The sequence below is a fragment of the Globicephala melas genome, chromosome 8, assembly GCF_963455315.2.
Source record: "Globicephala melas chromosome 8, mGloMel1.2, whole genome shotgun sequence".
In the NCBI taxonomy this organism is placed as follows: domain Eukaryota; kingdom Metazoa; phylum Chordata; class Mammalia; order Artiodactyla; family Delphinidae; genus Globicephala; species Globicephala melas.
In genome coordinates, this window is record NC_083321.1 from 70082540 (window position 1) to 70151931 (window position 69392).

The 69392-nt window shown below is 44.2% G+C and overlaps 3 protein-coding genes across 3 annotated transcripts in view; all 3 read left to right on the forward strand.

Annotated features, from left to right (window-relative positions):
• The window catches only part of LOC115867484 (lysine-specific demethylase 4D-like), a 17475-nt gene extending 11280 nt beyond the window's left edge, over nt 1-6195 (forward strand). The window contains exon 2 of the mRNA XM_060303934.2: nt 6058-6195. The gene's annotated coding sequence lies outside the window, so the exon portion shown is untranslated. The remainder of the gene's footprint in view (nt 1-6057) is intronic.
• Nucleotides 6196-17365: 11170 nt separating this feature from the next.
• Nucleotides 17366-19483, forward strand: LOC115850863 (lysine-specific demethylase 4D-like). Its single transcript, XM_030852478.3, has one exon. It carries the CDS (start codon nt 17366-17368, stop codon nt 18917-18919), a length of 1554 nt encoding a protein of 517 aa, XP_030708338.2. The 3' UTR covers nt 18920-19483.
• Nucleotides 19484-22275: 2792 nt separating this feature from the next.
• On the forward strand, nt 22276-53001 carry ENDOD1 (endonuclease domain containing 1). The gene is made up of 2 exons (XM_030883732.2): nt 22276-22668; nt 48785-53001. Exons 1-2 carry the CDS (start codon nt 22369-22371, stop codon nt 49985-49987), a joined length of 1503 nt encoding a protein of 500 aa, XP_030739592.2. The 5' UTR covers nt 22276-22368; the 3' UTR covers nt 49988-53001.
• The last annotated feature ends 16391 nt before the right edge of the window (nt 53002-69392 follow it).

Here is a 69392-nt window from a genome sequence, read left to right on the forward strand (position 1 = left end):
AATATCACATAGGTATTATAATTCCAATTTTAAAAATGAGGGACTTAAGGCTCAGAGAGCTCAAAAAGCTTATAAATGGCAGAGCTTAGATTTAAATGAAAGTCTCCTGATAGCCAGACCTCTGCTTTTCCCATTTATCTGCACTTCTGGAGTCCTTTTGCAATTGCCAGATGCTGTTATATTCAGACTAAGACAGACACATATAGACAGAGATAGGACTGAATGTTTGCCTTAATATTTTTTGCAGTGTTAAAAATAAACAGCAATTATTTTAAATTCATAAATAGTTATAATGGAATAGATACTTAGGCAAATAGATTTCTGAAATAAGTGTTTAAAGTTCCATGTTGAAAATCAAGATGACCTGGTAGAAAGCTGAGATTGTGAGTTCCAGGACAGCAGAGACCATGTTTTATACACTCTTTGTCTCCTGCAGTTAGCCCTGAGCCTAGCCCACATTGGGGAGGAAGGCACTCAGTGTCTGCTGAATGAATAAATAAGTGTCTCCTGTATCCACATCAATATTTGGAAAAAAAGAGACCATCTACTTAAGTCAAATGGTCCTCCTTCACCCACTGAACAGACTGTTGTCTTCAACATTACTGCCATAGACTGAGTGTTTGTCTCCCTCCAAAGTTCATGCGTTGAAACTTAAGTGATGGTATTTGGAAGTGGAGCTTTGGGGAGGTGATTAGGTCATGAGAGGAGAGCCCTCATGAAAGGGATTAGTGCCTCTAGAAAGAGACCACAGAGAGCTTGTTTGCCCCTTCTGCCATGTGTGTATATAGCAAAAAGACGGCCATCTATGAACCAGGAAGTTGGTTCTCACCAGACACTGACTCTGCTTGCCCCTCGATCTTTGACTTCCCGGCCTCCAGAACAGTGAGAAATAAATGCTTGTTTGTAAGCCACTATGATATTTTGTTATATCATCCTGAAAGGACCATGAAAATACTAAATAATATTAACAGGGGTTAGGCAAGAGAGCCAAGCCAAGCAGTTTATCCATATCTGGAGAAGGTGGATTTTGGTCATCTTTCTTCATCAGAACCTCCATTTCCTGTTTGTATTATAAAATGACTCAGGGCCTTGGTGATCTATGAACAACTAGTGAAAATGAAATACTCCTGTGAGTTTTTTAAAAATGTATATTTACGGAACCTACAGTAGTTTCCAAACTTCAACTGAATTTAATATTATTTGCTTTGAAAACGAATTTCATTTTCCCACTTGTAAGTTTTTCTGTATAAAATTTTAAATACACAAAAATAAAACAAAATAATTTTATTTACCTATGGTGAAAAGCCAGTTATTGAGCTTTTCTCAGTCTTTTATTATCCTTTGCATATGTTCACACACTGTGATCACACCATGCATATATTTTTTATTCTACTTTTCTAATTATTCTTTCTAATATAAACATATTGATAGAACTTCATTTTCCTTTGTTCCTGGCAATTAAAAAAACTTTCATACTACAAAGGCAAAATATGTTTTTTCCAGTTAAAGAAAACAATACAGATGAAAGATACACAGATTATTCAAAATGAAGAAAATTTAAAATATGGAAGTTTAAAACAGAATGTTCTGCTTTGTCCCGTTGACAGTCGAATACATTTTAAAGGGGACACGCAATCAGCAAGAAACAAAAGGCCAGGGAAGCTCCTTTTGATCCCCTGCCTAAATATATAATATTCACTCATGTCTGCGTGTCTGCCATCTGAATAAACTCCTTTTGGGGCCCAGAGTTGAGCTGAATTAAAGTTGGTCGGGGAGGCTTAGGAGTTGCTTATAGAACTAGTCTCCAAGGTGCACTAGAGCATCACTGGAAATTTGCTGGTATTTAAAAAATGTGTTTATTGCATCTTCTCTTAGGGATAGCGGGGTCTATAATTGGAAAACAAGACTTTCATTAGTCACTTGGGGAATGGTAGTCCAAGGATCACTATCCTCTTAAGAGGAGAAGTTGGTTAACTTAGGGCTTTGGATTTGTTCCCTGCTGTATGCAGGTTTGGGGTGAGAGCTGGATTTCTGAGCCTCATTGTCAGAGCTCCTACTTCTCTGCTGTGTCTCAGAGTATCAGTCACTCTAATAAATGATTAGGAAAAGAATGTTGACCTAAAGAGGCATAAAGCTTTTACCTGTCCAAGGTATCCACATCTCAGTGGGTCTCAGTTATATCACCTTTCTGAGTTCCTGGCTAAGATAAAGGGATGTGTACCAGATGCTTCCCCAAACTCCAGGCTAAGTATGAAGTGCAGCTTCTCTCTTGCCTGGGAAATGGGTCAGTCATGTTATCATTTGCCATTGATATCTTGGACATTGGTTTAAAAATGAGCTATATAGCGTGGCTCTGATGAAGTTAGAAGACCTATATATATTTTATATCTGTATCATCTATTAAATATTCATTTAGTACTGTTTATGTGCTATGTATTTTTCTAAGCTCCTTGTATCCTGAATTTCATCACATCTAAGATGCCACTGATTATAAGCTACACCATTATTTTTCCTACCACTGAGGCAAGTAAACTCTGCTATGCTATTGACTGTAAATTGCACCTCAATTTCAGACATGTTAAAATGTGAAAAATGCATGTCCTAGAATCAATGACACATGGTATATTAATGCATGTTTTCATAATTAAAACAACTCTAGGAGGTAGGTTCTATCATTATCCTCATTTTGTAGATGAAAAAAACTGAGGCATAGAGAGGTTCCACAATATGCCCAGGATCACACTGCATTTGCACCCAGACAGTCTAACTCCAGGGCCCAGGACATAACCACTACACTCTTCTCCCTGCAGAAAAGGAAAGCGGAAAAAAAAAAAGTTTCAGAAAAGTTATTTTAAATATTTCTCTGCATGAGGAGACTCAAAGTTATTCCTGTCTGCAGTTGTCCCCTAACATCTGGATCAATATCCAAAAGCTGAGCAATCCGGAAGTGCTCAGGAGTTCTATGGACCATATGTCCATTTTAGTGCAAGGTCATGGGGTGAGAGTGTGCATGTGGACACACGGCTGCTTCTCTGAGGACTGAGGTTGTCTAGTGTTACTTCTAGACATCATCCAAGGTTTAGCTTTGCCAGAAAGAAGACCTTTCTGCCCACAGTTTCAGGAGAGCGTGATTCAGCCTCCTGTTGGCTTGGGTGTCAGCCACCACTTTTGACTCTGAGGGTTTCTGCTTCTCACTTGAGGGTTGAGCCTGGTGTCCTTTCTTAGGTTTAGTCATGATGAGGAAAATGAATCAGGCATCCTCACCCAAATAGCACCTACTCCTCAGCCTCCTTGCCTCTCCTCATAATGCAAATGTGGTTAATTTCCTCACTACCTGTCAATTTCATACAAGTGTTTGACAATCAACAGAGAGGAGTGACAAAGAAGTAGCTTCAGGGAGCTAGAAATTTAATCATTATTCTAGTTTACAAGCCACAGTTTCAACATATCTCATCATTAAGTATGATTTTACACCATTGCTACTGTCTTTCCAGAGCTACTTCTCCCCAGATTAGCTTCAGCGACCCTTCTCTGCCCTCATAGCACATAGCTCTCTTAAAGAGCACTTCTCACACTGTATCGGAACTCCTTGTCTGTCTGTCTGTCTTCCCTACCTACTTCAGTTCTGTGGTACAAAGTTCTGTATCTGTCTTGCACTGGACTAGAGGTGACACAGCATAAACTGCACGTTAGAGAACTCACTGGGGACGTGAAAATTCCTCAGCGTTGCCCTTCCCTGTCTAAGGCAGAGCATCAGTTAACTTCTGCTTTCTTTTCTGGTTACCCATGGAGCCCTGCGAGGTGCTGGCATGAGAGCAGGGACAAAGTCAAACCTCATTCCTCCCTGAATAGTGGACATCTAGCCAGTGCTCATGGTAGAGGTTTTAAAAACCTTTTGAAAATGAATGAATGAACTAGAGCCATGAGACTCCAAATGAAATTTTATGGGCTTTCTCCCTTACTTTTATTCATTTATTTACTCAGTGTATTGAATACTTACTGTATAGCAGGCACTATGTTTATGTCTGAGGGGCAAGGTAGCAATTAGATACAGGGGAAATACTGGGATCAATCAGGGAGTTCTCTGGTGGTCCAGTGATTAGGACTCCGTGCTTCCACTGAAGGGGCCTGGGTTCGATCCCTGGTCAGGGAACTAAGGTCCCAAATGCTGCAAAAAAAAAAAAAAAAAAGGCACAATCAGAAAGGGCCCTTAACATCACGTAGGTCAGGAGGAGGGCGAGGGGTGAGTGAGGACATGCTTGTTAGGAAGATGGATGGGTTGAGGACCTAATGTTTAGCTGGATTGTGTTTAAAAAAAAAAAAGTAAATGAAAGAGATGAAGGGATGGGAATACAAGGTGAGAATTCCAGGCCAAGGGTAGTATTTTATGATGCAAAGTCTCAGGGACAAGAGAGTGTACTCTCTGTGGTAGAAACGGCAGGAAGTTGAATAGTACGGCTCAGAGCATTGATGGCAAGGTGGCACAGGCCAGTGGTGAGGCCCAAGAGGAAGGGATCAGATGTCAGTGGTTTTGGGGGTCAGGTAGGGAGCAGGGTTTCATCCTAAGGCAAATGGAGACCGATTGACGGGCTGTTAGAGTAGGATGATGTCATCAGATTTATTTTAGGAAGTCACTCCAGCTGCAGAATGGATTGGTGGGGATGAAGGGATTCAAAACTGGGTATGAGAGATGAGGTGGTGAGGACTGCAGGGCTGGAGAAGGGTCCAGTTTGACTCATGTCTTCAAACAGCTTGGAAGAGAATCAACAAAACCACTGAAATCCAAGTAGAATGTCATTTTATTCCACATCAGCCATTATTCTTCCCCTTCAGGTCTTTGCTGACAGCTATTGACACATGTTGGATTGGCATGGGTGTGAGTACAGAGGCCTAAGAGGATCTGGGTTGAAACCTCGTCCCCAGGAGAAGAGAGTCAGTGGCAAAGAAAAGGGACCAGAGGTGATCAAATGGAGACAGCCAATTATTGCTAAGAAAGATGCTGGGAAAGACAGGCTTCCCCTAGAATGAGCTGTCAGTAAAACTTTAATTAGATCAAGGTACTCCCATGACATACTGTGTTCTAGGATCTTGGGGTGAGGACATCTGTAATTTGCAAAAGTAAACTCAATGTCATCATATAACTTCTCTTTGGAAAACAAGCTAACAAAAAGAAGCTTTCTTGTTTGTACTATAAACTAAAAGGAACTAAAGTAGGCAGAATCAGCCTGGCTGTGGGATGTGCAAATGTTCTGTGTTATGTGCGTGTTGGTCACTGACAGGGGTCTTGGGAAAAAGTAGAATTTGCCGAAGGCGGTGGGGGAGTAGTGGCAGAGATAGTTATGCTTATCAAAGGGGGGGGGCAGGGATCAAGAAAGTTTGAAAAACAGTGAATTAAAATCATATAAATGCTTTAGTCATAAAAACTGAAAATTTATTTATATATTCTGTATTTTTTGAAACAACATAATTATCAAATTTGACATCTATTACTCCAGAATCTGTGGTAGCCAATGGGACCCAGAGACTAAGGAGGTACAACCCTGTCCCCCAAAGTACATGATCTACTAGAGAAGACAGACAGAGGAATGATTAATACCCTTACATGACAAGTAGCATAATAGAGCATGTATAAAGAACATGAGAAAGAGAGGGATTGATTTCTAGTTGTTTAATTGTGTTTAGAGTTGACAACATGAATCGACTTTGGGGAACATGTATAATCCTAGATAGTAATATAAATATTAAACAATCCCATGAAAACCCTAATCCTCACAGCCTCGCATGGAGAACATGGCAGAGGTGTACAAGGGTAAGGATGACCTGGCTGAGGGACAAGTACCACGTGACCAGGGTCATCAACTCCAGATCAAAGGGGACTCCAAGTCAGGTTGTTACTGTGACATCACACTGTATGTGCCTTTTTTTAATTAAGAAATAAATTTAGGTTTCATTTCAGGGGCCAAACATAGGCAAACTTTTCAGGTATTGAAGCCTCCAAGGAATTGGTTCTTAAGCTCCAAAATGTGCTCTTCTGACAATTTCTCTCCTATTTTATAGGCTCACCTCATGGATTTGCTGTGACTTAGAGGAAAGGCCAGGCTTAGGAAGCAGACGGGCCTGGCTCAATTCTGGCTCAGGACTCACTGATTATGCCATCTTGGACAAGAATCTGAATGCTCTGGTCCAGTTCCCCACGTGGCACGCTGAGGAAATATGACTAAATAATAAGATGTGAGTGAATGCACCCTAGTAGGCTCTCTGCTTCTGTCTCTACCACCACCGCAGTAAAGGTACCATCTCTCATCTGGATCTTTATAAATGTTTGTCTTCATTTATTCTGGGCCACTGCAGTCTGTCCATTTCTTCCCAGAAGACAAATGTGATTGTGTCTCCGCCATTGAAAGATCAAAAGCCTCACCATGATTTTTATAATATTTCTTTCCAAACTCCAGGACATGAGTCATTACTGGGTCATAGAAACGACATTGTGGGTTACCAGCAGCATATTTTTTAAACGGGAACACAATAGAACACAACAGAAATACTAGATTGCAATGTCAATTTTAAGCATAAGGATTGTTACGTGAAGCTTGTTTTCTCAATATGGGTCCGGGTTTTAGTATTTTCTGAGAGAAGAAATAAGTGCACCTGTGAAATAAAAATAGGACGATGGTGGGGGGCAGGTAAGGAAGCTAAATACACTTGAAAAAGCTAAGGGGACAGAAATGAGCTGTTGAATATTAAAAGTTTGATAGGAGAAATGAAAAAGTCAGTAGAAGTTGGTTTACAAGATAAGGATGAGAAAAATTTTCAGAAGATAAAGCATAGTGATAAAGAGAGAGAAAATTGGAAGAAGAAAAGACACAAAAATTGGAGGTCCAGTCCATGAGGTCTGATATCCAAATACAGGAGATAATGTACAGGGGGAAGAACTAGAGGAAGTTGTCACAGAAGGAACTAAAAAGTTTTCATAAAACTAAACAACCAGAATTTTGAGACGGAACAAACTTAAGAGCACTGAGAAAAAGAAATGCTCCTATAAACTAATAGAGAGGAACACAACAAACTAGGACTAGGAATCATACTTACATCTCCCTTATTCTTCATATCATACTCGCAAAACAATAAAAAATTAATAGAACAAACCCCCAAACCCCAGTTAGAATTAAAGGTATAACTAAAATCCAAATTAAAAGTACAATTAACATATAAAAAGGAAAAACCCCATAAGATAATATTTATCTGTCTCTGCAGGGGCAAATAACTTTCTAAGTTTCTAAACATAAAGGCCATGAAAGGCATTACAAAGGAAAAGACCCACTCAACATTTTAATATATTAAAATGAAATATATGCCAAAACCATTTAAAATTAAATATAAATTAAAGAAAGAGCAAACTGGAAAAAACTATGAACAGATTAAACAAAGGGTTTAACATGTAAAGTATTCACATAAGCAATTCGTAAAATGTGCATATACTGTGTAAAATATGCGAAATATTCACATAATATATAAAATGTTCTTGTAAGTAAATGAGAAATAACACTAGAACCATATTAGAGAAAAATGGGCAAAGGATATGAACCAATACAAACGGCTAGATTCACTGAAGAAGAAAAAGTCAATCTTAGTTGTAATTTAAGAAGTATAAATTAAAACTTGAGCTACAGTTTTTCACCAAAATTTTTCACAATAATTTTCTTAACAAATTATTAAAGATTGTTTTTCAGAGTAAAGTTAATGGTGATGATGTAAACTGATATGTTTCTGGAAAGTTTTGGTGATACATTATAAGTATTTTTAATGTTTAAGTCTTGCAATGCAGTAATTCCATTTCTAGATATCTAATCCAAGGAATTTAATTATTTCACTAATGTTTTACCAAATAAACTGATCTCCTTACTGAAGTATAGGATATTTATAAGGGATTAGTAATACTTGTGGAAAAGTAAAAAACAAAATGACTCTCCAGTAATAGGGGAAACTTTGAGTCACTTATCTTCATCAAATAGAATTTATTTAGCCATCAAATATTATGGTTATAATTATTTTCAATAAACAGTGAGTAGACTTTCTAACTTGAGAAAAAATTTAGTAAACACAGCATTTAGATATTGGCTGTCAGCAGAAACAATGGCTAACGTCTGAGGCATTATGTCAACAATCCTCATTTGAAATAATAGCTTTGAAATATGCACGGAACATAAAAGACAAGAAGGCTTTCCTGCTGTCCTGAAATTGCTGAGCAATCTGTACAATAAGCAAACAGGACAATGGCCACAGTGAGAGGATTTATTAAACTGACTTCATTTCTTACCTTCCCCAGTTTAAAACACACACACACACACACACACACACACACACCAGGAAAGCTTGGAGGAATTATTTTTGAAAGACTCCTAATTTCCGGAAATCCATCAAGTCTAATCATTGTGCTAAAAATACTTTTCTTCAATTGTCAGAATTGTCAACTTTCCTTAGATGAAAAATTTCTGTGTTACTGGGGATACCATGAATAAGGGTAAAATGGAAGAGTAACTGAAACGAAAGGGTACTTATTCTCAGCTAGTACCTGTGGCTCCAATTGAAAGAATTCATGGAGGCGGTTTCACAGTAAAAGCAACCATCTGAGACCCATAGAGAAGACATTTGTCTGGAGCACTGAAGGATCACCGTAATTGTAATCGGCAAATTCTGAGAAGTTTTGATTTGCGCACAGAGTTACACTTACAAAATCAGAGTGTTTCAGTTGGATGCTCAATATCTGAAGACTGATGTGTATCTAGATTATTTATTTTGTATAGATGGAAGCCCGGCCTCATTCCTCCTAGGATCCTTAGAAATGTAAGAAGGAAATAATTTAGTTTATAAAACAAATACAGGGGACTTCCCTGGCAGTCCAGTGGTTAGGACTCTCTGCTTCCACTGCAGGGGGACGGGTTTGATCCCTGGTCAGGGAACTAAGATCCCACATGCCACGTGGCAAAGCTAACAAAAACAAAGACAGAAACAAATATGCAACTCTAACCTTGTTTTAGTTGTCTATTAATAATTCAGTGGGAAATAAGGGCCTCTGTGATATTCATAATCAGCATTTTATGGTGTATTAGGGGAAAGACCCTTAGCACGGTATTTAAATTTTTGACATTAACTTTCCTTCTAAATTATTTCACTCTTCTCTTTTCATTTCTTTGAGGAAGTGTTCATATAGAATGAAAAATTTCATTATATATTTATATAGTTTTTTTTTTTTCTTTTCTTTTCTTTTTTTTTTTTTTGCGGTATGCGGGCCTCTCACTGTTGTGGCCTCTCCTGTTGCGGAGCACAGGCTCCAGACGCGCAGGCCTAGCGGCCATGGCTCACGGGCCCAGCCGCTCCGCGGCATGTGGGATCTTCCCGGACCGGGACACGAACCCGTGTCCCCTGCATTGGCAGGCGGACTCTCAACCACTGCGCCACCAGGGAAGCCCTATATAGTTTTAAATAAAATCATTGTAGAAGAATTTTTAAGATTAAAAATTAGGGTGAGATGGGCAGATTATCACATGATACAGGTGACTGCTACTTGTAGATCCTCAGGGTCTGGCTTGAGTGGTGACAGCTATAAGTAGGAGAGGAAGGCAAGCTGGATCCTTGGCTCCTTATATAAGGAAGGAGAGCACAGGGAGCCTCCCTGGGGTATACAGATGTCGCTGGGGACTCACAGTAGACTGTCCTGGGATCCCCTGACCTCACCGATTATATGACTAGGGAGAGGGAGATGTAAGAACGAACGGTAACTGGGATACTGTATTCCCATCCTTAGAAAAAAAGATTTCTAAAGGAGGAAGTGAATTTCAGGAGAAAGATGATCAATTTCTACTAAACAAGTTGATTTTCAGGGGCTCAGTGGCCAGTCAAGAAGGAAAAGCAAATCAGAAGCGCAGGAGAAAGTCAGTGCTATTCGAGAAAGCTATGGCACTAAATAATACCTTTAAAGAGAGGGAGAGTGTGATACTAAAGAATGCCGTGAACATAAAAAGGAAATTTAAGGGGAAAAATAAAAAGAGTTCAAAGAGAGATGAGAAATTAGCTTTGAAATAAGACTGCATTTGTATAGTAGAAAAAGAAGTGTAACGAAGGAGAAAGAAAAGAACCGGAGAAGACTATCAGTACCCTGGAGGCCAGAGACATTTTAGGAGGAAGGAGGCGCGCCATGAATCAATGATGTAGAGAGATAAAGTGTAACCCATGGAGCAGAACTTGGGAGACGATGTGATGATTTACAGAGATGAATTTCAGTGGAGAAGTGGGTTCAGAATCAGAAGACCAGAGAGATGAGGAAATGCTTTTGTAAACGTAGATTATTTTTGTTTCTGTTTTGACATGTTGGGTATTGAAATGAAGGAAAGAGAATGGATGCAGCTTAAATCAGGAAACAGACTGATGACTGATGATTCAACTCTTTACAGAGTTGATAGTGATCATTTAATTGACCATAGTTTTGGAATGCATGGGAGGTGTCAATTTAAGGAGTTTAAATGACAAGATTAGCTCTGGAGAGGGGGAGTATCTTCTCTTCTCCTGAGACAGGAGAGTAGGAAGAAAGATGGGGTGTAACCAAGAGGAGAGAGATTGCAGTGGGCGCCAAATGATTTTAGTTATTTATTTTTTTAATAAACATTTTTGGAGTGTGCACTATATAAAGTACCAAGATCCCTTGGAAAATATGATGACGAAAAACTCCTAGACAGTGCTCTCAAAGTAGTTTTTTTTTTTTTTTTTTTTTGCGGTATGCGGGCCTCTCACCACTGTGGCCTCTCCCGTTGCGGAGCACAGGCTCCGGACGCGCAGGCTCAGCGCCCATGGCTCACGGGCCCAGCCGCCCCGCGGCATGTGGGATCTTCCCGGACCGGGGCACGAACCCGTGTCCCCTGCATTGGCAGGCAGACTCTCAACCACTGTGCCACCAGGGAAGCCCTCAAAGTAGTTTTATACGGAAGATAAGTCAAGTACAAAAATAACTCTAGAGATTGAGAACACAAGCTATTAACTTAAATATAAATTTTTCTACACCTCAGTTTCTTCCTCCATAAAATGGGAATAATGAGAGTACCACCTATGTTTCAAGCATCCCATTCTCTTTCTAGCTTACATTTCCCAGTGTTCTAATAGAAGTATTTGACCTAATGGAGACATTCAGCCCATGAATCAAACACTGTTTCATTCTCCATCATTGCCCTTATGTTCTCATTTCCTTTTTTACCCAAGATAAATTTACTGGCCCATCATTTTAATCACTCTCTTATCCCTCCATCCAATCCATCAAGACACTTGGTCCTCTCTCCTTGAGATACACATGGCTGGAAAACCCTAACCCTGATGAAACCTTACTATTTGCTTTCTTCCCATCTTTTGAGTCCCCTTCTGCATGGAGGAAAATTCCACAAAGTCATACAATATGAGTTCAGGAAACACATCCAGAGCAAGGCACACATAAGCCTCTGCATTTCTTCAGCATCTACGTGGGGAGGCATCCCATGTGGAGGAGGGTTTTGTTCTAGTGGAAGCCCCTTCCCCATTGCTCTTCCTTCATATAGGGCTTTGATGACAGCCACTTTATTAGGAAAGGGACCTTCAGACTGCTTGCGGAATTAAGCTGCCTAGATATCATGCCAGCCATTTACAGGAGCTGTCTTGGAAAGCCAGCAGCCCTGTTCGTTTGGAGGCACCTGGGGACTTTGGGCCCTTTTGGATGCTATAGCCGTCCAGTCATGGAAGGAGTCTAGGCTAGCCTACTGTTCAGGCATCTTAGGATGAACATCTAGGGTCATTTATGAACAATGCTTCTCCTTCATAACAATCTATCCCCAATACCCTTGAGTGCTCATCAGGTGTTTCTCGAATAGGAAGAGAGATATTATTTGACTTCCACCCAATCTTTAGAGGCTAAGTTAACTGCATTTGTCATACTCCCTCAGGGGTGAGCTAGATTGTCAACCACTTCCCCTCCCCACCATTTATTACCAATACATTCTATAGAGACCTCGAGATTGTTTCTTCTATCGTTGACATTAAAGTTAGAAAAGGAGAAGAGAGTATTGATCCTCCATTACCTACCTTCTGCATATTCCATGGTGCATGAGGCTCCAGGGCAGAGGTATAAAGAGCTACTGCTGCTCACTCAAAGGGCCCCTGCCATCAGTATTCGGGTCTGCAGGAAACATTCGTTTTATGTACTCTTTTTTTTTTTTTAATCTTTATTGGAGTATAATTGCTTTACAATGGTGTGCCACTTTCTGCTTTATAACAAAGTGAATCAGTTATGCATATGCATATGTTCCCATATCTCTCTTCCCTCTTGCATTTGATGCACTCTTACAAAAGCTACCAGCAGGGATCACAGAGAGCAAGCCCTTCCTTGGCTATTATTTTGTCCCTGATCCCAGACCCAAAGGATAAAGGTTTTATGTTTAAGCCAAGTAGTGGTGACCTCTTTGGGGAGAGAGGTGGTAGAGGATTGGGCCCCAGCTTCTTCTTGTCTTGAATGGACCCCAGATAACATATAGGGATCTCTGGCACCTCTTGCAGACCACAGGAGATGTGGGGAGTTTCTTATACTTGGAACAATGGCAGGCCAGCTGATCTTAGTCTTATTGGGGAGACTACAGGGTGAGGAATGTTAAATGCCTTTGTTCTCTAAAGGCAGTTGAGCTCTTCCTCACTGATTTCTTTAGCGTGGTTTTCTTCTCCTCTCCCTGGTTCTTGTGCTGACCAGATACTAGTGGTGTTTAATGCCCTGACCACTGTGCTAGCTCCGCCCATTCTGGCAGCTTTCCCAGGGAAGTCCCTCTGTACCTAAAAGGACCCTGAAATTTGTATAACCTTTAGATGCCATATATTTTCTTGTAAGAAATCTTAAAGGAAAAATTTCAGGCAAAATACCTGTGTTTTGTGCACTGATAACTTTAAAAATGAGGCCTTTTACTAGACAGTTGGAAGAGCTGATTCCATTCAATTGTGATGGCATCAGGAATGATGCAGTTAGGGTGGGGCTGATTTGAGTAGAATCTGGAAGAGTTACATGGGTACTGGCCATCAGTTCAAGTTTCACTTGAAACTGTTTTCTGAGAGAGTACCTGTTTTCTTCGAAGGAAAATTTTCTCTACTTGTATCCAAAGCAAGGGGATCAGAGGAGAGAGACTTCACTGAAAAGGTGATATTTGGGCTGAGGCTTGAGAGTTGCCTGGGTGCTAAGATCATCAGACAAGAGTATACCGGCCTTTTTTGAGACACAGGCAGGCATGTGTTTGGAAGGAGAGAGCAAGGAGCAGGGTAGAAAGGGGTGAGGTCAAGAGGTGATGGTGGGCCAGATCACTTAGGGTCTTTTAGGATATTTGAAGGATTCTAAGTGGGGTGGAATAGGTGTGCCTGAAGTTTGAGGACAGGGCAAAGTGAAAGAGAATATTTGAATGGTGGAAATGAGGGGAGCTTAAGAGGATTAGGAAACAGTATTACGGAAGCACTTGAAATTGGGTTAATAAGATAGTTTGCTTTGTTTTTTTTTCTTTGTTTATTTGTACACATATATTTTCTGTCCTAAAATTATAACTATTACATATGCTCCATAGAGTTCAAGTTGAACATGGAGTATACATAGTGAAATTTATTTTTGACATTGTTTTCAATATGTTTTTTTTTCACACACACACACACACACACTGTATTTTATTTTTACAAGTGATAAATAAACTGACACAAAGCATTGTAAATGGATGATCACAAGAAATCAACAATGATTGCAATAACCAAACACGAACCACACTCATACTATGTCATAATAGTGACATTCAATCCAGTAATCTTCCGCTGTAACAGCTCCTTTACTTTGCAGTGAAAATTGACTTGTATATTTTTTGCCTCAGAGTTCTTGTGGGATTTTTTTTTTAATTCAAACAGAAAGTCACAAATATTATAATCATCCTCATCAGTTCACTCATTCCCATGTAAGTAACTATTTTTTCTTCTTGATGTTTTGTAAGACACTTTTATGAATTCATCAGTTTGCCATTAGAGTTCTGAAAATGCTTATTCGTTCAGTTACACAGTATAGTCAGTTACCAAAAACCTGTACTTGTCAGAGTGTTTTCCATGAATTCCTTGAAGATGAAACCCTTTCATAGGAACATTTTTGCAAAAGCATCAGAGTACACGCAGCACTCTCTGTAAATGACAAAAGACTTAAAAATGACCACAGTTAAAGATTTGATGAAAGTTCATAATAATGCAATTGACAAGGAAATTTAGTTATTTCTGAGATATACATTTTAAAGTAATAACGAGTATTATGACTTATAACATTATACCAGAACATATAAGTATTTTAGAAATTTCGTGTAATGTCTGAAACATTTATTTTAACGTATTTCCATACAAATAACCTAAAGAAAGTTTAGTATTAGCTGTTTTTTTGTTTGTTTATACTGCGTGTTCTTATTAGTCATCAATTTTATACACATCACTGTATACATGTCAATCCCAATTGCCCAATTTAGCACACCACCATCCCCACCCCACCGCAGTTTTCCTCACTTGGTGTCCATACATTTGTTCTCTACATCTGTGTCTGAACTTATGCCCTGCAAACCGGTTCATCTGTACCATTTTTCTAGGTTCCACATTCATGCGTTAATATACGATATTTGTTTTTCTCTTTCAACTAACTTCATTCTGTATGACAGTCTCTAGATCCATCCACGTCTCAACAAATGACTCAATTTCGTTCCTTTTTATGGATGAGTAATATTCCATTGTATATGTGTACCACTACTTTTTTATCCATTCATCTGTCAATGGGCATTTAGGTTGCTTCCATGACCTGCTTATTGTAAACAGTGTTGCCATAAATATTGGGGTGCATGGTTCTTTTAGAATTATGGTTTTCTCTGGGTATATGCTCAGTCATGGGATTGCTGGGTCATATAGTAATTCTATTTTTAGTTTTTTAAGGAACCTCCATACTGTTCTCCATAGTGGCTCTATCAACTTACATTCCAACCAACAGTGCAAGAGCGTTCCCTTTTCTCCACACCCTCTCCAGCATTTGTTGTATGTAGATTTTCTGATGATGCCCATTCTAACTGGTGTGAGGTGATACCTCATTGTAGTTTTGATTTGCATTTCTCTAATAATTAGTGATGTTGAGCAGCTTTTCATGTTGATGCATCTCTTTTTCCTAACTTTAATGCGAATGTTACTTTTGTTTCACTGTTAAGAATGATCCTTGCTATTTTTTACCTTGAAATTCTTTATATTACAAAACAAGTTTCTCTTGATGCTTTTCAAGTAAGAATTGTAAAATCATGAATGGATTTTGCATTTCATCAAATGCTTTTTTGGTACCTATAAGATGATGGCATTTTTCATTTACTTTGTTAATATTCTGATTATATCAGTAAATTTTCCAATGTTGAATCATGCTTCCATTCTATTTGGTCATGACGTATTATTCTTTTATTATATTGCTGTATTTCATTGGAAAACGTTCCATTTTTGGTTTTCATCTATGCTTATAAACAAAGAAGGCCTGTAGTTTTATTTTTTATTGTCCTTTTTTCGTTTTGCTATCAGAGATCAGAATAGCCTCATCTGAGTAGCTTCCCAACTTTTTCAATACTCTGAGACAATTTGCACAATAAGAGTTAACTGTTTCTGCAACTTTTCTAGATTCACACATAAAATGATGTGTCTCCTGGACTTTCAGGGGTCATACTTTGAACCAGCTTCTTATACTGGGGTATTATTCAAGATTTCTGGTGTTTCTTGGATCCATTTTGGATATGTTTCCTCTCCAGAAAATTATTCTTTTCTCTTATCTTTTGAAAATCTTGCTGTCAAGTTTCTCCTAAGATTCTCTTTTGAGATCTTAAAAATTCTTTTGTGCACTATTTCATTCCTAGTGGATTATTTTCCCCTTCTTTCTTAGGCTCAGTTATACCCATGGTTTACTGCTATCATTAATTTCTTCCAAGAATAATTTTGGTCATCAGTGTTTGGTGTTGTATGTGTTTTCTTTCATTAACTTTGTCTTTATTCTTTGTTATTGTTTTACTCCTACCTCTTCTTTCTCTTCTTCTATTTTGTAGCTTCTTCAATTGAATGTTTAGTTCATATATTTTCAATCACCCTTCCTTTTCCTTTTGGTATGATGAAAGATATCTGTCTCCTTTAATGCTTTTAACCCTAAACTATATTTCAAAATTTATTTAAATAATTTAAATAAATTAAAAAAATTATTTCACAGAAATTTGTAAAAATCATCATAACTTGATGATTTATGACAGTGAGCCATTCTGATGGCTGTGTAACCAGCACCTGCCTTCAGGATAGAATATTCACATTATTCTAGAGACTTCCTCACACCCCCCCACTCACAACCTGTCTCTCTCACAAAAGTAACCACTACTCTGACTTCTAACATAGATTACATTGCCTCCTTTTTCTCTTTATATAAATGGAAGCAAAGAATAGGTATTCTTTTGGGTCTGGATAATTTTGCTCAGTATTCTGTTTATAGAATTATTCTTATATTTTCATGTAGTTCTTGTTTATCTTCATTGCTGTATTGTATTCCATTGTATGAATACACTATAGTGTACTTGACCATTCTAATGTTGACTGGCATTTGAGTTGTTTCCAGTGTTTGGCTACTGAAATAATGTTGTTCTGAACATTCTTGGACTTGACTTTCATTGCACAGACACACACATATCCTAGGCATGAATCAAAGCACGTGGGTAAGTTCAGTTTTAGTGGATTCTGTCTAAATAGTTTTTCAAAGTGAATGTAATGATTCCCATTCTCCTTACCAGAGTACAAGAATTTCCACTGTTCACAACAACATTTATTGTATTGTCAATCTTATGAAATTTTAGCCTTTCTTTGAATATGCAATTATATTCCATGGTGGTGTTTTGTTTGTAGTTCCCTAGTAACTATTTCCAAACATTAGTTTGAAACCTGTCTCTATTGTATTTTTTCTTAGGTTTTGTTTTCAATACTGACCTGAAGACACGACATTTGGGATACCCACCCAGGGCTGGGTGATCCACTAGACCTCAAGAGGCCAGAGCCAAGTGTCGACCAAGGACATCACAGACTTGCAGGCTCAGCCAGCATCAGTCCTGAGCAAGGCTTCTGCCCAGCGTGGAGTCCCCTGCAGAATCAGCAAGCCTAAGAAATATTATCAACTCATTGCATTAAAGTCTACTGGGGGTTCCTGCTGATATACTCCAACACATTTTTGAAAAAGTAGTGTTTTCCAGCATCCTCACCTATACAGAACATAAGTAAAAACTTGGGAGTTTCTTCCTTATTAATAAAAGCTATGAAGTCTAAGTCCAACTGGGCCCAGAACCCAAGTTGTAGCATAATGGTATTTCATCCAACCAAAGAAGAGTTTAATGATTTCGATACATACATTGCTTATATGGAATCCCAAGGTGCACACCGAGCAGGCCTGGCCAAGGTAATTCCACCCAAGGACTGGAAAGCCAGAGAGACCTATGATGATATCGATGACATCTTAATAGCCGCTCCCCTCCAGCAGGTGATTTCTGGGCAAACAGGAGTGTTTACTCAATACCACAAAAATAAGAAGGCCATGACCGTGGGTGAGTACCGCCACTTAGCAAAGAGTGAAAAATATGGGACTCCACCACACTTGGATTTTAAGGACCTGGAGCGAAAGTACTGGAAAACACGCCCCTATGGCTCACCAGTATATGGGGCTGACGTCAGTGGCTCCTTATTCGATGAAAACACGCAGCAGTGGAAACTTGGACACCTGGGAACCATTCAGGACCTGCTGGAACAGGAGTGCGGAGTGGTCATCGAAGGCGTCAACACCCCCTACCTTTACTTTGGCATGTGGAAGACCGCCTTTGCCTGGCACACGGAGGACATGGACCTTTACAGCATCAACTACCTGCACTTCGGGGAGCCCAAGACTAGGTACGCGGTGCCCCCGGAGCACGGCCGGCGCCTGGAACTCCTGGCCAGGGAGCTTTTCCCGGGCAGCTCGCGGGACTGTGAGGCCTTCCTGCGGCACAAGGTGGCTCTCATCTCGCCCACGGTCCTCAAGGACAATGGCATCCCCTTCGGTCGGGTCACTCAGGAGGCTGGAGAGTTCATGGTGACGTTTCCCTATGGCTACCACTCTGGCTTCAACCACGGCTTCAACTGCGCCGAAGCCATCAATTTCGCCTCCCCGCGCTGGATCGATTATGGCAAAGTGGCGTCGCAGTGCAGCTGCGGGGAAGGCCGTGTCGCCTTCTCCATGGACGTCTTCGTGCGCATCCTGCAACCGGAGCGCTACGATCTGTGGAAACGCGGGCAGGAGACCGTGGTGGACCACACGCAGCCCACGGAGCCCAGCAGCGAGGGCCTGGACGCCTGGAGGGAGGTCCCCGCGCCCTGGGGAGCCGCTCTGGGCCTGAGGCACCACCAGCCACGCCCCGCTCGGCGCCCCCGTAGGCCTGTAGCCGCAGACGGTGAGACCCGCCACCGAGTCCCTGTGAGTGCTGTGTCCCGGCGCTCCTCGCCGGCCCGGGGTTCTTGCTCGGCCGCCCAGTTCGAGGCTGAGGCCACCTGCACCTGCGGGGAGCCCGGCCCGACCCAGCCGTCGACCCCAGGTCCATCTGCCCCGAATCGCCACCCAGCTGGAAGATGTGGCCCTCGTCGTCGTCCTTGGAAACAGGGGACTCAGGAGCCAACTGCTCCCCCCAGGGCTAAGAGGAGGCTTTCCTTGGACATTGCTCAGGACCCAGAGGCTCAGCCCCTGCCTGTGGATGCACCGTCGCTGGACAACGCTGATCCGCTGAGCCCAGGGCTCCAGCATCCCGCCAAGGCTTCTGGGTGTGGTTGTGGCCCTGTCCCCTAAGCCCAGGGGATGCCTTTCTACCCCACTGCTCTTGCGTGGGGATCCTTTGAGACTGGTCGCATTGACATTTCAGAGCTTTGGCTATTTGAACGTCACTAGTCTTGCATGAGTCCCTCCTGTGCTGCCGCTGGACCTGCTGGGTCCGTGGTGCTTACCAAATTCGCCAAAGTTTGTTCTTCCTTCCAGACCCTGGAATCTTTGGACACTGCTAACTCCTGTGTCACGAACTGAGGATTCATGCACTGGACACTCTAGTGTCTCTGGAAACTAGGTCCTGCTGAGGTCGCCAGAGCCCAATCTACCTCAGACTCCCATCCCGTGGGCCAGCTCTGGATGCTGCTCAACTTCTAAAGAATCCTGGGCTTTGATTAGCCTCCAGTCTCCCTCCTTTTCCTCTTCCCCCTTCCCTTCCCGCTTTTCTTGCCAAACTAGGCCCTTGTGACCAGTTAGGTCAGTAGAGACTCAGATAATAATTGATAATCTTTCTGAGTCTTCGATGTATTTAAAATGTGTTCTCTGCCAGTATGGTAACCAGAATGATAAAATCTGACTTTACCAAATATATTAAAGGTAACTGGAATATTAAAATCTGACTTTATTTTGTGTTGTTCATTCAGTCAACTGAGAGTTGGTCGCTTTTCTTGCACTTTTCTTAATAATTATATCAACACATTTCAAGCAAAACTTATTTTTCTGAGGTTGTTGCCTTGTGTGATGTTGGTGAGTGAGTTTGGGGTTGATTGTTGGGTTCCAGCTGGCTGGCTGTGTTGGGGGATTTGGTTTGCAGCCCTACCTGAAGGGAGACTTGGAGGAAATCACCTGGCACTTGGCTGATCCAGGTTGCTAGGAGAGATGAGCAAACACAGGGCAAAAAGTGCCAGCATGTGAAAATCTTCTCTCCAAGTCTCCACTGCCTTCTCAATGCTCTACGTACATTTCACATGGTTAAGTCATTGATACATCCCAATAAACAAATCCACAAATAAATGAACAAGACAATTTCAAGTGGGCATATGTTCTGTGAAAAGATTAAAGGGGATGGGGTGATAGTGCAGAATGGGCGGTGTGGTTCCGGTGGTCAGGGGATACTTCATAAAGCAGGAGACCTTTCTGAGTCCCAAATGACAAGAAGGAAGGTCCAGAGCTGATGTCCACTTGGATAAAACAACAAGTGTAACAGCCCTAACATAGAGCTTGGTGCTTTTGTGTGTATAGAGAGGAAGTTCATTTGTATCTGGGGCTAGAGAAGGGAGAGGCAGGATCTTGTAGCTCATGTTAAATATTTGAGATTTTTCAACTTGAAATGAGAAGGCATTGGAAGTTTAAAACAGCACTTGACACGATATAATTTGCATATTTAACTAATCACCTTAATTGTTCTGTGGACCCCTTGGGGGCAGGAGAAGTAGGTAGAACATCTAAGTAATACAGGTGAGAATCGATGGTTACTGACTTAGGCCATAGTGTTGAGAATGCACAGAAGTGGCCAAACTCAGAATAAATTTTGGAAATTGAAAATGATAGTTTGGATGCAGAAGGAACATGTGACTCCAAGTCTAGTTGTTACTGTGACATCACACTGCATGTGTCTTTTTTTTTTAAGAAATAAATTTAGGTTTCATTTCAGGGGCCAAACATAGGCAAACTTTTCAAGTATTGAAGCCTCCAAGGAACTGGTTCTTAAGCTCCAAAATGTGCTCTTCTGACAATTTCTCTCCTATTTTATTGGTTCACCTCATGGATTTGCTGTGACTTAGAGGAAAGGCCAGGCTTAGGAAGCAGACGGGCCTGGTTCAATTCTGGCTCAGGACTCACTGATTATGCCCTCTTGGACAAGCATCTGAACGCTCTGGTCCAGTACCCCACGTGGCACACTGAGGAAATAAGATTAAATAATAAGATGTGAGTGAAGGCACCCTAGTAGGCTCTCTGCTTCTGTCTCAACCACCACCCCAGTTCAAGCTACCATCTCTCATCTGGATCTTTATAAATGTTTTGCTTCATTCATTCTGGGCCACTCCAGTTTGCCCATTTCTGCCCAGAAAGCAAATGTGATTGTGTCTACGCCATTGCAAGATTAAAATCCTCAACATGATTTATATAATATTTCTTTCCAAACTGCAGGACATGAGCCATTAGTGGGTCATAGAAACAACTTTGTGGGTTACCAGCAGCATGTTTTTTAAAGGGGAACAAAATAGAACACAGCAGAAATACTAGATTGCAATGTCAGTTTTAAGCATAAGGATTATTACATGAAGCTTGTTTTCTCAATATGGGTCCGTGTCCTGCTGAAAAATGTTTGACGGCCTCTAGCCTATGATCCCCTGAATGCTGTGTCTCCTGCCTCCTTTAGCCCTATTTCTCATAACCTTCTCCCAGGTCTCTGTTCTCTACCCGCACCCAACTTCCTTAAATTCCTCCAACATATCATGTTCCCTTCTGCTGGGAGACCCCTTAGCCCATGCTGCTTTCCTCTTTGCCTAGTTCATGTCAACATCTTGGTCTCAGACTAGACAACACTCTTCAGGCAAACACGCCCTGAATCCCCGGAGGGGCAGGTTCTCAGAGCTCCACGTTCAGTGTGTGTCATTATTCCTTTAATAGCTTGTTTCTTTGATTAACGACAAGCTTCCCCACTAGTTTTCGTCTGCAGGACCGCAGGGACCCTATTCTTGTTTACCACTGTACCCAGTCGCTGAACCCAGGTTGGCACATAGGCACTCAAGAAAGAAATATGAATCAACCGACCTACCAACCAGTGATGTTGGCCGGTCTCGTTTCTTTCTTGGTTTTGATTCTAAGCCTCGCAGCACCAAGTAAACCACAAGAGCTGTCCTATTTCCCTAGGTTAGGAATTTCCTAGAAGAGGATTTTTAACTTGGGTCTCCTGGCTTCTGATCTGCTGAAACTTCATCAAAGGTGTGTCCGTGTGTTGGCGGATGAGCATTTCGTTGGGAAGGGGGAGACTGATTTCCGTCGGATGTCACTGGGGGTCCCTGCCCATCAGAGCCAAAGAGCCACAGTTCTGTGGGTATCTCCTGCCGCCTCTTTGCATCCTTGAGGATCCCTGGGGCGCGCTGGCTCAGGAGGCTTCTAGGTTCCCAGCCCCAGGGACGGTTACTTCCCGTTTCCTCCGATTAAGCGGACCCGGTTCATACCCTTCAGTCTTGGGAGCGCGCGTCCCCGAGCCTGCGAGCGCAGACTGCAGAAACCAGGCGGTGCAAGTCCGGGTGCATCCCCGCGCCCGGCGCCGGGCCTGCGCAGCCATCTTCAGGGAGGAGGGTGAGAGGGAGGCGCGGCCTCGGGACGCGGACCCGCCCCTGCCGCCGGGGCCGCCCAGCTCGGCCCGCAGAGCGCTAGCTCAGCCGCGCCGCCCCCGGCTTCCGACTTCCCCGCGGCCCCGCTCGGCGGCCTCGCGCTCTCCCCGCCCGGCCCGCAGACGCGCCATGGGCCCCGCGCGATGTTTGGCGCTGGGCGGCCTCCTCGCTCTGGCGGGGCTGTTGGAGGGCCGGCTCGTGAGCGAGCAGGAAGCCGGCTTCGGCGAATGCGACCGATTCTTCTATGCCGGGACCCCGCCCGCGGGGCTGGCGGCCGCTGCCCACGTGAAGATCTGTCAGCGCTCCGAGGGCGCCGAGCGCTTCGCCACCCTGTACAGCACCTGGGACCGTATCCCTGTGTACTCGGCGTTCCGCGCCGCGCGCCCCGCGCCCCTGGGAGCCGAGCAGCGCTGGCTAGTGGAGCCGCAGGTAAGCGAGGCGCTTCCCAAGCCCGGCCGTTGGGCTGGCCTCCCAGGGCACTTTGCAGACACCGTGAGCGGTAGGGCGGGGAAGGGCAGCCCCAGCCTTCGGTGCCAGCGTCGGGAAACCCGGGTTTCCACCCGCCCCACCGCGCCCCCGGAGTTACAGACTGCCTCATCCCCTGTCAAAGCCACGGCCAGAGCTGGGCGATCTGTGAGCCTTGGCTTAAGCCTCAGGGGTCCGAGGCCCCCAGTGGGAGGTGGTTCTCTCTGCACTTCAGAGGAGACATCTGCAGTGTCTCATTCACTTCCTGAATAATGAGGACAGTGAGACGGAGACCCAAGAGACCACTCAAATCTTCGGGATGCCTAGGCTGGGAGCGCACAGGTCGTTGCCACAATTCTGTGGGATGGGTGGGTGAGTGGGCATTTTCATGCCCATTTTACAGAAGAGGAGATCAAGGCTCAGCGGGGCGATGAGACTTGCATAAAGATGGGGCAGGTCTTTTGGCTAGAAGTTCACTGCCCTTCCTACTAGGAAAAAACTTTTCTTCTGCAGAGGCCACCTGAGCCTGAAAAGCCTTCCCTTCTGCACAGGACATTGAGTAAATTCGATCTGAAGTTAATGTTGGGTTAGGACAATGAAATAAAGGTATGGATTTTTAGAAATGCGATGGGATAGTTACAAATAGTAGGGACATTGACTACCTCCTACTAATGGGAAGAACAAACCTGTTTCTCCTGGCTCTTCATATCTATATTATCAGACCACTTGGAAATTGTGTCATCTCTCAGGGTTTTCTGTTTTGTCTGGTGAGAGTGAGCAGACACTCCAAGAGGCTCCCAGAGGTCCTGCTGAAGCTGCCTTCACACACCCTGCCCTAGGTCTGCGCAGCCAGCCTCCTGTGGAGAACACCCTGCCAGGCTCCCCTGTCCCAGCAACCAAGGACACCCGATCTGGGGGAGGAGCTGAACACTCAGCCCACCCATTCTTTTTTTTTTAAGAACTGGTTGACCTTGATCTTTTCTTGTTTTACTTTTTTAAATTGAAATATAGTTGACTTACATCAGCCTGCCCATTCTTGATGGCCACAGCTGCCTAGGCATTGTGAGCAGGGGACTGGCGTTCAGCTGTTTTATTCAGAGCCCTGGGTTGTAATTTCTATAGTATCATTCAGTTATTTCTGGCTCTAAGACCTTGACCAGCTCTCAGGCCATCTGCACCTCCGTCTCTTTACCTTCTCCACAGCCTGTTGATGTCAGAACCTTTGAGATCAGGCATGTGAAAAAGCCTTTGTAAAGTATACACACTTAAGGCATATAGTAACCTAAAGTTAGTTTGCCCCCATCTGCACCCCTAGAGCTCTCTGTGTTTCCCCCAGTTCCCCAGTATGCATGTGATTGCAGACCTGTGAGGAAAATAGATGACCTGGTCCTTTCTCACCGAGGGTCTCATGGATGGCTTGGGGAGACAGAACGTACATGTGAGGAAGACGTGGATGCATGCTGAACAAATTTCAGTTAAATCCAGAACTACCACATTTACTAATCACCCACTGTGTGCCAGGCACTTGGGGTGCCAGGGGAACAGAGTGTAGCTCTGGGACTCAAAGGCTTCCTGGTCTGCTGGGTGACGAGGTGGCAACACCTCTGATTAGAGCCACGCTGCATGGGTTTAAGCCTCAGTTCTTCCACTAACTTGCTGTAAACTTGGGCTGGTTGACTTAGAGGTAATAACAGGGTGATTTTGAGGATTGAATGAATTACTCCATATAAGGTTCTCGTGCCTGGTATATCAGTCCTAGCTGTTATTATGACATAAGCAAAACATTCTCAGTTTAAAAAGGTAGAAGACGTCTTATTAGATTTAATCCGTCTTGGAGGTGACGGGGTAAGCCTTTGGGTCAGGGTGACGTTTGTGCTTTACCTGGAAGGATGAGGCGGAGTTCAGAAGGGAGACAAGGACAAAGACATTCCCAGCAGAGGGGACATGCTGTGTGAGAAACCCATGGCTGAGTCAGGGATTAGTGTGTGGGGAGTGGTTGGAGCAGCTAACCCAGTACAAGTGAGTAGATGACTCAGTGAGTAGATGACTCAAGTGCTCAGAATAAAGAGGAGTGATGGAAGGGAGGGGTCGGGTATGAAGGAGTGATCAAGGAAGGTTTGGGGCCGGGGTGTGGAGCAGAGCCATTTATGCAGTTATTGAAGGAGCCCAAAGGAGCATGACTCATTCAGCAGAGAGGAAACGGACAGAACCTTCACATAGGCAGTGGAGACCGTGGGCCCTGGTAATGAGGGATAGGACTGGAGAGGTAAAATAGGATGCGGAAGGAGGAAGGAGCTGGTGGGGTGGGAGGGAATAATTCCAAATGGCAGCTCCAGAGGTGAGAGGTACAGTGGTTCAGAAAAGCACAGGAGACCAGAGTTCCCGACTGGGGAGGTGGGAAGGGCCCAGTGGCTGAGCACAACTGGAAGGATGCTTTTCTCTGCAAGACAGTTTTGTGCTGCCCGTCCCTTCCCACCGCAGTGTCCAGTCAAGTCAGCCAGGAGCCAGGGGCTATTAGGAAGGAGGCAAGGAAGGAGAGAGGGGGGAGAAGCCGCCAGATTGCCATGCTGGCAGGCTCTGGAGCACACTGCAGCAAACCTGCCCCCCCCCCCCGAGGCCTGCCTCCCAGCCAGTGTGCCCACTGCAGAAAGATGCTCAGGGCTCAACGTGGACTTCTGGCTGCTTCCAAGCACTCTGTAATGCTGAGTCACCTTGTGCCCACATCACCTCTTTAGGAAGTTAGTGTTACCAAGAGGCCCAGCAGATAGAGGAAGAGGCAGGGGACCAAAGGAGCTGGGTGCTTGCCTTCCGTAGTTAGTCAGGTAGGGCTCTTCTGACCCTGAAGCTCCTGAGGCTCAATTAAGGCAGCTTGCAAGGCTGTCCTGCAGTTTCCCTTTGGGGAGAGAAAAACAACAACAACCGAAAACCTCCTGAATCGAAGATGATAGAAACTGAAGTCACTCGTGCGTAAAACCTTTAGGGTGTTGTAAGCACTCTTGTGCTTAAAAACACAGGGACTCAGACTTCCACCCTGCAGAATGCAGTTTACAGGGGCCCCATGCCCTGGCTCCTGTCTGTAGTTCCAGCCTGTCTCCTACCCCTCCCCACCCTCATGTACTGTTCTAGCATTATCTAGCTGCCTGGAGTGCCTCTCATAAACCATTCTGTTGGTCACATTTGTTCCTTTGCTCATGCTGATTCCTTTTGCCCCAAATGCCATTTCTACACTGCCCCCATCTTGCCCCTCACTGCCTCCCTACTCCATCCTTTAAGACTGCCGAGGTGTCACCTCCTCCAGAAGGAAGAGCCCACCTGAGTGAGGTCCACTTCCTGAGTTAGGTCCACCCCACAGTGCTCCCTGTAATTTCTCTAGTTTTTTACTTACCACACTGTTTTATACCTACCTGCTTGTGGGTCCGTCTCTCCAGCGGAGAGACTGAGGGCTTGCATTTCTAGTGCCTAGGACATAGAAAGCACTCAGTAAGTGTTGAATAAAATCATTTGATGTGCGGAGGTTCAGTCAGGCAGCAGTGGGTGAGATATTCTGCTTGGGCTTCCTTGGTGGAGAGCTGCCTGCTTTAGAAGCTTGCCTCCCAGCTAACCAGCAGCCACTGTTCCAAACATATTCCATATGCAGAGCTGGAACCTTCCTCTAAATCCACCCCACCTGTTCTAGCTCCAGCCTTTGGAACTACCCCAGATGATTTCGATCTCTTTAGCATCAGATGACAGGATCCCGCATCTGAGGGGCCTTCTGAAGGACATAATGAGAACTTTAAAAGGAAGCGGAGGGACTTCCCTGGAGGTCCAGTGGTTAAGACTTTGCCTTCCAGTGCAGGGGGGTGCAGGTTCAATCCCTGGTCGGGGAGCCGAGATCCCACATGCCTCCTGACCAAAAAACCAAAACACAAAACAGAAGCACTGTTGTAACAAATTCAATAAAGACTTTAAAAATGGTCCACATCAAAAAAAATTTTTAAAAAAGAAAACAGAGGAGACAGAGGGCTGTTGTGGGTTTTATGTGGAATGTGGTCACCTTTAAATTGAGAATGGGGAGAAGGCAAGAAAGAGATGAGACAGTGTGTCCCTATTAGCAGGACAGAGATGGTCCGGAGGGTTTGCAGTCAAAATTGAGAACTGGGTTCTGGTTTAGTACAGGGAGCCTCAAACCTTTTAGTTGCTCAGCTCATTTCTGTTTAATGGAAGAATTTTTGGATAAGGTACTAGTGATGCCTTTGCAAAGGATGTTGTCAGTTCACGCTAGAAGCGAACGTATAAGACCCTGTCATTTTTAAAAAAGTTTTTTTTTGGGGGGGCCATGCCATGTGGCATGTGGGATCTTAGTATCCCGACCAGGGATCAAACCCGTGCCCCCTGCCGGGGGAGTGCAGAGTCTTAACCACTGGACCGCCAGGGAAGTCCTCAAGACCCTGTCATTTTGTAAACGTGAATATTGGAAGGAACTGGTTTTATACTCTGCTTATACTTCTTTAATCTTACAAAAATACTGTGAGGTAGATCTTATTCTCTTCATTGTAGAAATGAGGAAACTGGCTCAGAGAGGTTAATTGTTGTGCCCAAGGCCACACAGCTTGGATTTGAACTCATGACTAGTTGCTCCTAGTCCGGAGCTCTTTTGATGAACCATGGAGATCTTTGACTTCCCATGGATCCACTGCATTAATGGTCATAGGACTTCAATTCTCATCTTTTATATGGAAATCTTAATTTCTACTCCATTTCTCTTTCCCAACAGTCGTAGGACAAGTCAGAGCACATATCTGGCCACGTGAATGTTGCTTAGGTGTCAGTGGCTCCGGAGAGAAGCAGATAGTCCTGCTAACGGCAAAAGTATTTTCCTAAAGGGCCCAATGAAGTCATATTTCAAATCTTAGTAAATGTATGTGAACAGTTGTCACAGCTAGAACCTCGATTAAGTCCTTAATTTTTAATTTCCATCAGTGGCTTCTTGCTTGCACTTCCTGAAACTGTTTGACACACTGTTTCATTTGTTCTAACATCAGCCCTCTTTTAATTGTGTCAGAGAACAGATATAAAGAGGATATCATACACATCTCTGGGTAAGGGACACAGCAAACAGGACAATTCTGATTCTTCCTTCCTCGTTAAGAAACGTGACTTTAGGGGCTTCCCTGGTGGCGCAATGGTTGAGAGTCCACCTGCCGATGCAGGGAACACGGGTTCGTGCCCGGCTCCGGGAAGATCCCACATGCCACGTAGCGCCTGGGTCCATGAGCCATGGCCGCTGAGCCTGCGCGTCCGGAGCCTGTGCTCCGCAACGGGAGAAGCCACAACAGTGAGAGGCCCGCGTACCGCAAAAAAAACAAAAACAAAAACAAAAACAAACAAAGAAAAAAACCATGACTTCAGATCCCTGCTCTGCCACTTACAATCTGTGTGATCAAATTCTTCCAGTCCTATTTTTCTGATCTGTTCATTAAAGATAATAACAGTGTTGACTTCACAGAGTGGTCGTGACACATAAACGAGATAACACATATAAGCACGCAGCATAGAACCTGTAATATGGTGAGGTCTTAATAAATAGTAATGTGTACACTATTAAGGTCTTACTCTAATAGATGTTAAACACGCACACATGAATGGAATGTTGGATTAGATAGGCAACTCCTGCAATTCCACAAATCTCGCCAACAACCTAAAACATCCAACTGTGTATCTTCTCAAATGCTCGGTATATGTCCCACATTCACATGATACGTGCTCAGAAGGTACATGGTGAGAGATTGAATGAATGGACGATGGAATGGACAGGTGGATGGGTAGATGGATTTAGGTGATTGGAAAAACAAAAACAAAACAGGTGCCAGAGGCACCTCCACCCTCCTAGACCTGAGCAACCAAGAGGTGTGTTGTCATAAGACGAACAGTGAGCAATTGCATTCCAGCCTACTCTGCTAAGCCCGAGGAGGGCCAGGAAGCGCCGGGCTCACAAGGATGGTTCCAAAATCAATTGCTCACAATTTCTTCCTTACTGGAGTGCAGATAGTAAAAACAGCAGTCATACATGCTACCCTTCACTCCATTTTTCTCCTTTTCTGGCTTTTTCTTCATCTTTGAATTTAGTGTTTCCATCTGATTCGTGGTCATTCTCAGAAGCGAGTTAGGGTACTTGCGCTGTATCGGCAGAACATTTTAGTGATGTTTTGTCCTGGAACAGTCTAGTGGTGATGGAGCTGTGCACCATTCTTTCAGCCCAGACTTAAATTTGGACAGTCCAGGAAAGGAACTATCATTTACTGATCCCTTACTGTGTGCAAGGATCTTCACAAATTAACTCATTCACAGAACAACTCTAGGTCCTATGACCCATGGTTTATAGTTTAGGAAACTGAGGTTCAGCGTCGTTAAATAACTTATCCAAGGTCACAAAGCTGCTAGATGGCAAAGTCTGGATTGGAGCTTATGGCTGTCCCACTCCAGAGCTCTTAGCTCTCTTTCTGCTCTACCATGCTGCTTTCCACTGACAATGTCAGTATTTTCTCTCCGGATTCCAAATTGACTGATTTGTTATTTTATTTTATTTTATTATTATTATTTTTTTATTGCGGTACACGGGCCTCTCACTGTTGTGGCCTCTGCCGTTGCAGAGCACAGGCTCCGGACACGCAGGCTCAGCGGCCATGGCTCACGGGCCTAGCCGCTCCGTGGCATGTGGGATCCTCCCGGAGCCGGGCACGAACCCGTGTCCCCTGCATCGGCAGGCGGACTCTCAACCACTGCGCCACCAGGGAAGCCCTGTTATTTTATTTTTATTTTACTGAACTGATCCAGTTCTTTGGTTGATGTCTGGCTTGGCTTCTAACACACCATCCTGGAAATCTCAGTTATAACTCATGGTGATTGAATGGAGCATTCCTTGAGGAATAAAGATTTTATTTGTTGGGCTTTGATTCCTCTTCCTTTTAAACTGTCAGCTGTACAAGCGGAAATATGAGAAAATAAGTCCTCCCGTTTGCCAGTAGCTTTCACTGCCAGTGATCTGATCTCGCTCCTAGAATTCCTGTTAGTTCAAAAATGTTTTTCCTTCATGTTGTGTATCATGTCTCCTGAGTGGTCACGTACCCTTTTGGTTAGTAGAACTTGACATCTATGGAAGCAATAATTCCTTGCCTGCTGACATATCTATTTGGCCACTGAAAGGAAGGAGAAATAAAAAAGAAACCAACTCATGGGTGAACCCAAAATAGAAGCACCATTTAATATACCAGTCATGCTTTTATTTACCCAGTGCCTGACAGACGTGTGGCTCATTCAAAGGAGGTCAAATGAGGGCATTTAATATTTTTAATCAAAACTGAAAATATGAGTACTTCACCTTTTGCGGAGTAAATAGTTGGATGAAATAGGATTTGAAAACATAAATTAGATTACATGTTCCAGTTGACTTGCACCTTCATTTCAGCGGTGGTTGAATTGCCCAGGATGCATGATTGAACAGGGACCATGTAAGGAAATGGCCACTGTTTATGTATCTGAAAGACTGGGCATCCATCATAGTCTCAGGACACACGGAAACACAGGGAAAGGAAAGCTGGGTTTATGAACCAGAAAAAGGTCTTTTGTCATTCTTGGATATTTGTGTTGTATCTGGAACCATGGAACCCATGATAACATTGGACACCTCCTTCACAGCCAAGTGGACCGTTCGGGATGGTTGATGGTCTTGCTTCTGCACCTCAGTGGACAGACTTCACCCCTCTAATCCCTACCATCTACACCCTGAGATCCAAGCTGCGACCATCTTCATCCAGGCCTCTGCAAAACAGCTTCCTGACTGGCTAACCCATCCCACCTAGGTCTCCACCTGGAAGCCAGAGAAATTCAAAACGTTCATCTCATTGTATCTCCAGTGGCCTCGCTGGAAACGCTTCAGGGCTCCCCATTTCTCTGCAGATAAAGACAAGTCCTTATCAGGGTCTCCAGAGTCCTGCGTGGTTGGTCTCCCATTCCCCTCCTGGCCTTATCTGGCGTCACACTTTGCCAGGCCTTAACCTCCTGCCACTTTGTATTTTGTTTTTGTTGTTTTTTATTTCTATGTTCTTTCTATTTTGTTTTTGTTGTTTTTTATTTCTATGTTCTCTCCCATCATAGGACCCTTGTACCCGCTGGGCTTTTTTGTCTTCCGTGATATTCCCACCTAGGTCAACTGCCCATAATACTCTCTAGTGGCACCAAACACACGTTTCTTTGCTAGTGTGGTACGATAATACATTTGTTGCGTGACTGATTGAGTGCCCCCGATTAGACTGTAAGTTCCATGAGTGCAGGGCTCAGGCCTGTCATACTCACCATCGCATCCTCATTGCTTAACACACTGGCCAGCAACCTTTTCTGTAAAGGGCCAAATAGTAAATAGTTTAGACTTTTGGGCCGTATGGTCTCTTCTGCAACTATTCAACCCAGCTGTTCTAGCACAAAAGCAGCTGCAGACAATGCATAAATGAGTAGGTGTGGCTATGTTCCAAGAAAACTTTATTTATGAAACAGGTGGTGAGTCGGATTTGGTGCACAGGCTGTAGTTTGCCAACTCCTGGTCTAGCATGATGCCAGCACTGAGTAAGTGCTTAATAAATGTTGCTGAGTTGTGAGCATCCAGCAGATATGGGTTGAACACCAGCGGTGAAATTTGAAAGCTTTGCAGTCTTGTTCCTATCGTGGCATGGCAGCCTTAGATCTAGACCTACAGACAGTTTCCTTGAACCTTTTTAATGGGGTGCTGGTTCTTTATCATATTTAGGGGGTTTTTTTAGGATTATAAAAGCAATATGTGCTTATGGTAAAAAGATTCTTCTGAGCATTTTGGAAGTATATAAAGAAAAAGATCCGCTTTTCACAGATAGCCAATCTTCACAGTTCGTGTGTTTGGGTGTATGTGTGTGTGTAACATTCCAGAAATTTCCGTTACATATAGAGAGACGTGCACTCTCACATCCTTTATTCTAGTCAAGGCTTAGCACCCTTTTGGACTCTGTGAAGCCACATCTAATGAGCCGCTCAAACAGCACACTTTTTGATGAGCAAGTCTGCACAGAAACATAAACAATTTGTCTCATTAAGCATTTTCGCTAGAAATAGAAGGCCTGGGGTCTATTTCATCACCTTTTTCTCTCAAGTCTGTATCATGTACAACTGACTGATGGCCTGAAATAATCCTGCTTTCTTCCCCCTCTCCTCATTCCTGAGCACAGGAGGTGTTATCCTTCTCCTCTTATAGAAGAGACAGGGGCCCGGGGAGTCACTGGTCTGCCCGAGGTCACAAGGCCAGTAAGTGACAGAGCTGACAGAGCTCCTCATTTCTAATCTGGTATTCTGTTCGGTCACTAAACCCTGCTGCCAAGTAGTCTCACCTGTAGAGGAACTTGAAAAGCTCACGAAACCCAAGAGAAGAGGTCAAAGAAATGGAAATGATTTTGCCTGGGGGCAGATTTACTAGCCTCTGAGGATATATGTGACACAACATTGAGAAGCAGATGCTGTCTCTTTTGTGCTAAAGACAAGAGGTCTTAAGCTGCAACAGCTTGAGGAGGGTTGAGGTTGGATGCAAATAAATCATTTCCTGACATGAGAGCTATGATGCTGTGCAAAAGGGTCCAAGGGCTAATCAAGTCCCCTTCTCTAATGATCTTTAAGATGAAGGGTACGTTTTGCCTGTTGGCTTTGGAGAAGGGCCATGTCTTATAGTTAGTTACTATCTTGTGTGGAGATTAGCTATGCGCCTTCCCCAGTTTTCAGATGAGGGTGATGCATAACTGAGTTGATAGTGAGTGGTACCTCATAGGCTGCCGTTCTGCACCCAGGGAGCTGTTTGACCAGGCTTGTCACTGCCCTTGCTTTTCTGCTTCCATATCGGATGCCCTTCTGCTCCTGGGGCTTCCTGCCCCAGGCCAGTCAGAGCCTAGGAGTTTCCTTTCACTTATTTACATCATAAATGTGGTCACAGCCAATCAGCAACAAGAGTTCATCATCAATTCGTTCTCTTCTCTGTCAATGAATTGGGGTTTAAGAGGCAGGCATGCAATTAGAGGGATCTTCAGGGGCAGAAACAAGCTCACCCTGTTTATTATCTGTTCATCCCTTTATTCATTCCGGGGCAGCAGGGGGAGAATGTTAGCGTTGCAAAGGCTGAGTCCCCAGACCTCGGCTGCTTGTTGGTCCTTTTATCAGTGTTGTTATTGTCGTCAGCATCACAACCATTTATTGAGTTCTTGGGTCTAAGCCCAGAAATAGGAACCCACGATGTGCCCTGCCCTCAGGTGTCTTGTTAACGTAGTCGGGAAGGCAGACCAGGCATAAGAAGTGGTTTACTGAACTCTCTCCCACCAGACTCTTAGGCCTGAAGGGGCGAGGATTGGGCATATGGAGTTGTTAAGAAGATTGGTTTTATAGTGAGACAAAACTGGGCTGAGTCCCAGCTCTGTCAGTTACCAGCTGGTTGACCTTGGAAATGTTACTGGATCTCATGGATTCAGTGCTCATCTGTGGCCTGGAGCTCGTAAATCATTCCTACCCTGTGGATGAGTTAGGGCGGTTCAGTATGGTTGCGCTGTGTCTACACTCTCAATACGTGTATGTTAAGCATGTGGACTGAATAAGTAACCTTTGCTTCCCAGCCAGCGCCTGCCTTGGAGACAACCAGGATGAGGGTTACCGTGCCCTTAGGTCTGACCCAGTGTTATTGCTGAAATGTCCTTACTTCCCCCGTACTCCTGCTTCATTGCTGCCTTGCCTGTGACAGGTCTCCACTTTTTCTGAGTTCAGCTGTTCCTGCACTATCATCTGTGTTCCTTTTCCCATTGATACTCTCTGTTGAAGAATTTAGTAGAAGTGCCTTCTCTCAGTCCCCGGGTGCCCCTCTGATCTGTTCCAGATCTTCTGCAACCAAGGCACACGTGTCTCTTCCTTTGTGCCCGAGATTTAATCCAGGTGTCTAGATGGTTCGGTTCCTGGCCTGCAAAGTCCCTGCCCCGATTCACTTGGGTTCTCATAAGAGTAAGACTCCTGAGGTTTCAGGCTTTTTTTTTTTTTTTTTTTTTTTTTTTTTTTGCGGTACGTGGGCCCCTCACTGTTGTGGCCTCTCCCGTTGCGGAGCACAGGCTCCGGATGCGCAGGCTCAGCGGCCATGGCTCACGGGCCCAGCCGCTCCGCGGCATGTGGGATCTTCCTGGACCGGGGCACGAACCCGCGTCCCCTGCATCGGCAGGCGGACTCTCAACCACTGCGCCACCAGGGAAGCCCGTCAGGCTTTTTGATCCATGAATCATAAGCTTACCCAGGCTTATCCGGGTGAAGGGCAGGACCGTTGTACGAGATCACTGGTAAATTCACAGGCACAGGAACAGGCCTCAAAGGATCCAGAACAGGGAAGCTTCTAGAAATCAAACAGCCCCACAGAGTCTTCAGGATCTTTCTCCCACCCTCCTCTGTCTTTTCTCTCTTAACGAGTTCTTCTGCTTTCCCATGGGTCAGGCTGGCTGCCAGTCCTAACGTCCATCTAGCAACCTTCACACCCTGACTGTTGTCAGGCTTTGAGCTTCTTGTATCGAGAACCCAAGAGAGCCATCTGGTAGGCTGCTGTCCCTACCAGGCTGGCTGTCCCTTGGTTATGCCTGGCAAGGAGGTGGGTAGGAGAGGGTCATGTGCTAAGAAATACCACTCTTTTAGAGATAGTGTCAGAAGTACTTGGTTAATTTAGAAGTAGGGGTTGAATGTGGTGCATTGGCTGACAGGGTAGGCATACCTGGTGGTTGGCTGGGAGAGCCCAGAGTGGGCAGCCAGATTAGACTACTCAAGGGACCCTCACTACTCAACAGAACCCATTCTGCATACCAACCATGTGTGTAATTCATGCTACGAAAGGCCCCGGGGTGGGTGTGATCTCCTAGGACTGGGTGAGCTGGGGTTTTGGGAAGGCTCTTACTGAGGCTATATCAGCCAGGGTCTGGGAAGGAAACAGGTGGAACTCTCAAAGTAGTTTAACTGACAGAATTGAATGAAGAAACTATTTGCCGAGAATTAAGGGAGGCGACAAGATATGGTGAAGTACCCAGGGCCTAGCCATCGCGGGAAGCTGTCACCATCCCAGGCCTGTGGGGTCAGCGGGGAGCTGGGGAGAGCTGTGACTGCAGAGGAACTCAGCCAGAGCCAGGACCACAGCAACCAGGTGGGAAGGGAGCAAGGGAATACATCCTCTCTCTTCCCCGCTCCCACGGGCTGCCCCAGTCAGAAGCCAGAGGGCCAGAGAGCTCAGATGATGTGGTCCCGAGAAATCAGCCTCCTGGGACACAGAGCAGAGCACAGGAGAGTGGAGAGTGGATCTGGGGGGCCAAAGGAGACCACCCAACACAGGAGCGGTGAGGTTGGAGCTGGGCCCGGGCACCCAGCTAGCATATAAGTAGCGGAGTGGAATGGTGAAGGCCCCCCTCCACCAGCGTTGACAGGGGCAGCAGTACAGAGGGAAGCAGGGCAGCATTTACATCACAACCATGTAACTGACTCGGCTGGGGGACAGGGATTGTCCTTTTCTGGTTGAATGTAAGGGAAGACTTGAGAGAGGAGGTTGGAGAAATTGGGGGTGGGGGGAGTCATGACTATGCTAGTTTGTCATTTAACCCGGAAGTATAGGATGCTACTGAAGATGTTAGAAAGAGCAGTGAGGTATGACCCGAAAAGTATAAATAAGCAAAAAGAGACTTCTCACTTCACATAGGAATAAGGCAGGAAATTCATGGTTATCCATCTTGGGGATCAGAATATTAGCTGCTCTGTTGGGTGGAGGATCCAAATGGCCCTGTAGTACTTTATTCTCTTTCTTGGCATTATCATCCCAGCTCTTGTGCTTTGTGGATAATACCTCTTGGAAAGTATTAATAGCCTGTGAATAAATTAAGCCCAGCTGGGCCACTACCAGAAAGGATGTAGTAAGCAATTGTGTTTCACTGCTGTCCATGGACCCCCTGCATCAGCATCACTTGGGGTGGTGGTTAAAAATGCACTTTTGGGGCTTCCCTGGTGGCACAGTGGTTAAGAATCCACGTGCCAATGCAGGGGACACGGGTTCGAGCCCTGGTCCGGGAAGATCCCACATGCCGCGTAGCAACTAAGCCCGTGCACCACAACTACTGAGCCTGCAGTCTAGAGCCCGCAAGCCACAACTACTGAGCCTGTGTGCCACAACTACTGAAGCCTGCGTACCTAGAGCCCGTGCTCCGAAACAAGAGAAGCCACCGCAGTGAGAAGCCCGTGCACCGCAACGAAGAGTAGCCCCCGCTCGCCGCAATCAGAGAAAAGCCCTTGCGCACCAACAAAGACCCAACACAGCCAAAAGTAAAATAAATAAAAATAAAAAAATTTTTTTAAATGCACTTTTGAGCCCCACCCCAGGCCTACAGAATACACCTCTGGTGTGAAGTACACAAATCTACGTTTTTAAATGATTTATTTTTTATTTTTTGGCCGCGCTGCGCAGCATGAGGGATCTTAGTTCTCCGACCAGGGACCAAGTTGCTTCTAATACAGATTGAATTTGGAGAACTCTAGATTTAAGGAAATATCACTAATTTGTTGTAATAGCTGTCCAGGCAGGGGCTTAATTCCACCAGACACAAAGGAGAATCTGATAGGGATCCAGACCAGGGGTTCTCCATTTAGAATCACCTGGAAAACTTTTAAAAAAACATCGTGGGGCTTCCCTGGTGGCGCAGTGGTTGAGAGTCCGCCTGCCGATGCAGGGGACACGGGTTCCTGCCCCGGTCCAGGAAGATCCCACATGCCGGGAAGATCCCACATGCCGCGGAGCGGCTGGGCCCGTGAGCCATGGCCGCTGAGCCTGCGCGTCCGGAGCCTGTGCTCTGCAACGGGAGAGGCCACAACAGTGAGAGGCTTGCGTACCGCAAAAACAAAAACAAAAACAAAAAAAACCACATCGTGCTGATCTCCAAGCACTACCCCCCCACCTTAAGCTTTTTAAAGCTTCCAGGTGATTCTAAGAACCTCTGATCTCTGAACACAGAAGGTGGAAAAAATTAGAAGTGGAGATGTCTCAGTTTAACTGACTTGTTTGAATTCTGTAACACAGTGTCAAATGCTAAGAATAATTGCTCTGGAAAAGAAAACAAGAGCACAGAATGGAAAACTGGCTTCAGTGAGTGAAGAGGAAGATGACCAGGGGTGTTGTAACTTGAGAAGGTACCGGAGGTCTGGAGAGGTCTTAAAGGCGCCCGCGCACTTTCTCAGGCTCCCGGGAGGAGCAACTGGAGGTGCTCCGCGGGAATTTGTTTGCTCTCGAGGCCGCCCCCTGGCCTCTTCTCAGGCCTCCCTTGCCTGTACCCAGTGCCAGTTTAGGATTGGGGCATTTTTTTTGAACCTCCCCCCTTTCATTTTTATTTTTTCAAATTCTGAAGACAGAGGAAGGTCTGAAATGGAAGTGCAGCATCCTTTCATTCCCTCCTCTGTTACACCACCTTCCGACTTAGGAGGAGAGAACTCTTAGGCCGTTTGTCTCCCTTCTGCACGGTTCACCCCACACAGACATGCGCCACGCGCCTACGATGTGCGCAGCACAAGGACAGCTGGAGACGCTTCCTCCTCCCCAAAGGCAGGGAGGTGTGTGGGCAGCTTGGGGAGCCCAGAGGAAGGGTGATTCAGGGGGAGGAAGGCTGTTCAGGAAATGGAAAGCCCCGCATTTCTCATTCCTTATTAAAAAAAAAAAAAGGAAAAAGCATCCTTCTAATTCTTCTAAAGCTGTTTCTGTTCCCAAGAGGATAAAGAATATTTTAGATGCCAAGCAGGGAGGATTTTTTTTTTTTTTTTTTTTTCTGAAATGGGTGGGTCGGAACTCTGCTTACTTCTTTCCTGAGAGCTGAGAGGCCTGGTGGTTTATTCCTCCCCAAACGTCCTTCCGCGGCTCTTGTGGCCCCTCTGGCCTCTTGTTTCTTTTCTGAAAGGCAGCTCTTTCCCAAGCTGGGTATTTTTCGTGGTGGGTCCTCAGATCTAGTTCATTCTTACTTGTGGGAGTGTGCAGAGGGCCTGTCTGCAGCGTCCAGCTCCAGCTCTGATAAGATTATCTGATGTTCCGATTTCAGCTGCAGTTTTAGTTCCTTGTAAGGGGGGGCCCTCTGACCCACCTGGTGATGGGCAACAGGGTGACAGCAACTCCTTAATGTCTGTGTGTGTGTGTGTATCACGTTTCACACAGCAGAAACAAAATTGGAGCACCCGCTGTTCCACTCGTCTAATGATTTAACTCTGGTTGAAAAATAAAACAGACCCCAAAGGAAATAGCCTCTCTGTCCCCACAGAGTTAGATGGGAGCTCACTAGGTCTCCCCCATCACAGGGTCTTGTCTGAATCATTCCCAGCATGTGCTTATCTAGCTTCAGCCTAAGATTCTGCTGAGGAAGGAAACTCCACCCTTCCCAGGGCGAATCAGTGCAAAGTTTCACCACCATTTTTTTTTTTTTTTTTTTGCGGTACGCAGGCCTCTCACTGTTGTGGCCTCTCCCGTTGTGGAGCACAGGCTCTGGACGGGCAGGCTCAGCGGCCATGGCTCACGGGCCCAGCCTCTCCAAGGCATGTGGGATCTTCCCGGACCGGGACACGAACCCATGTCCCCTGCATCAGCAGGCAGACCCTCAACCACTGCGCCACCAGGGAAGTCCCTCACCACCATTTTGATCATCCTTCTTGAGGACCAACTTTCCCAGGGAGAAATCCTGGAGCAGAACTAGAGGACAGTCCATTTTCTCTGGAGCCCCTCTTTTCTTGTCTGCAAATTGGAGGAAATCATATGTGCATGTGTAGGTTATTGTGGAGCTCAAGGGAGATAATTCTTTCAATGTGTCGCAATTAGCTCACTGGTATAAAGGGCAGACCCTTCCCCACTTTGTCTTTGGAGATCAGCCTGCCCAACAGGATGGTTCCCTCATGTTCCACACTCCTCAGCACTGTTCGCACTCCTGGCAGCCACTCATCAGCAGCAGGGCCCCCCTCGACCCCTGCACCTGCCAGCTGCTGACACAACGCACCCAGTCTTCTCCCCGAGCCAGACTTGCTTCTCACTGCACTTGCTTGGTCCCCTCACATCAGCAGGGCCATTAGCTGTCACCTGCAACCCTTGGCCCCGTCCCATCCGGACACCGACGAGTGCTGAAGCTTCATGTTTGTGTCCTGCAGAGCACTGCCCCTGTCCACAGCAGCTTCCTTTCCCCCCGCCCCAACCAGTGACAAATTCCCCCATTGCAAATCTGGACCAGGTGACATTGGTCCCTGAGGTGTGTGTGGATTTCGCAGCCCAGGAACCCTCAGGGACAGGGGCTTCTGTTCACTGGCCCCCTGCCCCTCCAGCCCGTCACCTTGTCATCGTCCCTGTGAGATGCTCTCAAGCCCCAAGATGCTCCCTTGTACGGAGACCTAGGTAGCCCCACCCTCCCGATGCCCCCTCTTCCTTGGATGCAGGTGGGGGGCTGGAGGACAATCTTCGCTTAAACCTGTAAGCCCTGCTTCTCCAGCTAAGGCTGTGTTCCTCTCCTGCCTTCACGTAAAAACTTCTCAAACGGAGGTCTGTCTGCAGCCTCCTCTTGCCCATATCCAGTCACTTCCACCACCTGTCTTCCTTCCTGAGCCCCCTGTGGAAATCGCCCTTTGAAGCCTCACTAATGACACTTTAATCATCAGGGCCCCCAGGCTTTGTCTCCATCCTTCCCTTTCCTCTCCGAGCAGGTGCCACACACTGATCCTCCTCTCGGAGAAGCTTTGTCCTCCCTTGACTTTCATGTGACACTAGAAGATTAATTCTCCTAGGCTCCATCAGTTTCCCAGTTGCCCCTTCATCCCCTCCCTCCCCTCCCCCCCATCCTCTAGCCTGGCTTCCCTGTGGCTTTTGGCCTCTCTTCTTCACCTAGAGGCATGGGCAGGGCTAGGAGCTTTTGATTCTGCGATGATGCTGGGCATAGGCTTGGCTCTGCCACTTATGAATTGGGTGAGCTTGTAGCTGTCACTTACCTGAGTTTTAATTTTCCCGTGTGTAAAATGGAGATGATGATAATACTTACGTGGTAGGGTTGTATGAAGAGCCAATGGGATGCAGCAGTGCAGTGTTTTCTAAATGATAGTCATTTGCAGACCTGCTTCACAAGAGTCGTCCTATACTAGCATTTACTTGAAATTTGGTCTTTGCATTGACTTTAAATCAACTCATTGGAAAATAAATTTAGTCTTATCCTAAATAATCATATCCATGAAGTCATGTGTAGGAAATGCTGGTTATATCTTTCCCAGAACACGTTAAACATAAATGCATAACTATTAAAATATCAATAGAAACATCCATTGGTTCACTTCTCATTGTCCACAAGGCACCATGGGGTTACATGCACTGCAGTGCAAGTCTTTTTTTTTTTTTTTTAAGATTTATTTATTTTTATCTATTTATTTATTTTGGCTGTGCCAGGTCTTAGTTGTGGCATGCGGGATCTTTGTTGGGGATCTTTGTTGAGGCACACGGGATTTTTTTTTTTTTTTTTTGGCCGCATTGGGTCTTCGTTGCTACATGCAGGCTTTCTCTAGTTGCGGTGAGCAGGGGCTACTCTTCATTGCGATGCTCGGGCTCTAGGCATGTGGGCTTCAGTAGTTGTGGCACACGGGCTCAGTAGTTGTGGCTCTTGGGCTTGGTTGCTCCGCGACATGTGGGATCTTCCCAGACCTGGGTTCGAATCCGTGTCCCCTGCATGGTCAGGCGGATTCTTAACTACTGTGCCACCAGGGAAGTCCCACGTGGGATCTTTTAGTTGCAGCATGCAGACTTCTTAGTTGTGGCACGTGGACTCTTAGTTGTGTCATGTGGGATCTAGTTCCCCAACCAGGGATCGAACCCAGGCCCCCTGCATTGGGAGCATGTCTTACCCACTGGACCACCAGGGAAGTCCCCTACAGTGCAAATCTTATGTGAGTCACACCACAGTGCCTGGACCCCAGAAAGCGTGTGCATCAGGTTGAGCCTTTGTAACTCCTCTGTGGCCAATCTCACCTTTGTGCCCAAGCTCCAGTTCTGTATCTCCAGCTGCTATCAAATATTTCTGCCTGTCAATGTAGTCTCCTCTAAAGATCAGCCTGTCCAGTTTCCCTCCACTGCCCCTCATTTCCGGGTGACCTTGGATCCAGCCTTGGACATCATCTTTTACCTTCCACGGACTCTCCTGCATCAGCCTTCACATCCCGACGCTCCTTCCTTCCAGAATCTCGCACATGTCCTTCCCTATCCATTCCCTCAGCTGCCTTGTGGTCCAGGCTTTCCTGGCCAGTGCCGGCAGGTGTATATCTCCCTGGAATTATACATCCCTAATGACGCTCCAGCCTCAGAAGCCATCAGGGAATGTCCCCTGTGTACAGGTCAAGTTTAGACTTGAAAGCATAGCGTTGAAAGCACACAGAAAGCAGAATGGAGCAGTAGTGCGTTAAGGTCGCTGAGGTCACACCATGTGGGTTTGCGACCTCACCCTCCCTCACCGAAAGTGTGACATCCTCACGCTACTCAACGACTGAGCCTCAGTTACATCTTCTACAAAGGAGGTCATAGGGCTCCTGTTAGGATTTAAAAAGGTATGTTCTGTAAAACACTTACCATGGTGCCTGCTACATAGAGAGCGCTCTATGAGTCGCAGTTATAATTATCCTATGATTAGTTATCTGTTATGTCAGATCATTTATAGTCTGGCCCCCGGCTATCCCTTCCAATTAAACCTTTCACTTTTCCTTACTCAGAGTCGCATTTTCACAGGCTGCTCATCTCTGCCCTCAAGCCTTTGTGTAGACGTCTCGTGAAGCCTTACTAACCTTTCTATTTTTCTAAGTTTATCAAAATCTTGCACATCCTTCTAACCCTGCCTCAGCTTTTGTTTTCTCCAAAAAGTAAGATATCTTCTCTGACCTCATTTATTGTGCCCTTCCTTCCTCTGGATCCGATTTTGCTCTTTTTCTTCATCGCGTTTATTTGGCACTTAACTTTATCTGCGTTGCACTGTTGTTTTTTCTCGGTTTCCTACTTAACTTTGTATGTATCCGTATCTTGTTTCCTTAAGTTGAGCATGAGTTTCTTGATGTGGAGGCCTATTTTGAGGCATGTGAAGCAGTGATTAAGAGCAGCAGCTGTGGGGATGGACTTCCTGAGTTCATGCCATGACATCACCACTCACTAACTGTGTGACCTTGAGTAAGCTACTTCATCTTCACGTGCCTCAGTTTCTCCACCTGTCCAAATGTGATAATAAAAGTACCTAGTTTTCATGAGTTTAGATGAGTGAATACCTAGTGCAGCCACTTACTGATTTAGTACAAGTGAAATTCTTAGAATAGGGCCTGGCATATAGTACCTGGTAAGTGTTGGTGGTGTTATTATTACCAGTCCTACTGCTTTCTCCTACAGTAGTGAGCACACATAAATATGCTTAATACATATTGTTGAATGGGTGCCTACTTTCCCTCCAGCTCTCCTTAATTTTCTATTAGTCCACTTTTCTTACATGCATATTAGCAGGAAAATTGAAAGTCTCCTTTCATTTAATTCCAAAGCAAAAAAGAAATCCCATGGGTTTAAATAGCTTTGGCTGTCTGGTTAAAGGAAACAGACCAACTCGTTGAGAGAGAGAAACAGTTTTGTTTTGTTTTGTTTTGTTTTTTGGTACTAAATTTGAAGAAGAATTTTTTTATAAGATTATTTATGGGGCAGGATGCTGGTGGCTGGGGAGCACACATTCTTCTAAAACCTACCTAGCATGCTGTGATTAGGAAAAAAATTTTCCATTAAACCCAGGAACTGTATCAGATTATATCGGCAGCCCCGGAGGACTAGGTCCACAGGGAGGTGGATTACACAGAGAGCTTTGTGCCTGTCCCTTCATCCAGCGATTCCGCTGGGAAACCAAAGAGAAAGATTAGTGGTGCTTGCAAAAGGGCAAGTGCAACCCAGAAATTGTAATCTGAAATTACATCTTACATCATAGTTGTATTTTTGTCTTTAGGGAGCAGTGTTGTCGGTAACTTACTGTAATTACTATAACCAGATCCTTAAACTATGTCTGCAGAGAGCATGGAAAAAAAACACCTGCCCTTTATGTGACAGTGTCTCAAAGAATATATTAGACTTTTAAATCAAATATTCTTATTATTTTTAGTACAGTGTTCCATACACGAATCAGGTATTTTAGTTACAGACACACTTTGCCATTCCTTCAGCAAGTGAGAGCCTACCAAGACATAATGGTTGTTTTGTAGAGTTAGGAAGCATGATGATGAGGGGGAGCTGTTATACCAATTTTATTTAGATTTTCAGATGACTCTTTAACAAATGACATTAGAACATTAGTCATCTTGAGATCAAAAGAAAGTTTTGTCGTAAGTTAAAAAACTGGTGGAAGTGGAAATCATCATGGGCATTTCTCTCAGTGGAGATCAGTTAGCAGACTATTATAAGGGCCTGGGATTTAATATGTTTTATAAATTATATGGTAAAGTGATTTCATAATGGAATATCCATTTTTTTAATGACTGTAAGTTGCAAATACAAAATCAATGGAAATAAATTTCAGTAAGACAGAAATGCCTACATGAACAGACAAGAGAATTATAGGTGATAGATAATGCAAAGGAATTGGTAAAAATAAACAAAGAAAAACCAGACAGAATCAGATTGTTTGTACGCTGGCTGATGTGATTTGGCAAAGATCTGGGAGTCCCTATATCCTATTCTTAGTGAGAGATTTCAGCCTGTAAAGTTCTTGACACATCAGTAAACGTGTTGGAAGATACTGTTCTACTTACACCAAACAGGTATCCAGTAGGTGGTCTAAATAGAAAAAAAGGAGATTTAAGTGAAGTAAGTAAATTTGGGTATGATAAATCCATAATAAGTTATACAAGGAAACAAGGCATACTTTAGGAGAAACTTTATAAACCTTAGATGGGGAAAAACCAAGTTTCTGGGCAGATGTGGAATGCCTCTCCTTCCACTACAAACACATAGAAATGTTGTATTAAAAATATTATATGTATGTATTTAAATTAAATTCATATTTCAGCAAAAAAGTAAGAAGAATTTTCAGGTGCCAGAAATATATAAGAAATCAATAGCCAAAGCTATATGTGGGAAGCCACAGGGATGGTAGGGACTAGGGCGCTAACCTGCCTGGGGACAGGAATCAAGATTACATAACCTCTTCATGACATGGGTCTGGAACTAGGCTCACCAGGTAAAGCTGGGGGCTGGCAAACTGTTGCTGCACTGGTGAACCAGGCATGAAAACTACCTGCAAGTTGTTATAGGGAGTAGCTGCCCACATCATGTCATTAGTGGAAATAGTCACCCTCCAGAAATAAGCTTAAAGCCATCATCTTTCTTTTGTATGGGTCCAAATGTGCACTGTTTTCTCCATGTGGAAACCCTGAACTGAGAAAATAACTCAGAAACTAGTCCAGAATCATTGAACTCTTTAGGGCTCTGGCAGAGGCAACTGTGAAAGCAATCCTATTAGATTTGTTTTTGTTTTCATTTTTGCCTTTTTTTTTTTCAACAAAACATCATGGACCTCTTATGAAGACAAGCTTATGAGCAAAAACTGCTAAGCACTTAAGTATACATACCACCTTGAAGTCAACCAATAGAAGCAACAAAATAAACTGAAAAACCAAATAAAATAAACAGATCTTAAAGGGACTTTAAGAATGTCTAAACTATTGAAAGATAAAAAAGAATTCCTCAAGAGAGGAAAAATAAATAAAAAAGGAGACTATGAAATAGAACCAAATAGAAATGCTAGAAAAGAAAATAAGATTCATTGAAATGAAAAACAAAAACACCTCAACAAAGTAGGCAGTAAACTAAACATAGCTAAAGAGAGATTTAGTGAATTGGAAGATAGATCTAGGGACTCACCTGGAATGCAATATACAAAGTTAGTGAGGTATAAAGTATGAAAAAGAACATAAATCACAAAAAAGGATAGAAGGAGAGGCTTTGATGTAATTGGATCCTCAAAGGAGAGAATAGAGGGTTCATTGAAGATCAATATGTGGTCTCATAAAACCTTCTTTGGTATTTTTGTCAGAGATTTAAGACTGTATTAGGCAAGCCTTGGGAAGTTTCTCTATTATTTATTTTATGTTTTAATTTTGACTGGTAGCATCCATACTAATTTATATACATTATATACATTAGTGTATTGAACTATGGCCAGACAAGACAAGCCTAGAATGCCTGACACAGTCTTCCTCCGTGAACTTTTGCTGTGTTTACTGTTCTCTGTTACAGCTGCTGACGTAGAGAAAAACAGCAAGTAGCCAAGTGAGGTGCTAACAGGAACAGTGCTTCTGGGGGAACCAGCCAGCTGACCAGTCTCTAAGGGTAGTAGTACTCTGGAAACTACTCTGGCCAGTTGCCTGCTGCCTGTGCTGCCACATTTCTTAGACTGTGAAGCTAGAGGCTCAGCTTCCATGTGCTCTGGGCAAAGGCAGAAAGGAAGCATGAGGGCCAGCCTGTACATGTTCCCTTTTACCGTCTCCTTTCCACTCTCTCTCCATTCTGGGGACTGCAATTCCAGGGGCTCACACATCAGCTTATCTCCCTGCAACCTTAAGGAACTTCATTTATTCTGTGACACAGAGAGAAAAGGAGACTTCAGTGGTTATTTTTTACTCTCTGGTGGAGAAAACTGGTACAGCAGTGTTCTTTAAGATGGGTGAAAATATGGCTTAGTAATAAAGAACATGTACCTTAGGAATAAAAAGACTGACCTCCGTTCAGATCCTGTCCTGCTAATTATTGGATATCTTCTGAAAAGTTACATCATCTTTCCGTGTTTTAGTTTCCCCGTTTGTAGAATCAGCTAAAAAATACCTTCTGTAGAATGTTATATTGAAAGCATTTACTTGGCAGTTAAAAAAAAATTAGTTCTTGACCTCCTGTTATATCACTATGTAGGTACAGAATTCAGGCATTCTGTCTTGATTTCAAACACTATAGTCTACCTTGTCATCAAACCATAGGGCCAAATTTGGGCTTCATAAGAATACAGTGACCATGGATACGGGGTTCTGAAGAAAGCAAGGGGAAGGGGAGGGAAGATGTGCTCTCTTCTGCCGGCACATCCAGAGCATATTGTTTAGTTTCTGCTTTGCCTAGGGAGGCCCAGGGCAGGGAGGTGCACAGGGCCCGTTGTGGAATTGGGCCCTGGCCTTCCTAACCACTTCAGTTCATACTGGCCCATTTCCCGTGTACCTGCGAACTGTGGGCAGAAAAGGCTTAACCACGGCAGCCCCTTGAACTCAAGTGGCACGAGAAGATGCAGAAGCAACCAGCTCAGTCTCCTCTGACCTTGGCAGCTGGGAGACTGTGCTCTGAAGTTTGGGAGTAAATCAACCCACAGTCCTGGTTTCTGCCTAAGAGCAGGATATTGTGTTGTCTCTTACACACACACACACACACACACACACACACACACACACACGAGTCTCTCTCTCTTTCTTTTTGTCTTCCCCCTGTCTTTTTTCCCTCCCCTTTTCTCTTCCTGCCTGACTCTCTTTTGTTCCTTCCCCTTGCTCATCCAAGAATCTCTCTTTTCTCGTGTTCCAGCCTGGCTTCTGTCCTTGTAGGCATTATTTCATCCCTGGGTGGCTCTCGGGCAGAAGGCGAACCACTGTGTTGACCTGTGCTCTGTCACACAGCTACCAATGAAAAAACCAGCTCCAGACTTCCGCTAGATGGGATAAAGCAGCTACCCCAGGCTAAATGCAGACACAGTTCCCTAGTAACCATGGAGAAGCATGCATCCTAAAATTCCTGACCTTCCACCCAAGACTCCATAATCTTGGCTCTGCCATATCTCGATCTCATGATTCAGGAATGAAGTTGATCTTTCCATGGGGTGTATCTTTCAGCTATAGAAGAGCAGCGGCAGCCGCTCTGCAAAATGAATGTGCTTCTTATTTCTGTCCTGTGAGGATGTGGTAGGAGTGGAGACCGTCCAGGAGCGTTTCTACTTCTAAGACTAGGGGAAGGGACAGAACAACCTTGAAGGGTGAGGCTCTGGCTTACTTCATCATTAGACTTCAGTGAATATTCCTGCTTTTATACCAACTTGCTCATCTGTTGCCCTGCTAACCCTACACAGACATGCATGAGCATGCCTACCTTTGCCACTGCAGAGCTGGAGAAATGCAGAGTTGGTTGCCCTCCCGACAGGAGGTGCAACGATCACATGACCTGGACTCCCTTAGGTTTAGAGACAGGTTTAGCGAGTCTAAACCTAGGGAATCAATTAGTAAGAATTTACTTATTTTAATTAGTTTCTTTTTTGTTCTTTTTCCTTTTGAAAATAACATATAAATAATTTGTGGGTTGATGTGGGTAGGAGAGGTACAGGGAGAGAAACAAGAAAATAGGGGGAAAAAAAAGTATCACTTTCACCCTCAGGAGTCAAACAACCATTGTGGACATCTTCATGTGTTTCCTTCCAAAGTTTTTTCATGCCTATTTTTAGAATTAAAAAAATTGTTATCATTTAATTTTATAATCTGCCTTTTCCTTTCAACAGTATAGCATATATTTCCCCATTATTACAAGTGCTTTTTAATGGCTTTGAGATATTTCTTTAATGGATATAACACCATTTATTTAACTGTTCCCAGTTTCTGAAAATGTAGGTTGATTCAACTTCCTGCTATTATAGATACTGCTGTGATGACCATCTCGGATGAACAAGAGTGCCTTGAGATTCTAGTAGGTGTCAGTCCTTGACTGCGTCCTATATACAGGGTCCCTGGTGTCAAGGAATTTACAGTCTAGTTTGGGAGCAGAAAATAGAGTTCTAGGTTAATCCTGAGCTCCTTCCTTTCATCTTTTCAGATTGGCAAAGTGAAAGTATGTATTATACTGCTGAATTTAAAAAGAAAAGAAAAACAAACCAGAACCAAGAGGGATGTATATATTGATCATTATTGATATATAACACATAGCTAGATTGGCCTGGACAGAAAATGCATTAATGATAGCAAATATTATGAGGAGATGAAATTCAAAGAGAACTTGGTCTAATTTTAGCTTGGCCTGGGAAGTATCTAATAACTGACAATAATCTATACATTTTCCCCTGTTTGATTTATTTATTTATTTTTAAAATTTATTTATTTTAAATTTATTTATTTTTGGCTGCATTGGGTCTTTGTTGCTGCGTGCGGGCTTTCGCTAGTCGGGGCGGGCGGGGGCTACTCTTTATTGCGGTACATGGGCTTCTCATTGCAGTGGCTTCTCTTGTTCCAGAGCACAGGCTTTAGGTGTGCAGGCTCAGTAGTTGTGGCTCACGGGCTCTAGTGCGCAGTCTCAGTAGTTATGGCGCACGGGCTTAGCTGCTCCGCAGCATGTGGGATCTTTCCGGACCAAGGCTTGAACCTGTGTCCCCTGCATTGGCAGGCAGATTCTTAACAACTGCGCCACCAGGGAAGCCCCCCCACCACCACCGCATTTGATTTAAATGCTCTGATTAGAGTTGAATGCTTTTCGTATATCTCAAAGTATGTAAATTTCATTTAAGAATATGTTCTTTAAATTGCAGCTAACATTGGTGGTTGACTATCTGAATTACAGTTATGATTTTTATGGGCCTGCTGAGATTTACTTTTCCCCTTGTTTTCATTTTTAAAATCGATTTGAATCTCATGGAAAAATATTCCCCAAAAGGGCTATGAAATTTATAAAACCACGGCAGACTGAAAACCAATGTCCTGATGGTGTATTTGTGAGTGTGTGATGGGGTATTACTGCAGGGCAGGAGTGGAGTGTACACAGAGAGTGAAATAGGAAACTGCCCATTTGAGAGATATTTTCAGACACCAGGATCGTGGGATATTAGAATGAAGTGTGTGTACCCTTCCAAACCTAAGCCTTGCAAGTGTTGGTGTGATAGGAACTTTGCTCGCGTCTTGGCAGAATGATCCAAGGACACCCTGTCTGCTATGAACAGGGACGCATCTCAACCTCTCTTTCTTCTTTCAGATTGATGACCCCAACAGCAGCCTTGAGGAGGTGATGGACGAGGCTGATGCCATCAGCTCTGTGAACAATCTGGGAAGCAAGCAAGCCTTGCATGCAGATTACCTGGGTTCTGAATACCAGGCAGGACAGCTGTACCCGTTCTCCCTCAGCAGTGACCCCGACACGGCCACGTTCACTCTCACAAATGCAGCTCCAATGACCCCATCCTTCCAGAAACGGTGGTACGTGAATCTCAACAGCCTAATGGACCGGGCCCTGAGCCCACAGTGTGGCGATGGGGAAGAGCTCTACATCATCGCAGGTGCCGTGCCTTCAGACCTCAAGGTCAAAGACAAAGTGACCATCCCGGAGTTTGTTTGGCTGGCAGCCTGTTGTGCTGTCCCTGGAGGAGGGTGGGCCATGGGCTTTGTCAAGCACACCGGGGACCGGGAGGTCATAGAAGATGTGATGGTGAAAGAACTTGAGAAACTGCTTCCATTCACGCCTCAGCTGTTCCAGAACAACTGTGGGGAAAGTGAACAAGACACAGAGAAGATGAAAAAAATCCTGGAAATGGTCAACCAAGTCCAGGATGAGGAGCGAAGGGTAGACTCTGAAGGGGACTCTGGGACCCTCTCCAGCACGAGGAGTACCAGCTCCACTCTGCTGCCTCCAGAGGCATCTGGGGAAAGGAGTAGCCTTTTGAGAAAACTCTTGGGCTTCGCTGCCACCCCATTCATCAAGCTTTGCCAATTAATTTATTTCCTTGCAGTCAGAATCCTGAAGTACCTTGTGTATTTCCTGTGGTATGTCACCAAACAGGTGACTTGTGGTCTAGAAAGTTGTCTTTACCGCCTGGGGTCAGCCACCGTCTCCTACTTCTTGACCATTGGGGAGGAGCTGGCCAGCATTCCCTGGAAGGTACTCAAAGTCATGGTCAGGATCACCAGGGCCATTCTCCGGATCCTTTGTTGCCTGCTGAAGGTTGTTTGCCGTATCGTGGGCATCCCTGTCCGAGTCCTTGTGGACGTGGCCACTTTTCCTGTGTACACCATAGGCGCAGTTCCAATTGTGTGCAGGGACATTGCAATGGGCCTTGGTGGCATCATCTCTCTGTTCTTTGACACTGCTTTTGGCACCATGGGTGGCCTATTTCAGGTCATTTTTACTGTCGGCAAGCAGATTGGCTACAAGATTACTTTTGACAATCCTGGGGAATTATAGAAAAAAAAAAAAAAACTGAGTGCCCAGTCACAGTGAATTTGATTTGTTTTTTTAATAGAGAAAGCTGGAATATTTTGCCTATATAATGGGTTTCTGTTCACTGTCAATTATTGTAATATTTTGGCCTTTGGTGGGGGGTGTCTGCCTGTTTTTGCAAAGGAAGATGATACAATTTTGACTTCACCCAAGAGAAGTGTTCAAGGTGAGATTATGTGTAGGTCACCTGCTGTGATGTGGGTGAACTTCTAAGCCATCACCTTCAGTTATTCACTCTGATACAGGTGACCATGTGAGAGACTCAGGTGTTCATCTGTGATAATTAAAAATTACAGGAAAGGAGGACAACTTTAAACCAAAGGCTTTCCAAGAAAAGTAGAAAGGAGTCTTGTTCCTCCTATTAATCTCTGAGACTTAAGGCAAAACTGATATAAATATTCCTGGCCAATTTGTTATCATTTTGCATCTTTTTCTCCCCAACTCAGCTGACCTGGTGAGGTAAAGACATGCTTCCCTGTTGAAATAACTTTCTTAGGACATAGAATCTGCTATATCTCTTAGCTTTCCATGGCTCCCAAGGACCTGTAAGGTTGTTTTGTTTTTTTCCTTCAAAGTTGAATTTCACTGCACTTTTTCTTTTAGGTAATGATAAGCATTTTATGGCAAACGTGGCATAACAAATTCTGAATGCAAGGACTGAGGTTGTTTGCCCCTTGAATGCTTCAGTACAGCCCTCCCAGGTAAAGAAAAAGGGAGTACATAGGTCAGACCCCTGCTCTGAGTAGGTGCTGTAGGTCCGAGGATATCCTTAGCCAAGCTTGGATTAACTTGACATATATTAAATCTCTGGCTGAGAAGACAGAGCTCAAAGACCTACATGTTAAGCTAATATGAAAATTCATATTCTGCAACATACTAGATCATTCTTTCTTACACTTCAAACAAGTACCCAATACCAAAAGTAGAAAGTAGGAAAACACTCTGACTTCTGTCCTTAAATGATTGCTTTGGTATAAAGGTATAAAAAAGAGCCCCCGACTAAAAACTCTTCTGGCCATCTCGGAAAAAAAAAATCCATATACATATATATAAGTTTACATATGGATAACCTTGATTCAGAATCATTATCTCAGGAAATTATTTTTTAGTGTGTTTGAGGCTAGAAAACGTATCTCTCCCATTAATTCAAGTTCTATGTGAGAGCTAATCCCCAATTTTTTGATTAAGCACTTGTCATTTTAAATCTTGCACTGAAAATGATTGACGGGAAGAAACTGAAGCTCCCAGACTTTGCTCTGCCTTCCACAGCTGAGATGGAATCACCTGGATTTTTCTGAGTTTTCTAAAGAATTGCTGTGGGGTATAATAGAAAAGGACCAAGGGTAAACTACTGATTTGGGGATTGCAGGCCACCATGCATCTGAAAGTTTGATGCAGAAACTTGGGGTCCAGAAAGGCAACAAGGAGAGAAGGGTGGGTCAACCATTTGCATCAAGTCGGTGGACAAGAAATGTGAGTGCAGTGAGAGTTACATTTTGTAGAAAAATAATTGAATTGGACCCAGAGTGGAAGAGCAGCCAGCAAGCTGCCATCCTGATCAGTTTGTGATGCAAGGTAAGGTAGTATGACACCAGACTGCGAACGTGTCGTAGGGAGCTATGCACCAGATTGCCTAAGACTCTGAAGCAGTATTTTACCAACACTTCTGTTAGCATAAAAATCTCTAGTCGGAGTTTCCTTCGTTTTAGCAGCATGAAAGTACACGAGGAGCAAGGGTTTGCCTTGGTACTGATGGGTCAGGAACCCTGCTGGATGAAAGAAAGGGAATTTCAGAAGGGACCAGCGAGATGGTCTGAGCAAAGCCTCATTTGATGAGGAAGCTGAGGCCTGATGCTAGCTGATGGCGTATCAGGAGCCAAGGTCTTCTGCATATGTCCCATCACACCTGGTATGTCAGATCTGTGGTCCAGCTGCCTGCCTGGGCCAGGGCAGAGTTTTCTCCATCATCCGTCAAACAGACTAGGCTCTGATGGATCAAATGGATTTGGTCTATATGATGAAACAGCTAGCCATCCATGCATAACGTCATGCTTACTGCCTCCCATGGACTCGATATACCCTCAGAGTACTTATTTGCATACTGAAAGACCCAAAGAGGGCATCCGTGGTAGCTTGAGTCCCTTGGCACCATGGAAGGAGCAAGGTATTTGAACTGCTGCTTGAGAACCATTTGAAAATGTCTTCCTTTTCAGTTCCAGTTGTTTAGCGTCTTATTTATTTATTATGGTGTGGCCTTTTTTGAAATCTGGAAAGGAAAATATATCCCTGAGTTTAGGTGGCTGAGACCCTTTGCTCTGGACCACTGGTATTGGCTGTGCCTCTGGTTCACTGGCTCCAGCAGGTGGCTGGACTGCTGGACTGTTCCCAGTGATCTACTTTGGGCTTTGGGGTGGGAGTTTGGGTTGATGAGCCCCATCTCTGGCTTGAAGATTTTTCTGTGGCTCCTTTATATTCTCAGGCCTTTGGGGACGTCAGCCAACTCTTCATCACTATGGAGCTGATTTTCTAGTCTGGATCAGACATGTCTTTGGACACTTTTCTTTTCAATTGTGCCTTTTGAGTGTTTGCTTCTCAGCATCAGCACTTGCCCCTAAATGCAGACGACGGTGTCAGGAGAAGGAACTAGAGTGAATCCCTGGTCATTCGTTCAGTCATTCATCCATCAAACGTGTATTTGGACAGCAAAGTTGCAGAGGTCGACGATACATGGACCCCATGTTTGAGGAGTTCACACATCTAGTGGTGAGGACATGGTGCAGCTGATCCATGTACCACATCATGGGAAGCCTGCAATGGTACTAACAGCATGAACCTGAAGCACAGCAGGAAAGACCACGAAACCGTGGACACTGGGGAATCCTTTACAGAGGGTGTGACAAAAGTCAATTTGACATTTTAAAGCTATGTACAATGCTGTGCACCTTACAATGCTCAATAAAGTAATTGTTGACCATGCATCAACCATTCTGGAAGATATCTAAAGGGGGAGAATCCTGATGGCTGTAATGAGGTTTGGGGGTTATCTGTGATTTTAATTTTTTTCCCATTTTCTTCTTGATCAACATTAACTCAAGCTGTTTCCACTCCCATCTGGATTTTTTTTTAAATTTTGAATCATATGTGAGAAAACAGAGAAGGTTAGATCAGTGAAACAAGCCCTAGAACTTCTTTTCCATGTTGTTTCTCTGAAAAACTATCTGGAACATGAAATATTTGAAGCACCCGGGGCTTCTTGCTTCACTGACTCTGAATCACATAGCAAGTTATAGAAACACTCTGATTTGTTTATTCATTAGGAAACACCCCCCCCCCCCCCCGCCCCGCCAGTGTGAGAAATGACAAGCAGTCTCTGGAGGGAGGTGGTCCTCTCTGTGGCCTTTATTAGGGCACCCAACCTTGGGGTGGAGGTGGCAGGAATTCTTGGCTGCCTTCCCAGTGTGGGCAGGGTCTTATGTGTGATTCTGTGTCTTGTTCAGCATTTCACCTAAACTCATCACAGTACGAGCTTTTCAAAATGTTACACTATGAACCATATAGTGTGGACTCCTTGACCTTTATAAATGGGTTCTCAAGACAGAATTCTCATTGTCTCTTTCTGTTGTTATTTGCTCCCAGATTATGGCTTGATTTCTAATAATTACACTCCAAACCTATTGCTTTTAAGCTTAAATTTCAACAAAGAAAGCACTCATGACCACTTGTCTTCATTGATTGTATGCAGTGACTAGGAATTCACAGAGAGATGCTCTCAGGAGGGGATCAAGGTCACTCCTGGAGGCCGTGTTGCCTAATGGTTAAGAGCGCAGGCTCTGGAGTCCAAATGACTTAGGCTTGAATCCTGGCTTCCCTGCTCAACAACCATGTGATATTGGGCAAGTTACCACCCAAAGCTTTAGCTTCCTTGTCTATGCAATGGGGCTAATTATTAGTACCTACCTCAGAGAGTTGTTATGAAAATTCAATGAGTTAATGAAGATAAAACATTTATCCCCATGCCTGTCACATGGCGAGTGCCCAGTAAATGTTAACTGTTGTCGATATAGCTATTGGTCATAATATCCATACACCTTGGATGAAATGATGAAGTTGCGTTAGACCTCAGGATGTTTCTAGATCAGAGCTGGAAGGGTTAAAGTACGGTCTGGGAGTTGAGGTTATGAATGCAAATGAAGGAATCCAGAGCCTCAGTGGTGTCAAGATACCTGAAGAGACAGGTGACAGCTGGACCTAGAGTCTAGAGAAAGGAGATTCTGAGAACAGGAACTCTGCATGTTTTTTAGCACCTATTCAGGAAGGGAGGCATGAACATTTCTGGTCTGTCTCTGGAGTAGAGAAGCATTTCCCCTCCAGACCCTTCCTTGCTAAGTCCATAGTTTTATAACAGACTCAGCTTCCCAAGAACCCTATTACTTGGAAGAGAGTTAACTAGACAGAGAGCATGTATACATTCGCGGCTGAAAAGGATGATGACCCTCCCTGTAAATAGTCAATACTATTTATTCTTCAGCCTCTTATGAGTTAAGACATTATGAATTAGTGCCCGAAGACTAACTGATCCTGGAGTATTGATTGGATAGAATTTCTGGGCCCTCATAGTTAATCCTTAGACCTTGCACTAGAATGACCACCCTCCTTCCTCCACCAACTCGCTCTCGCCAGGTACAGCCTCCAAGAGGCCCTGCCTGTCAGCCTCAGTGCCATCCTTGGGTGATCTCATCCCATCCAAAGCAGATGCTGACAACACGTTCGTACTTTGGAGGCTTGAGTATGATATAAAACTGCATGCTCTCTCTGAAGATGGCATACCTTTCAAAAATGAGATTATTTTTATAAAGAAGAATCCATACTAATTAAATGAACCAAAAGATAATTTTGATAAATAATTAAGAAATTATAAGAGGTCTACTTATTCTCTGTGTCCTAACTTGGCCCACTTAATGGATCACTCTGGTTCAAACATTAAAATTAGAAGGGTCATGCTGGCAGATGCCCAGAGCTTGTGGACTTAGCTCCTGAACCACCCTTTTCACTGGCAAGTTCCACCCCTCTTCTTGACCACTTTGCCAGGTATCTTTTCATCCCTCCGCCTCCTGCTGTAACTGATGCACGTATTAGGTACCTTCCGAGTTTCTAAGATTTGACCCTTCAGGACCAGTCTTCCTTCATTTGATCTTGATCTAGTTACATCCCCAGAGAGATCACTTTTCCAACCAGAGCACCTTCTGATGGACAGTTGGGCAGCCCTAGCCAGGAGGGGTCCTGCCTCATGGGCACTTACACAACCTGAAGGTTCCTGAGCAGTGGGAGAGGTTCATGAGGGTAACAAAAGGGCTTTGGCACGTGCAATAACCCAGAGCTAAACTTATATGAGTCGAACTGGCCTGACACCCTTCTCCAGGGAAGACCTGTGAACCTGATCCAAAGGGCTGGTGTACACTTGTTTACTCTGTAAGCAAGAGGAGAAGAATGTGTGATGTATAGTGGAACCTTGTACAGAATAAATAATAGCTTTGAGAAATAAAAAAAAAGTATAGAAAAATGTAATTCATGCTTAATGAAAAGGGCTTTGAGAGTAAAATAATTTGGTGGTGGTTGGGATAAGGTGATACCTAGAGATGTTTCATACCAGCTCTCATTAAGATTCTCATGTATGTCTATAAGTCCTTCCTAAATACAAGTATAAGTTTGGACACTCCTTGCCCATCTAAACAAGTTTATTGGTTTTCTTTTCATGTGAAGGTGGCAGACTCACCTACATAGAACCCTAGAGTTTTCAGAAGTACTTTCATCTGCAGGGATTCGTCTGATATTCCCAAACATTGCATACACTGGAGTATCGACAGGTGTACCCACAGTCGTCTAGACTTTGACAGCAGGAGTCTAGAGTTCCTTAGGGAGTATTTCTCTTTTGGATAGGAAAGGGCACACTTGCTAAGATGGAACAATATTCAGTTAAAAAAAAAAGTTTTTTAGGTTTATTTATTTACTTTTTACTTTATGGGTGCAGAGAGAAGTTCCATCCAGTACTGTATGGATCAGTGCTACCCTGATTTGGAACATCACTATCTAGAACCATCCTGAAGACTCCGTGTTATAGGAGAGGCCATGTCCTAACAAGAGTTTCCAGGATTTCAGGCATCTTTGGAAGAAAAACAAGGAGCTCCAGATCAAATTTGCCCTGAATTCTGCACTTCAGTGCTTCCACAAAGAGTTACGGTATAGGGCTTGGGGTTGGTTTTGTTTGTTGTTTGTTTGTAAGCCTGCACTCTGGATTCTGTAGACCCGGGTTCAACTTTTAGTTCTCCTACGACACTTTTGGGAAAGTCTCCAAACTTCTGTGAAATTTAATTCCTTATCTGTAAAATGTGGATAATAAAAGTATCAACCTCAAAAGGTTTATGTAAGAACCAAATGAGGGGAATTCCCTGGTGGTCCAGGGGTTAGGACTCGGCGCTTTCACTGCCGAGGGCCGGGATTTAATCCCTGGTCCAGGAACTAAGATCCTTGCAAGCCGCGAGGCGAGGCCAAAAAAAAAAAAAAAAATCAGAAGAATCAAATGAGATAATATGCTTTGTAAACTATAAAGGATCACAGAAATATAAAGATTTATTATTATAGAAGGCTCCAGGTTTGGTTCTTTTTTCTGAAAAATCAGTGCATAGTTCTTTTTTAAAAAAGGTGAGTAGACACAAATGAAAATTAAAGCAGTTATCTAGAAAGTGTACATGGCTTAGCCAAAAATTGGGTTTTTGACGGTAAGCGTTGTACACGATGCCCTGATACTTCAGGTCCTCAGAATTCTGCCTCTTGTCTATCCTTAAGTCATACGTTCTTTTTTTTTTAAATTTACTTATTTTATTTATTTTTGGCTGCACTGGGTCTTCGTTGCTGCGCGCGGGCTTTCTCTAGTTTCCGTGAGTGGGGACTACCCTTCGTTGCGGTGCATGGGCTTCTCAGCGCGGTGGCTTCTCTTGTGGCAGAGCATGCATGGGCTTCAGTAGTTGTGGCACGTGGCTCAGTAGTTGTGGCTCTCAGGCTCTAGAGCACAGGCTAACTAGTTGTGGCACAGGGGCTTAGTTGCTCTGTGGCATGTGGGATCTTCCTGGACCGGGGCTTGAACTCGTGTCCCCTGCATTGGCAGGCAGATTCTTAACCACTGCACCACCAGGGAAGCCCAAGTCCCATGTTCTTAAAGTCAGTGAAATCTGTCTTCAGTAGACTGCTCTGCACTCACGTCATGCCTGTTTGCTTTCCTCCCACATGAGTAAGCCGAGTCCCTGAAATATTAGGCATTAAAAAGAAGACACCATATGAGTAATAAATAATAAGAGCTGAACAAGAAATGGGTGCCAGAGAGTGAAAAGTCCCAGGGGAGTCTCTGAGAACCGGCAGAAACACCCAGACTTCCCCTGGCAGCCTGCCAATGGGAGGACAGCCCAGGCCTGCCAACTGAGTCACTGTCCTCAAGAACACCAGACAGCAGCTCCTGGGATTATGATTCTGGAGGTTGTCTCAAGTCTCTGATTTCCCAAGCTATTTGTCAATGAGGCATATCCAGGTGTATCCTCTTCATGGCATTTAGAAGGAAACTTCCAGGGAAGTGAAAGTTCCAGGAGTGAGGAATCAGCAGGCTGGTCAAAGGGGAGGGCGCTCCTGGGACCCAGGAGATCTGAGTTTACTTCCCGTGAGTCACGGCGCCTTTTCTGGATGCCACTGCAGGACCATCTTTAGGATCTTGCCAACTTGCAGGTAATAAATCTTTGCTTTTCAACAAGTACTTTCACATTAATGAGTCACAGAGATTAAGTTTGATCAGTTTCTCTCTCCTATTTGAGGGTTCCCCAAAAGTCGGAGAAATCTCCTGGGACATTATTGCGACGACAGCAGAACATCATCAACATCGTCATCATTATCACTTTCATCATTATTATGATTGTCATCAGTTCTTCCCCGACTTGCAAAATTGAGCGGGGTTACCCTTAGGTGGCAGCCAACCTGAGAGCATTTAAGAAATGTTGTGGGCTTCCCTGGTGGCGCAGTGGTTGAGAGTCCGCCTGCCGATGCAGGGAACATGGGTTCGTGTCCCGGTCCGGGAGGATCCTACGTGCCGCGAAGCGGCTGGACCCGTGCGCCATGGCCGCTGAGCCTGCGCGTCCGGAGCCTGTGCTCCACAACGGGAGAGGCCACAGCGGTGAGAGGCCCGCGTACCGCAAAAAAAAAAAAAAAAAAATGTCGTAACACTCATGTTCCCAAATAACCGCCCTGCTTCCACCCCCAGCAGCCTGCAGTATTTCCAGAAATCTCCCCCCTTGGCTCCCTTCCCTTAGGCTGTCTCTTTCCTATGAAAATAGAGCAGCCCATTGTGTTAATACTAGCAACTTAGAATAAATGATCCTATGAAATCCTTCCCGCTGGCTGGATCAACTCCCATAGGCAGTAATTGTTTTGCCAGGTGAGAGGCGTGGTGGGAAGCACTGTGCTGAGAGGGTCAGGAAGTGCCTTAGACCAGCTTCCCACGGGGCTGGAGCCTGGCCTAGGCGAGCCCTGTAATGTGACGGCTAGGGACAAAGTGAGGTGTCCTCTAAAATCTTAGAAATAATGCCAACAAATTGCTCTCTACTTGTCAAATAGAAGATCAGCCCATAATAGATCAAAGTAGAAATGTACACCTGAAAGAAGGCTCATCACCTGTAGTGTACTAGTTAATGGTGAACAACCAGCTTGCTGAGGGAAAGAAAAGACCCTGATTTGTAATGTTTGCCAATTTCTCTGGTATAAACACCCTCACCATGCCTGATTTCCAGCTGCCAATGTAACACCACTGAAAGCAGAGTGGTGAAGAACACAGTCTGCTCTCCAGAGCTGGCCACACACACCACAACTCCAGAATCCAACTGAGGGCATTACGACATGTATAGAAAAAGTGTTTCCAGCACAAAAGGAGGTGCTCAGTCATCGTATGGCAGGGAAAGAAAATTTGCCTAGACAGACACTGGCTATGCCCAGATGAGTACTCTCCAGGAGAGAGCAAGGCTTGGCAATTTGAACTTCGGATATTTCCAAATCACCTGCCCTGCAAAATGAATGCATCATTATTTTTGGCTCAATGCCATTAAACTTCAACCTACCTAACACCTCTTATTCTATCCCATTCCCACCAAGAAACTTTTGATTGTGACCTGGCTTCAGGTGATGGTTTGCCTCCGAGGCGAATGTACACCAAACACATAGACTTCAACCCCCCTCAACAATGCTTTATTTCAGCAAAGTTTTTACAAAGTGGCTTTGAATTATGTTTTGATTTCCTGTGTAACTTAAGACCATAATGTATTAAGACGCTGATGGAAGTGTTCCAGTCTACAGATCAGTTCTATTTTTCAGTGTAAATTAATAAAATATCATATCAAAATGTCCCACTCAATCTCTCATGTGTCCTAGTGTAAATCCCTTTCTAAAAGCCCATCACTTCTGGAAGCTCATTAGAGCCCACATCTGAGCTTTCAAATATGAGAAAATACCTCAGGGTGCAGGGTCCAAACCAACACAGAGAATTCTACACAGCCCTGGTTAGCTTCCCCTGAAACGCCATGGCCACCTTTCCATCTCCTTCCTTAAGGCTCACTTCTTAGCACTGTATCCTCTCTCCATGAATCAGATATCATGAGGATGTATTGAAAATCAGTGAAAACTCATTTGCTGCCATTGTACTTCAAGATGGCAAAATACATTTGTCAGGATCCTTTCGTTGCATGCAACAGAAACCTCTTTGAAGCTAGCCCAGTCCCAAATTTACTAGATCATGTAACAGAAGCTGGGAGAGGGTCTTTTGATATCAGGGACTCACATGATGACGGAATTCTATCATACTATGTTGTCCTTATTCTCCCCTAGAGTAGATAGTCTCTCTTTGTACAGCATGGAGCACGGTCACAGGCAGCTCTGGATAGTCATCCTTATGGCCGCATATCTAGAGAAGGAAGGAAGCTTCTCTGTTAGCTCTGGCTAGGAGAATCCCCAGGGAGTTATTTTTTTTTCTTTTTCTTTTTTTGCCCAGTTGGGTACATTCTTTCTTGGGCCAATCACTGTGGCCAGGAAAACATGATAAGATGATTGACCCAGTCTGGATCGTGAACTGTGTGATGTTGGTGGTACTTGTCATAAGAAAGATGAAGGAGGGGGTGTAGGACAGACACCTACAAGAGACCCACATGGACTGACTCACAGCTTGATTTAAGACAGAGTGATGCCCTTTCAATATATAAGGTGCGCTGTGATTATAAAGTCCTTTCACATTTATCAGTGGACATCTGAACCACACCTATTTTGATTTCTGACTTCTCTTAAAAAATAAAAGCTCTGGTAACTCTGGGCCAGCATTTTTCTAAGGCCATAATCATCTAGAGCTGATTAGACAGTTCGTCATGAACGCCATTTTTTCTTGATCACCTCTCTGAACCACTTTGCTCATTTAAGTTACTTGCTTTAGCTCTTATAGCCACCTGGGTTTGCTAATCCCTAACATCAACTCATTTCATTTATATTTATCCTGTGAGCGCTAATTATCCAAATTGTATAGATTTTAAACCAAGAGTCAGAGATTCAACTGACTTTCCTAGGATAACACAGTTAGAAGGTGAGATTCAGAACCTAGATCTTAGATTTAAGGTTGTTCAGGATTACCATATAAGGTTGTACAGGTTGTACACTGCACATTGTGTCTATGTGAATGGAGTCCTCTAGAGTTGTGTAGTTAACACTATATGTGGAAGCCCTAAGACTATTTTCCCTTTCATTTCACCACAGTTATAATACTGTCAAATATTTGGTTAAAAGAAGTCAATTGTCAATTCCTTCAAATGTTTATTATAGAACAAACACTCAGATGACTAAGAGAAATGATGAATGATCAGCTTGGAACAAAGACCAGCAAGTCTTGACATGGATAGATGCTTCATCCGACTTATGGAAATGATGCAGTTAAGTCTGCAATGAAGAACTTGCTCCCTAATGGCCATAATTGTGTTAAGGGTGATTTCTCTGTCTTGCAATTTCCCTTACTTTACAAGTAATCCAATCTCTTCCCAGATTTCAGTTTCCACATAATTAAAATGAGAGATTTGTACTCAATTTTTCAGAAAGACAGTAGTGCTTAATCCCAACTGAACATTAGAATCACCAGGGATCTTTTATTTACTTTTAACAGATGCTTAGGTCCCATCCCTAAAGATTTGAACAGAAACTTGACCAAAAAAGATATACATATGTTGGGATTTCCCTGGTGGTGCAGTGCTTAAGAATCCACCTGCCAATGCAAGGGACACGGGTTCGAGCCCTGGTCCAGGAAGATCCCACACGCCACGGAGCAGCTCAGCCTGTGCGCCACAACTACTGAGCCCACGATCCTAGAGCCCGTGCTCTGCAACAAGAGAAGCCACCACAATGAGAAGCCTGTGCGCCGCAACGAAGAGTAGCCCCCGCTCGCCGCAACTAGAGAAAGCCCACGCACAGCAACAAAGACCCAACACAGCCAAAAATAAATAAATAAATTCATAAAAAAAAGATCTACGTATGTCAAAAAAGGAAAAAAGCACATGAAATATGCTCTCAACATCATTAATCATTATAGAAATTCAAATTAAAATCACTGTGAAATGTATTATACACCCACACCCACAAGAATGGTGAGGATGTAGGGCAACTGGAACTCTCATTAACTGTTGATGGAAATGTAAACTGGTACAAGCACTTGCAAAACTGTTTGGCAACATCTTAAAATGTTAAACATATACCCACTGTATGGTTCAGTCACTCCACTCCTAAATATCTACGCAAGAGAAAAGAAAACATACATCCATACGAAGACTTGTACATGGGTGTTCAGAGCAGTTTTGTTTATAATAGTCCCAAACTGGAAACAACTCAAATGTTCAGTGACAGGTGAATAGATAAAGAAATTGAGGTATATCCACACAAAGGAATGGAATACTACTCAGCAGTGAAAGGGAATTGACACACAACCACATGGGTAGATCTCAGAATAATTCTGAGTTAATGAAGCCAGACCGAAGAAAAAGAAAATACCATTTGATTACATTTGTGTAAAATTCTTGAAAATGGAAACTAATCTATAGCAACAGAAAGCAGATAAATGTCTACCTGGTGGTGGGATGGGGGAGGATTACAAAGGGCATGAGGAAACTTTAGGTGGTGATGTCTGTGTTCATTATCTTGATAGTGGTGATGTATACTTATGCTGACAAATTGTTTATTATATACCAATAAGATAACGTATACAATACAATGTATATCAGTACAACTACAAAAATACTGCTACCTGGATCTCAGGTGCAAGATTCTGATTGAATTTGTCTAGGCATAGGTGTTTATTAAAAACTTCATATACACTTCTGTTGTACAGCTAGGGTTGGTTTTATGATTTTAGGTCATTACAGTTGTCCTGTGCCAGGTACTTTGAGAGAGTCCTTCCCTACTTTGTGGACTAGAGCAGAAAGGAATGCTCCCACCAGAGCTGATTCTCATCCAAAAGGATGCAAAGTGCTCAAATCCATTGCCTCAGTGCCCAGGGGTCAGGTCTGGCTGCTTGGAAGCTGGAGCTACCTTGGACTTTCACAGAATAGAAACATCCCTTCACCCCCAATGTTTATCCATCTCCTCCAGGCAGCCTGATGCCTTCTTGTGACTTCCTTTCCTTTCAAAGCTGCCTTGGGTGAGAATGTTGATGATATTTAACGTAGATAAAGATGTCAGTTGGGAGGGCTTGTATGTGTAGGAACAGTGTGATTTGCCCCAGCAAGCTGCCTTCTAGTAGCACCTGTCGGTACAACCTTGGGCAGGATGAGAGGCTGATACCAGATGCTTAGGCTTCAAAGCTAAGGCAGCAAAGTGTGGATCCAGAATCCCAGGAAGCAGAGGAGAAATCCCCCCCATCCCGATGCTCCCAGTGATGGCGGCGAAACGTGGCCAGTGGCATAGAGCAGCGAACATGGCAGTCAGGAACTCTAACTAGGGGGATGCTGTTTTTGCCAAGGCTCTTTCTACTCAGCCCAGAGACACAGTGAGAAAGATATTGCTTTAAGTCCCATTCTATTCTATATTTATTATTAGTTTGGGAAAGTCTTTTTTTTTTTTTTTTGCGGCACGCGGGCCTCTCACTGTTGTGGCCTCTCCCGATGCGGAGCACAGGCTCCGGACGCGCAGGCTCAGCCGCCATGGCCCACGGGCCCAGCCGCTCCGCGGCATGTGGGATCCTCCCAGACCGGGACACAAACCCGCGTCGCCTGCATCGGCAGGCGGACTCTCAACCACTGCGCCACCAGGGAAGCCCCATTTAACCTCACCTGTAAAATGGAGATCAAAAGGTCTTTCTCATTTACTTCCACAGAGATATTGTGGGGATCAAATAAGAACATGGATGTGATCATGCCTTATAAACACAAACGGATGATTATTTACATGCTTATCTCATTGTTTTATAGAACGTAGAAGCAAAGGCATAGACTCAATTGGTAGGAAACTGGATAAACCTGAGGAATGACATCACTGCACAGTTTCCAGAAACTAGATTTGCTGTGTACATGACATGCTGGTACTGAAATCATAACATAACAATAATAGCTAAAATTCTTTGAACACTTACACTCTAGACATTCTGCTGAAGTGCACGTCTGTTTTTTACAAAGGAATTTTACAAAGGAAGGCACTGAGGATTAGGGAGGTTAACACCTTGTCCAAGGTCACACAGCCAGGAGTGAACTTGGGTCTTGACATGCCACAATCCAGCTTCAGAGCCCATAGTTATAACCAGCTTTCTCCTCCAAGGGGATGTCTCTCTGCTCAATATTTTAGTAAATATCTCATGTGCCCTCTGCAGACATTCTCTCTCAATCCCAAATCAGGCAGGGCTCTGCCAGGAATCAGGAGACAATGGGTCTTTGTTCTAGAATTTTCTGTGCTATCTGGAGATGAGACTGGATGTTTGTGATGGGGTTTTCAAAACAAATATTTTCCCTCAGAATCTGAAAATAAGCCTAATGAAATAAGATAGGGTTATCAGATAGGTTGCAAAATGTAGGGTGATCTGCCTTTAGAGTTTCTGGTTAATATTCATCTGTTGAACACTTCATGTCCTCTAGGCTGTGTGTTAGGCATGGAGGGTAGACCAAAAATACAATTGTGTATTTGTATGCCTTACAGTACAAGTTGGTCAGGGAGAGGGGAAGACTGATAAATGTAATATGGCAGACAGACAGCAAACATCCTTAATATGTACATATTACAAAAATGCCTAAGAAGAACATTGTTGTCAAAGTTTCGTTGTTATGTAAAGTCACAGTTTGGGCTTCCCCGGTGGTGCAGTGGTTAAGAATCTGCCTGTCAATGCAGGGGACACGGGTTCGAGCCCTGGTCTGGGAAGATCCTACATGCCGCAAAGCAACTAAGCCCATACACCACAAGTACAAAACCTGCGCTCTGGAGCCCGCGAGCCACAACTACTAAGCCTGCAAGCCACAACTACTGAAGCCCACGCACCTAGAGCCCGTGCTCCTGAACAAGAGAAGCCACCGCAATGAGAAGCCCGCGCACTGCAATGAAGAGTAGCCCCCGCTCGCGGCAGCTAGAGAAAGCCCGCGCTCAGCAACGAAGACCCAACGCAGCCAAAAATAAAAAAATAAAATAAATTTTAAAAAATAAATAAAGTCACAGTTTATCTTTTTGTAAGGAATGAGTTCATAGAAAGGCAAATTAGGAATGCAATCTTTCCCAAATGACATCTTTCACTGATATGTATTTTTACTGCCAAATTTTTTTAAATGGGTAAAGGATTTCAAAATAACATAAGTTCCCATTTTGAGAAGGGAAATGATTTTGTAATGCAAAATTATTACCAAAACACTTATCTTTAAGAGGGGACGCAGATTTACAAATGCCTTCAGCCACTCTGACTAGAGGTGAGGTTGTAGAACAGGGTGTCTGCCCATTTCATCCCCCATGTGGACAGGTGCTTAACTCTGGCCTTCCCTGAGCAATTCCAGCCCCTACATTTGAGTTCTTTGATTTCAAAAGACTGTGCAGAGTCATCTGCAGGCAAACCAAGATTGAGTAGTGCTGATCATAAGAACTGAGTGGGGGCTTCCCTGGTGGCACAGTGGTTGAGAGTCCGCCTGCCGATGCAGGGGACACGGTTTTGTGCCCTGGTCTGGGAAGATCCCACATGCCGCGGAGTGGCTGGGCCCGTGAGCCATGGCCGCTGAGCCTGCGCGTCCGGAGCCTGTGCTCTGCAACGGAAGAGGCCACAACAGTGAGAGGCCCGCGTACTGCAAAAAAAAAAAAAAAGAATTGAGGGGACCCTGAAAATATTAGAGCTGTGTTCCATCAAAGAGAGGATGTGCCCAAGTAGTCTTGGGGAATCTCATAGCCTTGCCAGTTTGCAGCAAAATGGTCCAGATGGAAAATTCAGAGAAATCTCGGAGAAAATCCAATCTTCCTTGGAGAAGGACGAAGGATTTTGACTCAACTTCTAGCCCGTGCTGCCTCCTAAGCCCCTCTTGCTGCCTTCAGCCTGTTTAACCTGCCCAGAAACTGTCCTCTGAGTCTTCCAGTGCCTTGGTCTGCAGGAATAAAATTGAGTCACATGAGAAATCCATCCTTAAGGAACTCATGGTCAGGTTGACCCTCTGATCTGTCAGTTCATCAAGTGCCCTTGCCTCCCAGCTTGTTTACTTACGTGTTCCCAGAACAATGTGACCCTGGAGAATTATTCATTTATTACCAGCTAATATTGTGTTATAAGTGAGAAAATAGATGAAATGCGCTTGGCCCACTGATGGGCACATAGAAGGTGCTTCCAAAACAGCCTCTGTTACACCAGCAGTGTTGTGAGCAATCGTGTCTTCCTTCCTAACTCCACGGCAGGCCGTGGAGGCCAGGTGTGAAGTCCAGCTTCAGATTTCTGGTACTGTAGCAAGCGCTCGCATGCCAAAGCCCCAGAGCCATGCTCTTCCTGGGAGAGGTGTTTCATGCTGCTCCATGCAGGGCTCCAACTTCCAAGCTGTTGGGGTGAACAAAGAAGATAAGGAAGGTGATCTGACCATCAACACACATCTCTCACCAGGACACTTACATTAGGACTGAACCGCAGAATCACTCACTTAGAGAAACTAGATATTCTCTAGGCAGTTCTCCAAACACTAACATTATGTAAGAGCACACTATTGCTTTCTTTGCAAGGCAAAGTAAAAACAACTTTAAGGGGTTGGCTTAGACTGAGTCAGTGAAAAGAGTAAAGAAGAAATCAGCTTTCAATAATGAGCAACTACGTCCACCCCTATCCACTCCTACTGAGGGAGGTAGTGTTTTAATGAAAACGCACTGAACGGTGAAGAAACTCTAGGACCTCTTTAGAGGTACATTACTGAAAAATGTAAACAGATCTTATCCATGAAAATGATTTTATTCCTAACCCTCATCACACAAATATTCTTTCTCTTGAATGAGTATCCCAGTCAATCAATTGGACAATGACCTAATATCTAGTCAGGCATAGCTGGGTGTAGGTAAACACTGTGATCATGGCTAAACATTTTTTTTTTAATTGGAGTAGAGTTGATGTACAATGTTGTGTTAATTTCTGCTGTACAGCAAAGTGATTCAGTTATACATATATATGCATTCTTTTTTAAAATATTCTTTTCCATTATGGTTTGTCCCAGGATATTAAAGTTCCCTGTGCTATACAGTCAGACCTTGTTGTTTATCCATTCTATATATAATAGTTTACATCTGCTAATCCTAAACTGCCATTCCATCCCTCCCCCAATACCCTCCCCCTTGGCAACCCCAAGTCTGTTCTCTATATCTCTGAGTCTGTTTCTGTTTCTGGATCACTGCTAAACTTGACCCCATTATATGCATTGCTTAAAAAAATAGAGGTGATCCTCTTAGGGACTACATGAAGTGTTTCCTGAAGCCCTGAGGCTCCAAGTGGAGCCCCAACCTGCTGCATTTCCCTCAGGTCTCTTTAGAAGATCATCTTGCTCTGGGACTTAACACCCTCTGGTGTGGTTTCTCCTCCTTGCCCGTTAAAGCTCAGGAGCCCGACACGCTACTACCCTGGGCAGGGCTCTACCACTCTCAGCAGTCACGCATTTGAAGTGTCACTTTTACCTAAGAGATCTTTGCAATCTTTCAGTTGCAAGTGTTGCAAAAAGCAGCTGAAGCCTGGCAGGGTCAGTGGGAGGAAGATGAAGGTTGTGCACCGTGATGTGAGTTGATCATGATGTGAGCTATCTTTACCACTAAACTGGGAAAGGAGAAAGAGGAAGATGATGGAGACTTGCTTGATGGGAAAACAGATGGAGGCCTTTTGGACCAATGCCAAATGGAAGCAAGAATGAAGGTCTGATTTTTCATAGGCTTTCTTGTCCTGACTCCGTGGATCCATCTCTCTCTAGCAGGGATGCAATGATTTCCCAAATCCTTCTCATTCTAGGAGGGCTCAGCAAAATATCTCAGACCCATCTCACTCAAGGGGTGTCCATCATGACCCTCCAGACACATTGCAGTCTAAGAGGGCTCTTGAATCCTCAGAAACAATGCAAACTAGGAGAACATATCAACATTCCCCAGATGCAGCTCTTCCTAGGAGAGCTCATCATGACTTCCCAGATCGATCTCTCTCCAGGAAGACCTGTCATACTGACCAGACACACCTCAATCCAGGAGGGCTTTTGACTCCTCAGACACTTCTTTACAACCCAGCAGGACCTGTCATGATTCCCCAGTTTTGGCTTTTCATGTCCATTACTTCCTGCCCCAAACCAAAAGAAGTAGTGAGATACTAGAAAGAGCCTCTGAGGACTCTCTCATCAGTCATTTTCAAAGGACAGTAAATATAAATATAATTTAGACTCTCTTCTCCATGAAAAAAAAAAAGCAAGCAAAATCCTATTCTGGAAGTAAGAAGCTTCATGACTTCAAAGGCTCTTTTCCCAGACATAGGGAATTTCAGATAAACTCTAACCGGAAGTTATGGCTTGGGATCTACTTCCCACTGGAATGAAAGCAGGGTGGCCTCTGACCCAGACCTATCTTCCTTGTAGGATAGACCTTGACCATGGAGCTTTGATTCTGACTCCAAAGGAAACAGGAGATGAGCTTTTCTGTTTCAAACCTGACCTCACTCATTCTGGATGGGTCAACCTCCTGGAAATAAGGCTGGGTACAGGCTTTCTGAGAGTCTCAAACAGACTTGGTATTAACTGACACACAGTGAGAATCATAGAACCTTAGGAAGTGAGATGGAGGAATCATGGAGTTTGAAGATGAATTCTAAAATGCCAAAGCCATATTTTAAGATAAACCCAATCAGATGAGGAACTTGAAACTGGATTGTTTGTAGCAAAGGAGAAAAGCAGAGAAGATTGGGGGAGTCTGCCAAGTGGGGTAAGGACCCAGAATAACAGAATGTAGAGGAAACAATGATGGAGATGCAGATACCACTGGAATGTTACTTGGATTGGTTGCTCAGGGAAAAACAGGGGGATATATGGCCAAATTCATTGAGAATAATACGCCCAAGGAGAACATGAAAAATAAAGGGAAGCCTTGTGGCAGTGGCCTGGCACCTCCTCCCAACAGATTTGAAATCTGGCCTGGATATCACAGGATGGAGTAGATAGATCCAGTATATTTGAACGAAAGCATTTTGCAGGTTTGTAAGCAAGAAGGTAGTAGAAGAACTTGCCGGTAAGAGGAGTGTTGAGGATATGTAACTCTTGTGACTGAGGGTACGGTCATAAGGGTGTAAAGACCCAGCTGCTGCATCTGCCTCAGCTAACAATCGGGGCTCCCCCAGACCAGCAGCAATTTATTGGGCACCAACTCTTATCCTAGAAGAACTTGGGACTGGAGTTCTAACTAGGGGCACCCTCAGCTTCTCAGATATTTCAGTATAGAGGAAACACTGATTTTTCAATACTCTTAGGACATCGAGAGTTTGTTATGGTTAGGGTTTTTCTCTCTTTTACTTTTCTTAATTAAACAAATGCACATTTATTAGAGAAAAAAAATCACAAAGGCCCTCAGCTTGAACTTCTGGCATCAGTGAAGGGTAGAGTCAAGACCAGAGTTTGGGGGTGTCCTCCCCCTCCCCCCCATGACATGAATACACTGTAGCAACAACAAAAAATAAACAAATTGCTAAATAAAAGAGCCCTGTGCTATGTTTCATGTAAACTATAATTACAACCATGCAGAGAAACACTAATACAAACAAGTGATAACATTTTCAAATAAGGAGGAAGAGAATGAGCAGGAGAAGGGGTCTGAC

Coding starts and splice junctions, on each gene's coding strand:
- LOC115850863 (XM_030852478.3), top strand. CDS start 17,366: ATGAAGTCTAAGTCCAACTGGGCCCAGAACCCAAGTTGTAGCATAATG.
- ENDOD1 (XM_030883732.2), top strand. CDS start 22,369: ATGGGCCCCGCGCGATGTTTGGCGCTGGGCGGCCTCCTCGCTCTGGCG. Junction 22,669..48,784: donor GCTGGCTAGTGGAGCCGCAG/GTAAGCGAGGCG, acceptor TTCTTCTTTCAG/ATTGATGACCCCAACAGCAG.